Source organism: Phaseolus vulgaris, chromosome 9 (genome assembly GCF_000499845.2).
Source record: "Phaseolus vulgaris cultivar G19833 chromosome 9, P. vulgaris v2.0, whole genome shotgun sequence".
Classification (NCBI taxonomy): Eukaryota; Viridiplantae; Streptophyta; class Magnoliopsida; order Fabales; family Fabaceae; genus Phaseolus; species Phaseolus vulgaris.
The window spans coordinates 330,824-402,912 of record NC_023751.2 but is presented as its reverse complement, the minus strand read 5'-3'; the positions used below and the strand labels follow the sequence as shown (position 1 = coordinate 402,912).

General features: G+C 31.1%; 6 protein-coding genes, 1 long non-coding RNA gene and 1 other non-coding gene across 8 annotated transcripts; 2 read left to right on the top strand and 6 right to left on the bottom strand.

Moving 5' to 3' along the window:
* Nucleotides 1-978: 978 nt before the first annotated feature.
* Nucleotides 979-1,816, bottom strand: LOC137820820 (auxin-responsive protein SAUR50). The gene has a single exon (XM_068625084.1). The coding sequence runs from the start codon at nt 1,664-1,666 to the stop codon at nt 1,352-1,354; it is 315 nt and encodes a 104-aa protein (XP_068481185.1). The 5' UTR covers nt 1,667-1,816; the 3' UTR covers nt 979-1,351.
* A 16,384-nt stretch (nt 1,817-18,200) lies between these two features.
* On the bottom strand, nt 18,201-18,935 carry LOC137820552 (putative pentatricopeptide repeat-containing protein At3g11460, mitochondrial). The gene has a single exon (XM_068624694.1). The coding sequence runs from the start codon at nt 18,933-18,935 to the stop codon at nt 18,201-18,203; it is 735 nt and encodes a 244-aa protein (XP_068480795.1).
* A 2,347-nt stretch (nt 18,936-21,282) lies between these two features.
* On the bottom strand, nt 21,283-21,843 carry LOC137820821 (auxin-responsive protein SAUR23-like). The gene has a single exon (XM_068625085.1). It carries the CDS (start codon nt 21,771-21,773, stop codon nt 21,468-21,470), a length of 306 nt encoding a protein of 101 aa, XP_068481186.1. The 5' UTR covers nt 21,774-21,843; the 3' UTR covers nt 21,283-21,467.
* A 1,887-nt stretch (nt 21,844-23,730) lies between these two features.
* LOC137820824 (auxin-responsive protein SAUR23-like) lies at nt 23,731-24,279 on the bottom strand. Its single transcript, XM_068625088.1, has one exon. The coding sequence runs from the start codon at nt 24,202-24,204 to the stop codon at nt 23,908-23,910; it is 297 nt and encodes a 98-aa protein (XP_068481189.1). The 5' UTR covers nt 24,205-24,279; the 3' UTR covers nt 23,731-23,907.
* A 2,862-nt stretch (nt 24,280-27,141) lies between these two features.
* Nucleotides 27,142-27,225, top strand: TRNAL-CAA (transfer RNA leucine (anticodon CAA)). The gene has a single exon. It is a non-coding gene; the product is annotated as a tRNA-Leu (tRNA).
* Nucleotides 27,226-34,110: 6,885 nt separating this feature from the next.
* Nucleotides 34,111-34,604, bottom strand: LOC137820823 (auxin-responsive protein SAUR20-like). Its single transcript, XM_068625087.1, has one exon. It carries the CDS (start codon nt 34,562-34,564, stop codon nt 34,265-34,267), a length of 300 nt encoding a protein of 99 aa, XP_068481188.1. The 5' UTR covers nt 34,565-34,604; the 3' UTR covers nt 34,111-34,264.
* Nucleotides 34,605-37,688: 3,084 nt separating this feature from the next.
* On the bottom strand, nt 37,689-38,233 carry LOC137820822 (auxin-responsive protein SAUR23-like). Its single transcript, XM_068625086.1, has one exon. The coding sequence runs from the start codon at nt 38,187-38,189 to the stop codon at nt 37,884-37,886; it is 306 nt and encodes a 101-aa protein (XP_068481187.1). The 5' UTR covers nt 38,190-38,233; the 3' UTR covers nt 37,689-37,883.
* An 8,065-nt stretch (nt 38,234-46,298) lies between these two features.
* On the top strand, nt 46,299-48,786 carry LOC137820825 (uncharacterized). Its single transcript, XR_011082699.1, has 2 exons — nt 46,299-48,174; nt 48,445-48,786. It is a non-coding gene; the product is annotated as an uncharacterized lncRNA (long non-coding RNA).
* The last annotated feature ends 23,303 nt before the right edge of the window (nt 48,787-72,089 follow it).

The following is a 72,089-nucleotide window of genomic DNA, read 5'->3' as shown; positions in this document are numbered from 1 at the left end:
TAATAATATGAAGCTTTAAATAATAGACAGAAGTAAAGTAAAGGATTTGTTTTCTTCTAAAAGTTAAATTTTATTTCTTTGTTTCGAGTAGATTTATGGGTATGTATGGTATGTATACAGAAATATATTATTGTTTAGAAGTGATTTTATTTCTGAAGATGGGAAGAGAGGATCGAATAAAAGAAAAAGAAAAGTTAAAGAAACTTAGACATAAAATTATTAGAAAAACATAAAAATGAAGGTATCAAACTAATAAAAATAAAAATTTAAGCAAAATAAAATACATAATTATATTTTAACATAATTCATTATATTACAAATACATATATATATATATATATATGTTGTTTAAATAATACAAACAATCTCAAATTTCAGTTTATTTTTTCAATCTCTTCTCCACCCAAAGCATAAGTAAAAGTAATATGATTTTATATTGGTTTTTCTTGGAGCGTGGACATATTCTTCCTTAATATGGTATCATACTATGTGGGACTATGTGGGGCATTCTATCTCCTTTTTTACTTTATAGTTAGCCCAGATATCCGTACACTCAAGTACACCACCACGTTCTCTCACAACTATTCCTCCTTTTCCTTAACTTTCAACAAACAAAATAAGAAAACATATCTTTATTTTTCTCTTTCATCTTTACTCCTATGCCTCTATATTATTTTAACAACATTTATTATAAACGATTTTTAAATTTTTCATACTCTGATCTAATCACCTATAATTTTTATAATAACCATGTTTATAATAATTTTACTCACCTGACTCTGCAACTTTCTTTTGTACTTTGTGTGCAAGGAGATAAAATAAAACCTTTTTCTAATTACGTTTATGAATGATTCCTTTTTATGTTGGATACAATATGAAGTACACAGATTTGTCGATTTCTGTCCAGGAACAAATCCTAATACCGTAAGATTTTTTTTCACAGGCCGCGCGAGAGAGAGAAACAGAGAGAGGTATCCGTGACATGAAACTTAGGAGATTCCATTTGAAAAAACTAAATTCTCTCACAAGGCATACATAGTATAGAACCTCTGCGAGGAAAATGTCATCAACAACAAACCCTTTATACAATTTTCACCCCTAGAAATTCCTCATGGGGACAAAAGTTAGAGTCACGTGATGAACATCTAAAAACCCAAATGGGGTTGGCTGTTCAAAAGCAGAAGAAAAAAGAATGGGACAAAAAAAACAGATCGAGCGAGTCGAGCATGAGAAACACAATGCATATGAGAAGAGAGATCGATGGGTTAAAAAAAGAGAAGCAGAAGAAGCTTCATCTTGGCCACCTTCGATCTTTCTTCCTGAAGCAATTGAGCAGAGCGTAGAGAATTGATCATCGTAGCATGGATGTTAGAGAGCGGAAAACAACTTCTTGGCAGGGAATAGTGAGTCCCATATCGTGATCGAAGCCAAACTCTTCCTCAGCTTGTCGAAGGAGGGACTGAAACTGGGGGTGAGTCAAAAAGGAGATGGGCACAATGTATCTACTTCTGTTTTCTCCAACGTAGACAGCGAAATGGCCTTTGGGAACATCCAGAGGAAGAGCATCATCGTGGTCGTAGTCGTTCTTCTTTCCCAAGCTGGAACATCTCTTCAGGATTTGCTTCAGGACTTTGGTTTGAGAAGTCTTTGCTTTTCTAATGGCCATGTTTTGAGAGAGAGAGAGAGATGGAAGTTTATGTTGTTGATGGTGATGATGATGATGATGATGGAAGTAGTGGATGGTGGAAGAAGGGGAAGGGGTGTATTTATGAAGAGAAAGAGAGAGAGAGGGTAGGGGCAGAGTGTGGGGGCAAAGTGTAGGGCACGGGTGTTTTGGGGTATGTGTATTTGTGTATAGACATGGTGGGAACCAAACCACTGTCCTTCACTGTTCTATGTTGGTCCTCCCAATGCCAACGTTGACATGGACCCTAGCTCTATCCCCATTACATTATAACACCCTCATCCACTTATAAAATCAAATCACTCACATTTTCTAAAAATTACTTTTATTTCACTTTCATCTCCAACATTATTTAAAGTGTTTCGTTTTTTTTTTAAAGTTTAAATGTTATTAACTACGACGCTCGACGTATTCGTGTCGAATATATATAGGTTTTGATATTAGTAGGACATTAATCGGTTAAGTGTTAATTTAAAAAAATATTTGTTAAATTTTTGAAAATTTTAGTATAATTCTAACATAATTTTAAAATGTATAAATATAATAATTTTTAAAAATTTAAATTTATTTTATTAATTTTTATTATAATTATAAAAATAAGGAACAAATTCTTTTGAACAAAGTCATGAAAAATATCTTCCTGCTCCCAAAAGAATATGAAACATATTTTTGCACATAAATATTTATTTTCAATTTATATAATTCAAAATTATATAATGTATAGATCCTTGTATCCAGTATCCTACATTTTAGAGGTAGGTTATATGTATTTCCGTGTCCGTATCTGTGTTACACAGGTTATTAAGTTATATTTTTTCATTTTTTTTAATTAATTTTGTCCTTTAAGTTCCTAAATTGACCTGGTTTGATAATCGGGTAAAAGAAACACTTTAAAAAGCTAAACTTTTCAAATTTAGAAGATTAAGAAAAAAAAAATGAGATTACGATTACCCTGTGTAACAGATATTCTTTAGCGACTTATATATTAGTTTAGCATGTATAGGCATATATATATATATATATATATTAAATTATAATTTAAATCTATCGTATATAAATACTTAAATATATAAATTTTATTTTAGATTTATGGCACATAATTTATATTGTGATATAAAGTTATGCTTGATTACAGATACTTTTAAAATATTAAAATTTGATTTTAAGAAAATAATAAATCGAAAGAAATAAAATTTGAAGATAAACCTCTAAAAACATTTTGCTGGTTTTTTCTTTCTTAAAAGACATATACTAAAAAGATTCATTTATAATTATTACATATTAAAGTAATTTTAATGTATATTGGATAAATATAAGTAAAATGGGAAATTTTGTGTAGTTGGTGATTGGACGTAACGTAACCGATTCTTAATTAAACACAATTTGTATTTTGCATAACCTTTTCTTAAAAAATTTAATTTTGTTTTCTAGAGACATCTACAGCCAGAAACACGCAAATTTCTCCTCTTTCTATTTTCCAAGTCATGTTTTAATTAAAAAGAAAAATATTTACTCACATGTAAAATTTCTTCCTTATTACATAACACACATTTGACACCATAGATAACAATGACGTGACATAATGAGATTGTGTTTAGTGAGGTGACAAATTTAAAATAGGTTAGTAACACAAATGAGACGCGGACTTAATTCCTTATATATCACTATTTACACTTTTATTTTTCCATCTAGCACCTTTTTGTTTTTATTTCCCAATCTAGGACTATTTTATTTTTATTTCCTTATCTAACATCATTTGAAAAGTTAAAAAAATAAATAAATTAAAAAAAAAATTTAGTTTTGAATGCATTAAAAAATAAATATTTTTAATGTTTCAAATAGTTATTAATGAATAAAGAAATGAGCTTTTACAAAATAAAAATTAAAAAATTAAAAATTAAAAAATTTTAGTTTAATAATTTTTTTAAAGAATGAAGAAAATAAAAAAATTAAACCTTACAACAACATAAAAGTTGAATATATAAACATAAATTAGTATTTACTTTTATTATTATTGATGGTGTAATCATTTTAATTTCAAGTAAAAAATACAGGACATAATTATAAAAAAATCATAGTCAATTAGTATTAATTAGTAGTGAATACACAGATAATATTCAAGTATATACCCTAAATGCAAAATCCTAAAAAATAATGCAAATGCTACGCTTAATGCTTAAAAATGAGAAGAAAAAAAATGTAGAAATAAATAAATATGGAAAATAAAACAACAACAATAAAAATAAAAACAAAAATAGAAATAAATAAAGAATGGCAGAAAAAATTATAACTAGAAACATAAAAAATATAAAATAAAGGCAAAACAAAATAAGATAAAGATAAAAAAAACTTAAAAGAGTAGACCTGAGTCAAGTTGAATAAAGACTGATATGGACGTAAGAGAACAATATGATTGAACAAAAAAGTGTTCATATTGTCAAACACCAGGACACAAAAATAGTGTGTCCCAACATTACTCTATCGTTCACTTCTTGTCATTAATTATGTTTCATTTTGCACAATTTATTTAATGTACCATTAAAAAAAATATTAAATGAATGATCATCTCTCATTTATTTTCCTTTTTATGGTCAACATATACTTATTTAGTATCGTTTTATATCTTTTATCTTTATCTTGTTTTTATTTGTTTTTTTTAATATCTTTTATCTTTATTTTGTTTTGCCTTTATTTTATATCTTTTATGTTTTTAGTTATTATTTTTTTCTGCCATTCTTTATTTATTTATGTTTTTGTTTTTGTTTTTATTGTTGCTGCTTTTATTTTCTATATATATTTATTTTTGTATTTTTTTTCTTCTTATTTTTAAGCATTAAGTATAACATTTGCATTAGTTTTTTTTTTAAGATTTTGCATTTAGGGTAGACGACACTTCAATATTATCTGTGTCCACTACTAATTAATACTAATTGACTTTGATTTTTTTATAATTATGTCATGTATTTTTTACTTGAAATTAACATGATTACATCATTAATAATAATAAAAATAAATACTAATTTTTGTTTATTCAACTTTTACGTTGTTGTAGGGTTTAATTTTTTTTTTATTTTTTCATTCTTAAAAAAAATAAACTAAACATTTTTAATTTATTACTTTTTTTTTATTTTGTAAAAACTTATTTCTTTATTATTAATTATATTTTAAACATTAAAAATATTTATTTTTTTAATGTATTCAAAATTAAAGTTATCATTTTTTTTAATTTATTAATTAATTTATTTTTTTTTACTTTTGAAATAGTGTTAGATAGGGAAATAAAAACAAAAGAGTGCTAGATAGGGAAATAAAAAAAAAAGGTGCTAGATGCGAAAATAAAAGTGTAAATAGTGTTATATGAGGAATTGAGTCGTGAGACGCGAGTTTCAAAGTAGGGTAAAGGAATATATTACACCAGTTCTTAGTAACAACCGATGTAATATATTATTTTTTTACTTAGAATGATCCATATTACACCGGTTAAACCATTTAACCGGTGTAATATATGACCTATATTCAAAAACTTTTTGAAATTCTCATGAAGAGTGAGTGACCATAAACGTCACATAAGTAACCACTTACAGACACACGGATAACCAGTTTTGCGTGTGCCAGTAAAAAAGAATATATTACACGGTTCTTAGTAAAGAATGATATAATATATTAGTCTTTTACTCATAATGACCCATATTACACCGGTTAAACCATCTAACTGATGTAATATATGACCCATATTCAAAAACTTTTTGAATATTTTTATGATGAGTGAGTGGTCATAAACACTACAAGAAAATCATTAAATAAAAACTAATTTTAGAGAAAAAAAAACAATTAGTTACTATAATGACCAAATTAGAGACAATTTTGGAGATTAAAAAATTTTTTGGTTTCTAAATTAGTTTTTATTGTTGTTAAATGGTTTCTAAATTGGTATCTAATTAGCTACCAAGGTTTTAACTACCAATTATTTATATTTTAAATTTGGTAGCAAAACCCTTGATAGCTAATTAGATACCAATTTAGAAACCATTTAACACTAATAGAAACTAATTTAGAAATAAAAAAAAAAATTTAGTCTCCAAAATAGTTTCTAATTTGGTCATATAACAACTAATTATTTTTTTATCTCTAAAATTAGTTTATAATCAATGATTTTCTTGTAGTGAAACGTCACATAAGTAACCACTTACAGGCACACGGGTAACCAATTTTGCGTGTGCCAGTAAAAAAGAATATATTACACCGGTTCTTAATAACAACCCCGATGTAATATAATTTTTTACTTAGAATGACCCATATTACACTGGTTAAAACCATCTAAACGGTGTAATATATGACCCATATTCAATTTCTTTTGAAAACTTTCATTAGGAGTGGGTGACCATAAACATCACATAAGTAACCACTTACAAGCACACGGGTAACCAATTTTGCGTGTGCCAATAAAAAAGAATATATTACACCGGTTCTTAGTAACAACCGGTGTAATATATTATTATTTTTTACTCAGAATTGCTCATATTACACCGGTTAAACCATCTAACCGGTGTAATATATGACCCATATTGAATTTTTTTTTGAAAATTTTCATGAAGAGTGGGTGGTCATAAACGTCTCATAAGGAACCACTTACAAGCACACAAGTAACCAATTTTGCGTGTGTCAGTACATGTGGAGCAACTTGTGGCTGGGTAACCAGTTCTGGTAGGTGGGTGTCCAGTTCTGCCATGGGTGTAATATATGACACATATTACACTAGTTAAGTTAAGCCATCTAACCAGTGTAATATATGGCTCAATGACGTTGAACACTTGAACAATAAACAAAGAAGCAGCGGGAACTGCACAAGAAAGACGCTTATGGTTTGTGTTTCGCTTGTTTTACTACATAGTTTGTGTTTCCCGCTGCTTCTTTCTCCCTCCCTCCGACGAGGCCACCACTTCTTTCTCCCTTTCGTTTGACCTTCCCTTTCGTTCAAAACTCTCCCGCTTCCACACCCAAATTCAAACGTAAACCCTTACACTATTACAAAATTGCCACATCACTCCCATCAAAATTACAAAAAATCTCATTGTCACATCCTCACCCAATGCCACGTCTGCGGCGTCAGGTCTGTGTTAGTGGACAAATGGTGTTAACAAAACATTTTCGAAAAATATAAGTGTTTTTCCGCACAATCAAGCAAATGTACTTTTTTTCAATATATATATATATCATTTAGGTGTGTAAGGATCAAGAGTCTTAAAGTAGAAGTGATACAATTAAAATGACACCTGAATATTATTAAAGTTAAAAGAAACCATCATCTATTTGAAAACTATGTTTTCCTTTTCTCTGCTTTCTCTCTAAGATCCTGATTTCCTCGTTCATCAGTTTGATGATCGGAGTCTGCCATTAGACTCCTGACAGTGAATACTACAGGACTGCCCGATTAGAATCTCTAATAGAGTAAGTTCATTTTTGCTATTCTTTTTTAGTCAAATTTTGAACTTGTTAGGTTGTCTTTGTCTTTGATTTGCATGTGACTCTTTTAGCTTCAGGGTGAATCTCTATTAGCTCAGGATCCTAGTGATATAGTTAGATGTTTTATCAGAACTCTATGGTGCAGGTTAATTACCTTTAAGCTTTTGATAGATTTGAAGCTTTTAGTGAGCACCTGCTCAAGTTTAGGTAAGGGAAACTAGTCTTAATTTCCAATAGAACCATAGGCTAGAAGATCTAGATGTGGGGGTGACGTGGTCACCAATTTCAAACTTTCTTGTAGGATTTTTTGTTTTAAGTATATTAAAAGTTGATTGAGATTTGAATGTGAAATTTTATATATGATAGATGTTATAAAATTATATTGTTTTTTTTAATGTGTAAATGAATATATTTAAATAGTTTGATGAATCACTTAAAAGTATTGTTGTTGAGTATTGGTTGTTTGATGTTGATTTAGAGCAATTATTCAACTATAAGAGAGACTTTGTTACTTTGGTTTAGTATATGAAATAACAATTTGAATAAAAATATTAGGTGCCCTCATGTGCATTTTCGCTCACATTGAAAATTTTCGTTCAAGCCAATTTTTTTGGGTAGCTCGCCGGTATATTTTCGTTCACACTAAAAGATTTTCGCTCAAGCCAAAAAAAAGTTTAAAAAAAGCAATCAATTTTTATTTTTGGATTCTGAAAGCCTAGTGTATTATTGGTTATTGTTTTTAAGTGGAAATTATACATTTTATTTAAGAGTATGATTAAAGGAACTTAGTTATATGTTAAGTGAATTTTGAGATATGTTTGGAGTGTTTATAAAGTTTAAAATATGTTATGATTGAATGGTGTATTGATGTGTTAAATGAAGTGTGCAATGATGTGAATGTCTGATAAAAAACATAGTATTTTCTGGAAAGGAAATACCGTGTTGAGATTGTTGTAATGATGTATTGATTTGTCAAACCCGTAATGAGACATCATGATTCTACTGATATAATGAGATCACATAGATGAAGTTATTCATTTGGTGAGAGTCGATTATGAATGTTGTTGTTAATGTTGATTTGACACTCTGAGCTCATTGATAAATACAAGTTTCTGAAATTTATGTTTTATACTTTATGTATGTGCATGCAAATAATGTTGTGAAAAATTAGGGTTCTTTAAGATTTAGGAAAAACTTTAATGGAGAATCATAAAATGAGCAACCATGCTCTGATACCACATGTAAAATAAAACATAAAGGAACGAATACAATAATGTTCTCATAAAGATCTTATCAACTTATGATTCTCACATGCTTTATATTCAATTAAGAAGGAGATAGGAACTTACCTTGATCCATGTGTATTCCTATGTGAGCAGTTTCTTGGTCTCCCTTTTCCCCAATCTATCTCTTGGTAATTATGTTCTTGTCACACCCTTTCTTGATGACCAACAATGAGACAACTTTATTTGTAGAGACAGAACCCTATTGCTATTATTTCCCAATCTCTATCAGATTCGGTTTTCATTAGGTATCATTATCTATATATATATATAATTTTATTTTTGTCACGTTAACCAATTTTCCATCACTATCAGATTCGGTTTTCATTAAGTATCATTAGATATATATATTTTTCACGTTAACCAATGGACAATTTATTTTATTATTATTATTAAATCACATTCAGACCCAAAACCCAAACTTTATTTCATATGAGTCACATTATAGAATTTAATTTACATAATTTCTAACATGAGGTTCATATGACTTTGTTTGTAGTTTGAAATATAATCTGGTCTTTCAGGTCATATGAATTTACCATGTCATACGAGATGATGAGATATTGAAATGTTTATGCGCATGACAATGTGGATTCACAGCGACACAGGTGTAGGTCTCAAGATTTTAAATTCAATACACGAGTCTTCTGGAAGTAGAGTCAGTGTCTTTGTGTTGTGAGTCAGTGACATGAGAAAAAAATGAATTGTAAATTTGATAGACACTTTATGGGTTTTTTGACCATCATGGGGTCTTTTTATTTGTTTTTTACCAAAATGGGGTCGCTGTAAAAAAAATTACAAATCTGGGGCAAGTCATGCCAACTTGGCACGACTTCATATGTAGAAGTCGTGCCAACTTGGCACGACTTTGTCCACATCATTTTTTTTAAAATTTTTCTTGTTTTTAAATAAATAAATATATTATAATTATTTATATAATTAAAATTATAAGTTATGTAATATTTGAAATTAATTTGATAAATAATTTTTTTATGAAAGAATAAATACTTAGGTAAAGAAAATGAGGAAATTAATAATCAAACTTGAAATTGAATTTTATTATCAAGCTTGTTTGTGCGGACAATTGCTTCTATTGTGACTTTCAGTTCTGCAATATGAACATTTTTTTTGTTTATTTAGAATTGAATAATCTATTTCATGGATTAAATTAGACCTCGTAAGCTTGGAAATATTGTGGAGACTCTACACTGGGGTGATAAATGTCGAAGTTGTAAATGACAAAATGAGCAAACAACAATTACATGTGGACAAGAGAGACGTATAGCTTGAAATTCCCCACAATTCTCTATTTATTTTCTAAATAATTAATTCTCATTTCTATTTATTTCCAAGTGCAATAACAATTTTTTCATATTTTTTATTAATCTAATAACCAAATTAATATATTACATTACCGTCAAACATAATCCATACACAATTATTCATTTTTTTATTGCTTAAAATTAACACCCTTAGAAAATTATGTATCAAATTAATTTTAAACATTACATAACTTACTACTCAATATATAAATAAGAAAATTAAAAAATAAAATTATATATATATATGACGTGGACAAAGTCGTGCCAAGTTGGCACGACTTCAGGGGTTGACGTGGCACGACTTCAGACTGACATGACAAAGTCGTGCCAACTTGGTACGACTTCTACATATGAAGTCGTGCCAAATTGGCACAACTTGCCCAAATTTGTAATTTTTTTTAAAGCGACCCCGTTTTGGTAAAAACGGAAAAAAGATGCCCCATGATGATCAAAAACCCCACTTTATGGTTATGTGGAAATGTATGAGAATTGATGGTTTTATGTGAATATTTAAAGTTATATTTATATTGGAATTCTAAAAAATAGCTAGCTTACCCTTTGCTTTGTTTTGTGGTTGTTTTTTTTTTATCTGTGATGATCGTGTATTTTACACGGGAGCAGATGAGGCTGCAGGTGAGAAAGATCCTCCGTGAGTAGATAAAAGATATATATTTTTGTTTTATTAATTTGTTAATGTTTATAAATATTATTTTTCTATGAAGAGAGATGTATTTTGAACTACTATACATATGATATATGTATAGATGTAAATATTTTATGTTGGAAATTCACACATATTATAATATTAGATGCGAAAGAAAAATATAGGGATGTTATAGTATGCATATTTAAGAATAAGTAATCTTTTGTTGTTGAGATAATATTGTTAAGGTTGATTGGTATTCTCTCTTGTAGAGTTTGAAATTTCGTACGATTTTGTCCTTAAAAGATGTCAATGTTCTAATCTAAAGTCCATTAAAATAACATCGTTAGAGTCAATTAACACACTTGAGATATTGTCTATTTAGAACTTATAATTTTATCTTTAAAAAACGTTTTAAATGTTTGTACTCTAAATTTCAAAACAAAAAATATTTAAGATGCAGTGATTACACTTAACATCAAAAAGAGATGATGTCATAGTTCATAATTTATATTTGATTGTAATTGTTGATAAACTAAGCTCGATTCTTAATTTATATTCGATTGTCATTGTTTATAAAATAAGCTCGATGGAGGAATAGTGAAATATATATTAAAAAGAGAGAGAACGTCATTAACTCATACAAAGGAAGATTATTAATGATTAATAAATATATAATATAATATATGTATACGTATATGCCAAAAGAAAATAATGTATATGTATTTGTGTGGCTTATATCGCACACCTAACCCCACCGACCCTTACCACTTCGGGTATTTATATATCATCAGTGGCTATTCTTTAGTTACAACAAGCTTGTAAATTTTATTTTATTTCTGCGCATCTATCCCCACAAGCACGCAAAAATCAAGACATGCCACACCACTATATTTTGACTAATGTCTTATATGCATCAATTTTTCTAACAACTTATACTCAGGAAAGAGATGAAGACACACAAATTAAATAAAGAAAATATTCAGCATCATATATATATAATATAATATAATGATATTTTGGTTTAACTGTATAAAATGTAAACAGAGGTTGTAGTGGAAATAGTATCCACTGATGACACGGACCTACAAGTACTCTTCGGTACAACCTGGTGATGATGGTATTTATTTGGATTTTGTGATTGTTGGTTTTGTTTTGTGATGCTGCGAGCTCATGAGTGACACGTGAAATCAACTTCAATCCGACATTACACTCAATGCAAACAAAACCAACTTTGCAGAAACCCATGTGTTCCTAATTTCTCCTACTTTCTACGTTTTCAACCAAATCCTCACTTTATCTTAATCGAATAATAATCACCAATACATTCACTTATTCATTTTAAGGTTTGGAAGTTTTGGAAATACCTTTTTGGATTGTTAAATAAACTTAGTTTGGATAGGAACTTGGTCCTGAAGAGCTTCTAGCTTCTATTTTTGTGTGTGTATGAGTTGTAAGTTGTAACATCCTTAAATACTCCTTTTTGTTTAATCAATTCTTTGAGAATAAAAATTAACTTACTTATTGATCTTTTGCATTCATAAGCCTGCAGCTGGCTTCCCACTTGTTTTTCCACCAAAAAATATATTCATGTCCCACTTTCATGAACATGTCAGTATCATGCAGAACTCAACATGTTCAGTGTCATACCAACAGTTAATCTGCATGAACATAAGGATAAACCTCAATCGCAATAGAGTGAGACAGCACAAGATCAACGTATCGAGTCTGTATCAAATGTTCCCACTATATGTTTTGGCTGACAAGAAAGGAAACTATGGTGCACTATAACAAGAAATTATGATGCACCAATTTACTTCTATAGACTCTTTAGACAACCACTTTGCTGCATAATTCTAATTCTGCAGCAACCATGAATTCTGCAGCTGGTGCAGAATTAACTCTGCAGCTATAGCAAGATAAAGAAGGTCCTGAAATGCAGAATTGTCACGGTCTTCAAATGAGGCACTCTCAAGCTACGATCTGCTTCAAATCATGTTTAAGTTTGTTTTGATTCTGTTGTTTTAAGTAACATGTTTTGAATTATGTATAAGGACTGAGAAACCCTAAAATATCTCCTTTAATTAATTTATCAATTTTTTAATAAAAAAAATATACACCGTGTTGTTTTATTAAATTTTCAATCAAAATTTATCTTTATCTCATAATATCGCTATCAACTTCAGTTATTGAGACGAACCGTAAAGCAAACCTTATAAGGCTATAACTAATTAAGTTTGGATCTATTAATTCTACTGATTTTTCGAGAAAATGCTTCACCACCTTTGAGTTGCAGGAATTATTGGATAAGAATTTGAGTATTATACAGCAATGCATTTGAGTAGTAATTGCACATGTCTATATTGTGATTATTTAAATGTTTGATGAAGAGGAAAAGCATGACAAAACAAGCTAAGCTGTCATGTAAGTTTTGAATATGAACATGGATTTTGAGAGGTCATGCTCAACGTGGTTGGTTGCCACGATGGTTCTTTTGGAAAGACATTCATATTAATTGCTTCAGAGGAGAACAAAAAGGGATAAGATCAAAGTATAACAAATGTGGTAATTAAAGCTATTTCTTGCTTGTCAATTTCTCAACCTACATATCACTACTTCAATGTTTGCTACTACAAAATAAGTGTCTCAATACTGCAAGCTTCCCCATGTGATCCTGCCTAAAACAACCTACTGATATGAACGATCGTGTGTAGAAGCGTCTAGGTCCTCTCGTAAGAAATTTCGAAGAACGATTAGGTTTTGGACAAAGGGAATCTTTAGGTGGCTTTCGATTATACCAAGAACAAGAACAATGATAGAGAATTGAGAAAAGGAAACAAACTACATATATTATTCATATCTTAAATAATAGTTCAATACTTTATTTATAGAGTACTAAATATCATAAAATCTCAATAAAATCCTAACTAATTAAATAAATGAACTAATTAAATAAATGATAAAATCCTAACTAATTAAATCTTAACAACCCAATAATAATATTAATCAAATCCCAAAACTTTAGAATATAACACCTACACTACCACAAATTTTGTAACCAGATATCAAATGCATACCATATTTTATTGTTCTAACTCCTTCTTGTTTCTTTTTATCACTTTTGTGATCTCTCCTCTCCCTCTGTTTTCCTCAATGCCAAATATCAATGATAATGTTACGATCACACACCACTTTACAGGACAAATTCTAACTGCCTTTAAATTTTGCTGGTTCAAAAATTAAAACCAGTACCAGAATATACCAAGTTAAAATATACTCCAACTGCATTAGTTATTTGTTCACAGTATCACACAGAGATAGAAGAAATAATATTAGTGTGAGATTTTAAGGAATGTGGTAGTTCATTCAATATTTCCCTATTATATATGGGAAAAAGTTATCTTTTTTTTCTTGCTCTAATGGGAAACCAGTTTAGTGGATGTACCTTCCTTGCAGAGACTTCATGTTCTGTGAATGAGATTAATTGGAGAAAAATGGGAAATATTGAAAGCTCATAAATTTTAACCAAAATATGTGGTAAGCAGAGTAATTCAGCATAAGGGATATTCTTTTAAGTTGATAGGGACTTCACCTTTCATTTGGCACATGAAAGCCATGTTACTCTTGCCCCTAAAATTCTCTTGTCAAACACAACATAGTGAGGTAAATTACAGGGTCTCGTGGTATGATTACAATCCTTTTAATAACTTTACTATTCGTTTCTGCACCCCGAGTTTTTATATACAAATATGTCAATTTGTACAAAAAGTAAAAAAGTTAGAATTTTCAACTACTAAATTAAGAAGATTAAACCATTAAGATACTATTTCGAAAGACTATGATTATAAACTCGTAAATCATAAGTAAAATGCCAATTTCTCTTCTACAAAATCAATTATTTCTTACGGATTTTTCTGCAAGAAATAAGATGTGAATTTTTCTAAAAAAATAATCCGCGAGAATTTGCTATATATGGTAGCACAAAGAAACAAACACAAATAATTAGCATAGAATGGACACGAGAGAAGAACAATATTTAGATCAAAATACTTCATCTTCAATCTTTGCTCTTCCAATTATGTATACACAGAGACAATGATACATGATATGTTCATCTTCAGATTTAAATTTTAATTCTTTGATATTCTTCGTGCTTTGTCTTACATTTCTCACGACTTTTTTTTATATATAGAATTTGTGTCTTTCTTTTAGTTAAATTCGTGTTTATCTCCATTTTCATAAAAGGAATGGAGTTTTGATCTTCATTTTCTTATGTTATATTTTCTCTTTCTCCCTTTTCATGTGTTTCTTATATTTTGTTATAAAATTCAGTAGACATCTCAACCAGTTGAACCTCTATGGATGAAGATTATTTAATGTCATTTCTACAAAAATAAAGATTAACAAAAATAACTCAGAATTTCTAGAAAGATAAAACGTTTTAAAGATATTTAAGGACACACTAAGAATGTTAAAAATAAAAAAGTAAAGAAAAAAATTAAGATATTGACAAAATTTATCAGACAAAACAAAAACACAAAAAAGACTCCAGAAGGTAAAACTAATCTATTCCGCCAAGATTTAAAAAAATTAAGAATTTGTGCTCTAAATTCTATTGGAAAAAATATTTTTAAAAACTTTTTTTTTTTTTTAAATCACTCTGTTTAATTTACTTTTCTTTCACAAACTTGGTTATTTTATGCCATTTTCCATTTTCCATTTTCCATTTCCCATTTGGTCTACTTGATGCTTATTTATCATTTGTACTTTTTTTTAAAGTTCATTCTTATACTTAATGTAAGAATTCACAACACTTGAATATAATATTAGTAAATTTAAAATCAATCCCAATAACAGCATGTTAGTAAATTTCAAATCAATCTCAATAACAATCAAACTTTAGAAAGCTTCATAAACTTCTCTAATGAGAGAAAAGTTAATATCTTTCTACATTGTTCAAACACTAAAAAAAGAAAAATAATAAATAAAGATAATGACTCAAAAAGAAATATGCACTCAAACTAGATCAAGAAAATCCAAAATAGCCACAGGAACATGTATTGATCAATGAACTACCATATAAAACTAGATCATACACATATTAGGAAAACATTACAAAGATTTAACGACGAATTTAACTATATATTTCGTTCTAGTAAAGAAGGAGATTAAAGAAACAATATAGATATATTTATTTATTTATCAATAATAAAAAATAAATAAAAAGTATTTAAAGATACTCCAATTCTTATAGAAATATTACCTATCCTTTAAAAAAACATGTTCCAAAACAGATCCACATGAATAAATATCCAAAAAAAACAACTGACACTACCTTAAAAACCGTGCAAAAACCAACCATAAAATCAGCAAAAACTGTAAAAGAAAACACAACATATATTACATCCCATAAAATTGGGTTTGAAAGACCAAAAAAAAAACATTTGAAAATAACATTTACTTGAAATAACGGAGCTCCTACGAGAAGTTAAAGTCAAAGCAATAATATTATTTAACAAAATTTCCCCTTCGACTTATTAGTTTGTTATAAAAGAAATTATTGTTATTATTATCTTTTACATTCTTTTATTTTTCTTTTGTTATTTGTAATTGAGTTACATGCTTTTACTATCCATACTTATTGGTTAGTATATTATATATATATATATATATATATATATATATATATATATATATATGTTAGACTTAAATGTACTTTTAATCTGTAAGATTTGAGATAATTATATTTGGTACTTGTTAAAATACTATTATTTTTTAATTTCTTAATACATTTGGTACAGATTGGATTGAAGAAGAGAGTAAGAGAGTTTGGATAAAAGAAAGATATGTTCTAAGTAGGTTGTGTGATCGAGAATATGAATTATTTTATAAAGTACAAATTGATATGGTAGAACAACATAGGTACCACATAAACCAACATCCATGGGGAACCATCAGATAAAAACAGTACTGCCTTCAGAAAATGGAAATTCAGATTAATATATATATATATATATTCTTCTCACCACAAAAATAATACATCTCAAACATACTTACATATGGGGGGACAACCACCATTGGAGGAGGAAAATAAATTAGATTACAGTACGTGAATTAATTGTAATTTGATATTATTATCTTTTATGACAAATTTTAAGAATTTAATAATATTATTTAAATATTGATCACTTTTTAATTAGTCATTTTTGTGATACTTTTTTTTTCTGATAAATTATTCTGGTTTTTTATGATTTTTATATTTCTATTTATTATTGTACAACATATAAGTTGAAAAATTTATCCTGAAATGTTTTATGAAAGTTTTGCAATAATCATGATGAGTTTTATATAAAGCAAAAGTGAGAATATATAAAAACTAAATTGTTCTTTGATTTTTTTAACAAATTTAACTAAATCCTCAGAACATTGTTCAAATCACATACATTTTATTTAAACATATTTTTTTATCATGCTAAAATATTTATGAAGTTATGAATTATTTTTTTTAAGATAATTTATCAAATGGTGATGGCGTATATATAACTTTTGAACTCTTGATTCATAGGATGAAATGGTGAAACCTTTCAGCTCCAGGCCCAATCCTTTTTTTCCTTCTCTTTTTTTTTTTTATTCTTTTCGTGTTTTGTTTTTGCTTTTCAAAAATAAAAACAAACTTGTATTTTTTTTTCTCTTTTTAGTTCTCACTTCGTTTATCTCTTTATTCTAACTCCAATTCTTATATGCTTTATGCCTAGATCTCACTATATTAGAGATAATATAGGACAGCTATTCATTTAGAATTTAAATAAGAGTGGATTCATTTTTATTTTGTAATTTCTTTTGTTTTTTCAATTTACTTGATATATGATTATTTCTTAATCTTCTTTAATTTTAGTAGATGAGAACTTTGATTCTCTAAGCTAGTTTATAAAATTCCTTTTAAATTGGATTTTGATTTTTATTGGTGTTATAGACTTAAAGGTGACTAGACTGTGAGATTGAATTTGAACTATTAAGTGTTACACCAAAATTGTGCTTGACATGCACAAACCTAGAAATATTAATTATCATATGAAATTTTTGTTTTTATACAAGTTTACCTTTTAGACATTAGAATACATAAACCCAATTACTTCATCCACATTTACATATGCATATTAATAATTATACATCTAAGAGTATTTTTTTTAAATCAATATTATCCAAACAAAATTTATAATTAAAAACACTTCTTTCCCAAATATTGTAAAAAATAAATTAATTTATTTATATACACTTGAACTAAAATCCATTATGTTAGATCAAGTTCATGTAAAATCAATTTTACACAGTCTCTTATTCTTTCTAAACTTCCCTGCTGGGACAATACTTTCATGTTGTGACTTGTTATGATGAGCATCTTCAGAATTTGCAGTAGGAGGAACTCGTCATCAAAATAGATAATTTTTTCCCACTAATTTGGTGTAATAGAACTTCACCAATGCAGTCCAGATCCAACCAAATCACAACCATTGATTGTTTATTGCACAGTACTTAAGCGAAAGAGAATATCATCAATGATCTATATCTGAATCCTGTGATTTCCTTCTGGTTGTTAACTAGAGAGGATTCATTCAACTAGTCAGTCACCTGAACCCAACTGCATCCAACATCTTTTCTTAGCCCTCTTGTTTTGATCAATGCTCTCAAGTCTCCAATTTCCTCCCACATGCCAAACCGAGCATACAGATTTGACAGCATAATGCATATCCCAACATTTTGAGGATTCAACTCGAGAGCCCTCTGAGCTGCTAATTTTCCAATGTCTAAATCCCCTCGATGCACACAAGCACTGAGTAGAGAGCTCCCCACATTGAAATAGTACAGCTTCCCATTCCCTTATAGAGTGCCTCATTCAGAAATTCCCACGCCCGCTGCGATTCACCAGCTCTACAAAGTAAATCAACCAGGCAGATGTAATGTTCTGGACCATGATCTATCTTGAACTCATTAGCCATTGATTCAAAATACTTGACACCAGCACGAACTTGGCCAGTGCGACCACAAGCAGATATCACTGTCAAGAATGTTATTCCATCCGGCCGGATTCCTTCCATCCACATCTCATCATACGAATCAACCGCTTCCTTGTAATGGTCGTTCCTACCGTACACACCAAGCATTGAAGTCCATAACACAATGTCCCTGTTTCTTCCTTCTTTCCTAATCTCCATCCCGACCAACTCGAACCCGTGCCAAGTCTTCTTCGCTAATCCACACTTACCATACATCTCAATCAACGCGCTCTGAAGAAACACATCACTCTCTAAATCAGGTATCGGACGGAGCAAGTAACCATGCACTTGCCTACCCATTTCAACAGCAGACAATCCAGTGCATGCACGCAAAGCTGCTGATAGAGTAAAATGATCATTCTTCAATTTCAACACATTCATCTTCCTAACAAGTTCAAGTTCTCGAGCCCAAAGCCCAGCTTCGGCATAACCTGACAAAAGTGCATACGCACACACAGTGTTCTTGTCAGGAATTTCATCGAACATAAGGGCTGCATCTTGTACATTCGACAATTTGGAGTAGAAATCGATGAGAGCACTACCCACAAACACACTATAGAAGACCAACCTGATTTTACCCCCTGGGAGTGTATCTGCTTTCCAAAATTAAGTTCTTTGGCTTTGGACGAGGCGGTCAACGTGCTACACAAAGCGTAGGTATCTTAGGGGACACCGTTGGTGTGCATGAAGGAGAAGGAGGCGAGAGCGAGAAAGGGGAAACCTTTGCGACAGAAATCAGATATTATGGCGTTGAAGTGTAATGGGTAGGTGGAGTTCATTCATTTGAACAAGTTTTCGAGTATGCTAAGGTTGGTGTTAGGGAGGCATGCTGCGTATGTGGCAATGAGTTGGGTGTGGAGATGATGGAAGAGAAGATCATGCCTGTTCTGTGTAGCTGAGCGTGGAGTTTCTTAATGGCTGAATCATCGACACTTACACGAGATTGGTGCAAGAGCTCAAATATGTTGGACTTAGACATGTAATAAGAAAATGAAAATGGAATCAAACAGAGTCGTTCTTGATAATGTTGATGCTAGCCACATACACAAGACTCAGGGTGCATAAATGCCATTGCTCAATCATCCTTTCCCTGAAATTGAAAATCATTGTGCATTATTCCTTTGAGAGCAAGAGAGAATCCGTGAAAAGGAAATCAAGAGAGAAAATAGGACAAAAAAAACTAAAAAAGATGGAGAAACTAGATATCATGCACAAATTATTACAAAATTCAGGACTAACTAGTTAAATGTTGAATTATAGAACACATACATAATAAAAATCTATAAATTCTAAAGTGGGATTCCAGATATTTTTAACACGTTAGTAGGGTGCAACAAGCATCACTCCTCCTTCGTCCCGAGAGACCTCATCCTTTAAAAAAGGTAAAAATAATTACAAAATCATTATATGATACACATGTAAATAGACATGATATTTTCATTATAAGTAACCCATAATTTAATTTACTAAAACCTTTTTATGGCATGAAGCAAGAATTCAACAAAAACATCTTTACATAATAAATTTGGAAAATATCCTAAATTTACTAACCGGAGAAAAAAGTCATCTTAATCTTTCAAACAAAGAAATTTGATTAAAATTATGTAACGTATCTTAAAAATCTCACCCAGTGATATTATGAAATTGAATTTAAGCTTAATGTACATTTTATAAGACTATATCAAATCAACTTTTTTTTTAATGATCAGTGATATTTGGCTTCCGTAATAATAATTATTACTTAGTACATGAAGAATGGAATGAATGTTATTCAAGATATTAAATTACACACACACATATATATATATATATATATATATATTATTTAATATTTTACTTTGTAGAACATTAAATTAATAAGAAGACTTTGCAAGAAGAAGTGTAATTCTCTATGTATTTCTGAGTACAACAACAACCCTTTTGATTTGTGTTCTTGGGGCTAACACAGGAAATTAAAATATTAAACAGGTAATTTGATTCGAAGAAATTTAAATCCGAGTTGTTATTATTTAATATATATTAGCTTTCTTAATCACTTTATTCAACCCCTAGTACTATACTTCAGTAGTGTTTTGGTTGAATGATTCAAGTAAAACGATTTATTAGATGTGAGTGTCTGATATGTATTCTGCTGGCTGTCTAGAACCAGAATATCATCCATCACACTTTTTTTGGGTACGTATTATTTTTGGTCATTATATAGGTTATCTAGATGGCAGAATTTTGTAATATTAATAAACTGTATACTGCTGGATGATACTTTATGTAGGATAGTAGAGGGGAGTCCATTTAGAAGCTTTATCTGTTATCTTTTCTCTTTAATCATGTATTTTTTGTTCTTTTTTATATGGAATGGGGTAACCCTTTTATCCTTTTTTCAATTTATTCTTTATTGTGCTGATGAAAAATATATATATTTGTGTTCATTAGCTACATCCTCTTTTGATATATTTATAATAATTTGCAGGTGGTGATGTTATGATTGACACTAAACTGTACTATGCAAATTTAAGAAAATGAAAAGGATTGTAAATGGGAACAAAGTGGAGATGATTTTGTATCTGTGCAGGCAGGATTTATAAACTTGTAGTTCTTATTTAAAATAAAATTATATTTTTCACTCCACATCTCCTATAACTCAGCAAATAGCTTCTTCAATATTTTGTGAAGTGATGGATTAAAATAATCTAAATAATCCTATAGCTTATTTAACGCAAGACAATTCTATAAGCTGTACTTAAACCTACTTTCAGTTCCAAATCTGACCTAGATAAATTATGAGTAGTGAACTTCAAATTCACAGAAAGAACGAAAAGAAAGAAGGAAAGCAAAATGGAATATAGTAATGTTTTTCATCAGTTTATAATGTTATTTGCCTATGATACATTTGAAAGGTAACCTGAAAATCCAATTACACAGTAAACCTTTCTGCATGGGTGAACTTTTCTTGACGCCACGTTGAAAGGAAAAGAACAATGCAACAAAAAGTATCTTCAGATTTAGTTTGGCTGCATCATGTCATAGCCTATGTAAGCCAGAGGTGATGTTAAAAAAAATGTCTTGTGTGCATGGAATAGTAAGGCCACCCATTGGATGAGTGAATCCAAATTCTTCCTCGGCTATACTTAACAGTTGCTGAAATGAGGGTTGATTCAACAACGACACTGGTATCACAAATCTCTTCTTTTCACCCTCTCCTACATACACAGCAAAGTAGCCCTTAGGCACATCTACTGATGTTGCAGCTGCCTGATTTGCAAACAGATTCGATCGGCGAAGAATGTGTTTGGCACTCAACGCAGTTGGAAAACGAATAGCCATCATAGTAGTATTGTTTAGAGCTTGAAAGAGTGTGGTTATCACTCAGAATTGAGTTGGTGGAAAATGCTTAGTACATGGTGTTTATTTATAGATGAAAGCATAAGGAGTAATCAGTGGAGAAAATTAGGCATGGTTTTTATTAGTGTGGGACATGCATTCAAAAGATCACGCGGCCTGTACTCAATATAATTGGCATGAAACGCGTTGATGACCCTCTCTTCTTATTTATTGCACAAACTGACCACTTCGCAGAAAGCACCTATACACTTGCCTCACCAAATTCATTTAACACACATACAATAGTTTATGGTTTTGAGAGGGACTAGAGAAAAAGATGATAGAATTCACTATTTAATTCTTTTATTTTGGTCGGAAAGTAATAACTCATGAATCTTCTGTTTTTTCATCTTAAAAGTTAAACTCATTGTTATAGTTATTTATTTTTCTCTCAAGTCTCTTTCTTTTTGTTTTACTAGGTATCAAGAAGACTTCAGTGTTCACAAATAATTGTTTAAACACGGGTGCGTCTACTGTTTGTTGACAAGATGATGTAAGTGCAATTCCCACCACTCTTCTGTACGTTTGAAATATAACTGGCTAGATTGGATCCACACACATTTCACCTCATATAGACAAAATATCATCTGATTATTAGCTGTGCAATAGCATATACTGATTTGTACCAAGTCATAAACTCATAATGCAAGTTCACAGATTAGAGGGTAAACACCATTGATCTAATAATAATTAATGCGACTCTACTATTCTTGACTAAAGATAATTTGGTATAGTATCAACTTACCACTTTGTACGATGGAAATTTAATTGGCTAGATCCACGTTTCTGCCATATCTGAATATTCCACTGAACTGTTCCAATTAGAATGCAGTCCACGGATTGGAATTCCATGACCAATTATTTCCAAGTCAACTTTCGAAGGCTAACTAAATTCATATTAAATTCCAACTGCTTTTAGACTTTGATTTATTGGAGGCAATTGACTGCTGTATATGGCTTCAGAAAGACAATCCTTTGCTTCCTATATAACTCATGTCACTTTTATTCTTCCTTCTGCGAAACCCTAAGATACTACTTGTTCTGGTCAGATCACAGATGTCGATTAAAAGTATTCTAAACCACATGCAGAGAAACTTGGCATTATTACCGCAAATCCATTGATGTTTTGTCTATTTGGGCCAAATATAGTTACAACTTACAATATGCTCTTAATGGAATTTGGATAAAAGGATTATTAGAAGGCCACTAACATTAAGAATTCCGAGTATTCATTAATTGGTGTTACAGAAAATGTTACATGATATTAATTCGTTGAAATTGCTTAGTTAGGTTGTTAGAGATGGTTGTTAATTACCCCTCTAACAAGTACTGTGAACACATACAGCTCAATTTCCCTCTCATATCTTTTATAATATATCAATATAATGCGAATCTTTTATTCTCTGAACTCCAAGACGTGTTGCTTATCAACTTCTGCGATTCGTATCTCTTTTGGAAGTTATATGATAGAAAATATTTTGATCTTCCAACATTAATTTTTGTGCTGTCTGTGAGGAGAGGAAGCTTACTTCTTCGTTGATTTGTGTGGTGTGGATATCAGCTGTATTGTGATAGCTTAGTCAAGGTAGGTTCTTGCCTGTATTATTATTATTCTTATTATTATTGCACTAATAATTAAATTAAAAGCTATTTTTCTCATTTTAATTCATCAATTGACTAGTTTTAGTTGTCCACTCAATTATTGAGTGATTCCTGTACGATTCCTAAACTTCAAAACCATGTGCCTCAGTGCTTTTGTAGGATATTTTATAAGCTACACTTTAGCATCCTTAAGGATATCAAAGTTACTTAGATTAGTACCTAGATAATTATCTGAGCAGTGAAACACGCTTAGAGAACCAAAACAAAAGGGGGTAAAAAAAACTGTAAACAACATGGAATATAGTCAAGTTTGTAATCCATAAATTTTGTACTATGTTCTTTGCCTGTGATACAATTAATTGCATATTTGAAACCTTTCAGCACGGGTAAACTTCTCTGACACCACATGTTGGAAGGCAAAAAAGGCAAAAAAAACATGAAGCAAAAACTGTCTTAAAAAATTTAGTTGGCCTTCAAGTCAATGTAAGCCAGAGGTGATGTTAAGGAAAAATTCTTGTGAGCAGGGAATAATGAGGCCACCCATTGGATGACTGAAGCCAAATTCTTCCTCTGCTATACTTAGAAGTTCTTGAAAAGAAGGCTGGTTCAAATATGAAACTGGTATCACGAATCTCTTCTTTTCACCTTCTCCGACGTACACAGCAAAGTGGCCTTTAGGCACATCCAGTGATGTTGCAGCTGCATGATTTGGAAACAGACTAGATCTGCGAAGAATGTGTTTAGCACTCAAAACACTAGGCAAACGAATAGCCATGCGTAGTACTGGTTAGAAGTTGGAAGAGGTTAATATTGTGTTTGAGAATTGAGTTGTGTGGAGAAAGTGGGGGATATGGTGTGTATTTATAGATGAAAGCGATGAGTGGTTATGGTATTTTAATTAGTGCGGGACATGAGCATTGAAAAGAACGCGCAGTGTGTACTGAAACTTATTGGCCAAAACGTGTTAATGAACTTCATTGCTTATCTGACCAACTAATTAATTATTTCAACAAACATCATATAAATGCAAGTTTCTACCTCTTTGTACGGTGGAGACCCAATTGGTTACATTAGATCCACATTTCTCTTCAAATATCATCATCTTTTATAATTTTTTATTCATCTAATCTTAATGCAAGTCCCCTGGTTGAAATTCGTAAAAAGATAATGTGATACACTTTTTCTTGACGATGGTACGGTGAATTCTAATTGGTTAGATTTACATTATTTGGCCTCAGAAACCATCTGGGAGTATTTGCCGTGCAAAACATGTACTCACTCTATACTCATCTAATCTGAATGCAAGTCTCCACTCATTGGAATTCCCTCATCATTTAATTCCTAGTCTACGTCAAAACTCAACTACATTCAACCTAGCACAAACACTGACACTGACACGGACACTGATACGACACGGATACAGATACGAAAATACTTAAAATTTCTAAAATGTAGGACACGGGGACACAAATCTATATATTATATAATTATGAATTATATAAATTGACAATAAAGATTTATGTACACAAGTATGTTTTAGATTATTTTTTGGAGCATAAAGATAGAAAGATGTTTTTAATTAGTGGTTCACAATGATTTGTTTCTTATTTTTATAATCATAATAATAATTTATATAATAAAATTTGAATTTTTAAAAAATTATGTATTTTTTTTTAGATTGTATTAGAACTTTATTAGAATTGTTAGAAATCTAACAAATACTTTTTGAATTGGACACTTCACAAATACCTGTCCAACAGGTGTACGAGTGTCGGTATTCGATACGAGTGTCAAAGTCCGATACGAGTATCGAACACCGACAAGCCGTTTAAGAGGAGTATCTGAGTTTCATAGCATTCAACACAATTCACTGATTTATAGGGATTCATCATCAAACTCAATCCTTTTCTCCCTCTAATTCTTCCCCTTCTATCATTTTTCAAAAGATGCTATTAGATAATAATTAAAACTTCATTAACCTTTTGTAAACAACATATTCTTTTAAAAATATTATTTAATGCATTCCAAGAGTATTCTATTATAGTCATTACAAGAATGCCAGATCAAGAGTCGGTTAAAGGCATGCCAACGCTACAAAGTGATGTAAATAAAAAATAATAAAAATTTATATGCGAATGCTCTTTGGGGGAATAAAACAGATGTTAGTACTAAATTTGCTTTAAATAATTATATGTTAATATCTACACCAACACATAAGAGAAAAATAAAAATAAAAATAATTAAAATGTTTGAGTGAACTAAATTAAGTACAAAGAAAATAATATTTTACTTAGTTAACGATGACTTAACCTATGTTTTATGAATTAGATTTTTTCCTGGATTTGGCACGCTTAACAAGGTAATGTAAGAAATAAACAAAAATAATTGCTAAAAGCTTTCGAGGAAAAATTTAAGTTTATCCCATTTTTTTTGGGAGACCTTAGCCTCTTAATTCAAACTCCATTTCTTTCAATCGAAGTTTCATTATAAGGCAAAAAAAAAAAAATCAATATTATTTATAGATTTTTAACCACGATTCTGAATCCGTAGATAAATTCAGTATTATCTACAAATATTATCTACGGACAACATTACCTACGGATATTACTTACAAATATGAATTCGTAGATAAATTCGGCATTACCTACCAACTATTATCTATGTATCTTATTACTTACCAATTTTGACCCACAAATCTCTCTTACCTACCAACTATTATCCACAAATCTCTATTACATACGAATTATTGTCCACGAACATCTATTACCTACAAATCTCTATTACTTACGAACTTTTACTCACGGGTATCTATTACCAATCAACTATTATCATAATAATTATATACGTAATATTAAAAATATTATTATAATATGAATAATTATAAAAAGTAACTAATATTCATAAATAATAATAATAATAACTAATAAGTATACATATTATTAATATTATAAAATTAATAATATTAATATAATAATAATATTATTAGTATTATATTAATAATAATAATATTAATAACATTATTATAATAATTAATAATGTTATTAATTTGAATAGTAATAATATTAATGATATTAAATATATGAATAATATTAATAATATTAATAATTATTATATTATTAATTATATTAATATTGATAATCATACTAATAAGTATAATAATAATCATAACATGACATGATAACAAAATTTGATTGGTGTAATAGTTAAGACTTCTTTGGTCATTCTTTAAGGGACTTGGCTTCGAATTCCACTTGTTGTAGTTTAGTTCTAACATTAATGATAATCATCATAGCATATATAATAATTGTCAATAATAATCATAAAAATGGACATAAAATAATATTTGTAAATAATAATTGAAAAAAAATTCAAATAATAATTGAAAATTTAAAAATAAAGTATGTTGAATTACTTATAAATTTACCCACAGACACATTACCTACGAACTGAAGTTGGTGGGTATACTGGGTCGGTTCTTTTTATGTCTCTTTTCATAGGATTATGTAATTCAACATATTGATGATTTACCTTTTTTTTTATGTGTGTATCTATATCCTACAGGGTTGACTCAATATTTTTTTTTACTTCTTTTTAAAATTTCTATCATTTCGTAAAACAAAATTTTTACAAATAAAAGACATAAGAGGTTGAATGTTATAAAAATAGAATTAATATAATATTGATCAAATTTGAAATAAAATAATATTAATAGGTCAGGATGGCCGAGTAGTCTAAGGCGTCAGACTCAAGTTCTGATCCTCTAACGAGGGCGTGGGTTCAAATCCCACTTCTGACAAAATATTAATTTTTAATTTGTATAAATATTATTTTCATAAGTTGTGGTTATGTTTAAAAGGTTAGGATACAAATAAATCTCTCTTTGAATTTTATAAATATTTAGAAGACAATATGGATATGAGTATAGTGAGTTATTATTAAGGTTGAATTTATTATACATCTCTTATGTATATAATCACTCAAATAATTTTCATAATTAATGCGAAAGTCAACCCACTAGTCTACTCCAATCCTAATCACTTGAATGAACTTAAGTGTTTTTTTTATTAAGAATTACTTCCTTTAAGGGCTTAATAAGTAAACTTGCATTCATAATAGTAGTTTAGGAAAACTATAATGAGCCAAGTTTTATTTTTAGATACAATTTTCTTTAGGTGTTTTGATTTGGTTATAAATTCCAAAAGATATTTTTCAATATTCAATAAATCAAATATCAATTATGGTTGATCAATCAACAACAAACATTAAAATCGCCGGTATAGGTGCACAACATACTGAAATTCTAATGCGAAAGTCAACCCACTAGTCTACTCCAATCCTAATCCCTTAAATGAACTTAAGTGTTTTTTTTTTATTAAGAATCACTTCCTTTAAGGGCTTAATAAGTAAACTTGCATTCATAATAGTAGTTTAGGAAAACTATAATGAGCCAAGTTTTAGTTTTAGATACAATTTTCTTTAGGTGTTTTGATTTGGTTATAAATTCCAAAAGATATTTTTCAATATTCAATAAATCAAATATCAATTATGGTTGATCAATCAACAACAAACATTAAAATCGCAGGTATAGGTGCACAACATACTGAAATTCTAAGATACTCTGCGATTTTAAATTGTAATCAAATGGAAGTTCCTTTTAAATATTTAGGGGTTCCTGAGGGAGATAATCATAGGAAAAAAGTGTTTTGGAATGATATGATAGCAAAAATTAAAAGCAAGCTTTCTAGTTGGAAAGGAAATTTTTTATCTTTTGCCGGAAGAGTTACTTTGATAAATGTTGGAGATCCCACATCGACTAGAGATTAGAGCCTTTCATTTTATATAAGTGGGTGCAAACCTCAACCCTATGAGCCGATTTTATGGGGTTGAGTTAGGCTTAAAGTCCACTCTTTCGTAATATGGTATCAGAGCCATTTCGAGCCTATCCTAGCGAGTGTTTGTGTTGGGCCTATCGTGCCACCCGCTATCGGGCTGTTATCAGACCACCCATAATATATAGTACCACGCACGAGTTGGTAGTTTCAGCGTGAGGGGGGTGTGTTGGAGATCCCACATCGACTAGAGATTAGAGCCTAAAGAGTGGACTTTAAGCCTAACTCAACCCCATAAAACCGGCTCATAGGGTTGAGGTTTGCACCCACTTATATACAATGAAAGGCTCTAATCTCTAGTCGATGTGGGATCTCCAACACACCCCTCACGCCGAGACTACAAACTCGTGCGTGGGACTATATATTATGGGTGGTCCGATAGCGGCCCGATAGCGGGTGGCCTGATAAGCCCAACAAATACTCGCTAGGATAGGCTCGAAATGGCTCTGATACCATATTACGAAGTGGACTTTAAGCCTAACTCAACCCCATAAAACCGGCTCAATGAGATGAGGTTTGCACCCACTTATATACTATGAAAGGCTCTCATCTCTAGTCGATGTGGGATCTCCAACACACCCCCCTCACGCCGAGAGTGATAGATAGAAGCTCGTGCGTGTGACTATATATTATGGGTGGTCCGATAGCGGGTGGCACGATAGGCCCAACACAAACACTCGCTAGGATAGGCTCGAAATGGCTCTGATACCATATTACGAAGTGGACTTTAAGCCTAACTCAACCCCATAAAACCGGCTCAATGAGATGAGGTTTGCACCCACTTATATACTATGAAAGGCTCTCATCTCTAGTCGATGTGGGATCTCCAACAATAAAATCTGTCATTTCAGTTGTCCCTTTATATTACTTATCTTTGTTCAAAATGCCTACATCAGTTGGGAATTTAATCACAAGATTACAAAGAGATTTTCTATGGGGATGGGGAAGTGATAAAAGGAAGATAGCCTGGATTAAGTGGGACCTTCTATGTCAATCCAAATCGGAAGGAGGACTGGGAATTAAGGATGTAAAGTTGCTTAATATGGCTCTTCTTGGGAAATGGAAATGGAGACTTGGTTGTGAAAAATCAGGACTTTGGAAACAGGTATTGGAATCTAAATATGGGTCTTGGAGAGAGTTAGATGATAATGTTGTGTCAAATACTGAATCTTGGTGGTGGAGAGATATCAAGAAGGTGTGCGGAGGAAACTCAAACTCTTGGTTTGATAATCAGAGAAGGTGGAAGGTCGGTGCAGGGAATAATATTATGTTTTGGACAGACCATTGGATAGGGAATGATACTTTGAAAAACAGATATCCCAGAATTTTTTCAAACTCAGTGCTTAAAAAGGGCTTTGTAGATAAATATGGGGTATGGCAAGAAAATCAGTGGGTATGGCAAATAGAATGGAGAAGAGAGTTGTTTTTATGGGAAAATGAAATTATAAATGAATTTATGGATGAATTGAAGACTATTAAAATAGATGCTTGTAGAAATGATGAGTGGATGTGGGTAGGTGATATCTCAAATTGTTTTACTGTTAATTCTGCTTATAAAATCCTTTGCCAACAAAATAATTTGCAGTCACATTCATGCTCTGCTTTCAATTTTGATTCTTTTTGGAGCCTAAAAGCTCTACCATCAGCACATTACTTTGCCTAGCGTGTTTTATTTGGTAAAATTGCAACATATGATAATTTAGTACATAGAGGAATTCAGGTTGGAAGGGGAATGTGTGTCATGTGTGGGTCTGAGCTTGAAACGGTAAATCATCTTTTCTTCACATGTAAAGTGACTTCTAAAGTATGGTGTATGTCTGATGCTTGGGCTGGTAGAGCTTTTGTACATTGTGATAATGCTATTCAACATTTTGAACAAATAGGTTTTACGAGTCTAAACTACTTGGGAAATTGTGTTTGGAAATGTATGTGGATTTCTATTATTTGGGGAATTTGGAATCATAGGAATAGGATAATTTTCAATAATGCAGTGGTGGTTCCTGTTGCAATTTTTGCTTTGGCCCAAGTAAAGGCGTGGGCATGGGTAAGTTATAAATTTCCAAAGTCAAATTTCTCTTATTTTGATTGGTGTATTAATGTATATGAATGTTTAAAATCAATACATTGATGATTAACACCCTTTCTTTGCTTTTGGTTGGATTCTTGGTTTGCATGAGAGGAATGCCCTTGGGGTACAACTATAATCATAATGGATGCTTGGAAAATGCAGTAGATAGCAAGGAGACAAAGTCTTTCTTTTGAGCTGATACGTTTATAGTCTGGAATTGGACTAAGTTGTAGGATTCCTTGATAGCTAATTTGGTTTATGTATTGACATCTTGTTGTTTTTAAAGAGGTTAAGATTAGCAGATATATGTGTAGAATATGTCTATGTTTAGGCATGTTATATGGAAACCTCATTTCTTTAGTATAAGGAATTGTGTAAATGGGTTGGAGTACCCCAAGTACTTCTATTTATTAAATCTTTATTGCTGATTAAAAAAAAAGCATAAAAAAAATATTAACCATTAGTACAAAATATAAAAACAACGACCCTACATTTAAGGCATTTTTACGTTCAGACGTTGTCATTCAAAATGCGGTGACATTTTTTAAATTAACTTCATTTAAGAGGACGACTATTTGTTATAGATGCATTCTTAAACAAAACGCTTTGTCTTAAGAATGCGACTATTAGGTAAAGTCACATTCTTAAATAAAACGCTTTGTTTAAGAATGCGACTTTACCTAATAGTCACATTCTTAAAACAAAACTTGTTTAAGAATGCGACTTTACCTAAGAGACGCATTTTTAGAACAAAGCGTTGTTTAAGAATGCAGTTTTACCTAATAGCTGCATTTTTAAAATATTTTTTACCCTAACAGTGAAATGTGCCACTTACGCTTTCATACTTCATTTCTTTTATGACTTTTCGTTTTCTCTTCTGTTTATGCTCTCGTGCTTCCTCTCGTCTTCCTCGAGCTTACATTGTGTTCTCTGTGCCATTGGTAAGTTCATTTTGAGCTCTCTACTTCTTCTTCACCATTGATTTTTGTATTTTTTTTCGTTTCTCTTATTTGTTTGTTTTTTGTCATTGCTCGAAGGTCACCACTGTTTCATTGTCATGTTGTTGTTTGGGTTTTGTTGTGCCCTATTTGCTCCATCGTTGTTGCCACCTTCGCTGCTACCAGTCCCGCGCCACTCTTCACTACCAATGTTGCCTTTTCACGCACAAGGTTGGTGATGTTTTATTTTTTTTTAAGGTTATTAATTTTTTTATTTTTTATAATTTATACATTACAAGAAATTTACTATTTACATATTGATTATTACATACGAATTCAAATCCGTATGTAAATTGAGCATTACATACAGATTTGAATTTGTATGTAAAGTGACGTTACATACAGATTTTTACATACAGATCTGAATCTGTATGTAAAGTGAGCATTACATATGGATTTTTATATACGAATTTAGATTCGTGTGTAAAGTCAGCATTACATACGAATTTTTACATACAGATCTAGATCCGTATGTAAAGTAAACATTACATACTTTCATACGGATATAGGGAATTGAAATCATTTTAAGATTTATTACGTTGTTAGAATTAAATTAGAAAAATAATTTGAGTTTAATTATTTCTTTTAATTTAATTAAATAAAAAATTATAAAAAAATTACATTCAAATTTTATTCGTATATAAAGTATTACATATAAATATTTATAATAATTATAATAATAATAATGATAATATTTATAATATTAATAATATTTAATGATATTCATAATTTTTATAATATTAATAATATTAAATAGTATTAATAATTTTAATAATATTAATAATATTAAAAGTATTTAATAATATTAATAATATTAACCGTATTTAATAATATTAATGATTTTAATAATATTAATAGGTATAATAATTGTAATTAATAATGTGAAATGATTCATGTGGGAGTTGAGTCTAGGAATTAAATAGATATGCATTTAAGAGAAGTTGATTTTATTAATGTGAAATGACTAATAATAAAAAAAATTAACATTATTTTATACATCTTGTCTTTTCCAAAACTTAGTGTCAACTAGATCAGACGTAAAGACTTTATATAATAAAAAATATATATAAATTTTCTGCTTTTTAAATTATTAAAGAAAATTCAAAATCTTTTCTTTTTGTCGTAGAGTTTGTTTAATCAACATCTACATATTTTTAAAAGCTAAGGTGGGTTAGGTCAATATAAAAATCTATATATAATAAGATGATTAATTTTTTAAAATATTTTCATAACTTTTGACTTATTAAAAAAATTCAAAATTTTGTACAATTGTAAAGTCAACGTAGCTTACATAAAAAAAAATCATGAAATAGAAACCAATTTTTATAGACCAAAATAATTAGTTACAATAATAACTAAATTAGAGATAATTTTAGAAACTAAAAAAAAATGTTTCTAAATTAGTTTCTATTATTGTTAAATAGTTTTTAAATTGGTAACTAATTAGCAACTAATGTTTTAAATACTAATTATTTAGTTTTTAAATTTGGTAGCAAAAATCTTGGTTGCTAACTAGATACCAATTTAGAAACTATTTAACAATAATAGAAACAAATTTAGAAACTAACATTTTGTTTAGTTTTTAAAATGGTATCTTTTATTTACTATTGCAACTAATTATTTTGATATCTAAAAGTTGGTTTTTATTTATTTTCTTGCAGTGTTACTTTAATAAAATCCCATTTAGAATGATAATTTTTTAGGACTTAATTCATTGCTTATTAGTAGCGACTGTACTAACAATTAGAGAACATTAAAAAAATTAACCGTTCTTGATTTTTTTTTAGTGATGTCAAAGTTTGTAAGGAAATGATTTAGGTCTTTTAACCCAGATGCTCTTCAGCCACTTGATGTTATCATTATACGAGAGAGAATGGTGCAAACTGTACAATAATATATTTGAATGTGTTGTATAATTGTTATTTGTAGATAAAACAAAGGAAAATAGTCTTTTTCCCAAATTAATTATAAGAGAGAGTTTCGTATGTATATGCTTAATTAGTGCAATTTGTTGTCGTAACAAAAAGGATTTCTCTTAAATTAAATAGTATTTTCCACATTTTAATTCGATGGACTAGTTTATTTTGCCACTCAATCAATGAGTTGCCCCTTTATAATTCACAAACACGAAAAACATATAACATGCCTAATGTGTTTTATGAAAATGGAATTTTGACATTTCAACGATTGGTTTGGGTTAGTTTGTTGCATTCTTTTTTTCTGACAATCACAAAAATTTCACAAGCTATACTGTGAAGAGTCTTTAGTTTTTATATAATGTTTTTTGGTTTTGATAATTGATAAATATCAGTTTTTTTAAAATAGCTATTGTAAGATTTTTTTTATTTAATCCTTCGTAATATATATTCATTTTTTAATCTCTAAAATTTTACTAAATTTGATTTTTTTTTTCTTTTAAGAAAGAAATGATATAGGAACTAAAAAAATTATTCATACATTACAAGGACATGCATAAACGGAAAAGTTATTTATTACGGTGACTGAAACCAAATAATAATAAAATGAAACTTAAAAAATTAAAAAGTCATCTAAAAATGGTTTTTGATAAAGATTAAAACCAAAAAGACAAGATTATTGGGATAAAAAAAATATTGAACCGAAAAGAATTTAGATATAAAGTTGAAAGATGCATGAAGAACAAAATGGTTGAAATAGTAAGAAGTAAAAACCAAAATGGAACATAGTAATATTTTAAATGCATTTTAGAGTGACATTATTTGCCGACAGTTGAGTTGCAACATAGTATAAAAATCCAATAGCATATCATAGTAAACTTTTCTGCATGAGTATGAAGCCCATGTGGAAAGGCAAAAACCATAAAACAAGAACTGTCTTTGGGATTTACATTGACTGCATAGGTCATGGCCTACGAAAAGCAGAGGTGATGTTAAGGAAAATGTCTTCTGTGCATGGAATAGTAAGGCCACCCATTGGATGACTGAAGCCAAATTCTTCCTCTGCTATGCTTAGCAGTTGTTGAAATGAGGGTTGATTCAACACTGACACTGGTATCACAAATCTCTTCTTTTTACCCTTTCCGACATACACAGCAAAGTGCCCTTTAGGCACATCCACTGATGTTGGAGCTGCATGATTTGCAAGATTAGATCGACGAAGAATGTATTTTGCACTCAAAACACAAGGTAAACGAATAGCCATTACAGTAGTAGTGTTGGTTAGAATTTGGAAGTGGTTATTGTTTTTCACAATTGGGTTGGGTGAAAAATGTTTAGCATATGGTTGTGTATTTATAGACGAAAGTGCGCGGAAGAATCAGCTCCGAAAGTAGACAATAGTGTGGGACACATGTATTCAAAAGATCATGCAGTGTGTTCTCAAACTTGGGGGCAAAAAGGTGTTAATGGCCTTCACTGCTTATTTATTGAAGAGATTGATACTTTTTATGCTTTATTTGAATGTACTGATGAAAAATGTGTGAGAAAGAAAAAGGAAAAGAAGATATTATAATGAATGAAAAGGGAAATGATTTGGATTACATGAAAGAAAATGAACAAGGACATACGTGAAAAAAATTTGTAACTTCATAGAAAAAGGGAATTATACTTGATTTTAAATAATTTTTAGAGGCTGCATTCAGGGAACTTTGCTAAACTTAGGTAAATGATTATTTTCTGTTCTGTTTTTTTTGTGTAACAATGGTTGTATTGTAAGACTTTGCGAACTATATTATCTGGACTTTGTAATGGGATAGGCTACTGTGATAGAAGGTTTCGGATCTATATGAAATAATTTACTCTATCTCTAAAATATTTTATTTTATTTTATTTATTTATTTATTGTTAATAAAGAAAATATAATTTGTAGAGCATTCAGAATTTTATATTATATCAATTTAAGTAGAGAGACTCAAAATGACTTCTATTATTATTTTTAAAATAGGATTTGTTCACAATGTCATGAATAACCCAATCTTCCACTTTATTGAAATTCAATATAATCTATCAAACTTTCCTATATTTCTTTTGATATGTAATTTTCTATTATTCCTTTTAGTGAATTGAGTTTGTATTTAATACTTGAGATGATATTTGATCATTAAGTATTTTGTGTTTTAAGAATTAGATATTAACTGAAACACTACAATAAAATCATGAAATAGAACCAATTTTTAGAAACTAAAATAATTAGTTGCAATAGTAACTAAATTAGAGATCATTTTAGAAACTAAAAGAAAATTGGTTTCTAAATTAGTTTCTATTATTGTTAAATAGTTTTTAAATTGATATCTAATTAGCAACAAGGTTTTAACTACCAATTATTTAGTTTCTAAATTTGGTCTCTAAAACCTTGGTTGCTAATTATATATCAATTTAGAAACTATTTAAAAATAATAGAAACTAATTTAGAAATCAAATTTTTTTTAGTTTTTAAAATGATTTCTAATTTAGTTATTATTGTAACTAATTATTTTAATCTTTAAAAATTGATTTCTATTTGATGATTTTCTTGTAGTAAAAAATGTATTTAAATTAGAGATAATGAACCCCGTTAATAATTTTATAGAATTTTTAATTTGTTGTATGATATTGATTAAGGAATTGATGAATCCCCTCTTGAGTAGGAAATGTTAATGATGTAAAAGCTTCTCCTTGGTCTTGAGAGAAGTGTAGCTGGATAAGAAAATGAATTATTTGAGTAGAGATGATATAAATGCATGTTGTAGCAGTGAGTTGTGTGGAGTTTTAATTGGGTAGGTTAGATCCAGATTTGGGTGAAATATGATCAAATAGGTTGCCGTACATTAACAACATATACTGATCTGTAGTCATTTAATGGAAGTACACTGATTGGAAGGTGAAGGGCATTGATTTAATGATAATGGGAAGTCTACTATTTGTTGACAAGATCATGAAATTTTATGATCAACCACTCTCTTGTGTACGATGCAAATGTAATTGGTTGCAAAACCCTTCTAATCTGCCGTGCAACACAGGTACTCATTATACTCATCTAATCACAATTCAACTCCACTAATTCCAATTCCCTCATCAATTATTTCCTTGTCACCATCATTCACATGCCTCTGTTATAATCTACAATTTATTTTAAGCAATTCACTCATATATGGACCAAATATCAGAAAATTTTACACCATGCAGAAATAACTAGATCATTTGCGATCAACTTTATTTACTATAAGTTTCTAAAGACATTAATTTGAATCGTGACTGAAATTGCATCAGATAAAAGATGTTTTTCATTGACTAATCATGCCTTGGTGTGTGTTTATCAGATATATGGAAATTTTGAGACTTCATCAGATTTTGGTGGATTATGTGGAAAACAAGTTCATCAAATATATAAGATTATCATACTATGTTATCATTATATATATATAATTTGCCTTGTGTGTTTACCCAATGAGAGAGACACGTGACTTGTTTACCTATGATAAGAATATAATAATTTATATTGATATATAAAATATATGTAATTAAAATATTAATATACTTTTAACAATATATAAGACAAAATACATTTAGATTTGTATCCAAAAGTGTGGCTAGTCAGAGTCATGTTACAGCTGTTTGACGTGAAAACAGATAAGGTCATCGTACAATATGTTTAGAGCTAAAGTGAAGACACTTGGCTAATGAATGATAGCCGTTAATCATAGTATTTGTTAGAAGTTGAAAGAAGTGGTTGTGTTTCCACAATTGATTTGGGTGATAAAAGTTGAAAATTTGAGTCTGCATTAGGAAATTGTTTATATTAGTGTGGGAAATATGCATGCAAAATATCACTGTGTGTGTGTTGCAGAAGCTGTCATTTTGGAGAGAACACTTATAGGTGGCACTTTGCTTACCAAATTATTTTAACATTGCTAGTAAGTATGCTATCAACCAATTCATTATGCAAGTTTTGTATTCATATCATCATTTTTTTTTTGGAAAAATATCATCTTATTATTTGCCGTGCAAAACATATACTTATTTGTACTCTTTTCCACTCAGAATGCAAGTCCACTTTTCATTGATGGTATAGTAAAAATTATATTTAAATAACTAAAAAGTGGGACATAATTGGCGAATATGTAATTTATGTTTTGTTTTTGTGATTTATTAATTAAACGACCGATAAATAAATAAATAAAGAAGGATAAAACACTATAGTTGAGTTAATGAGAAATAATAATGACTGTTATTTAATATATAAATTAATTCTATCATCTATACTTTAATTAGCCTCCTTTTTTTTCCATTTAAGGCTATCAAATTTACTCTATAATCAAGATTATAAGCTTCAAGTTTACACAGAAATAGAACCAAAGGAAGATGGGGAAAATAATTAATAATTAACAATAGTCATGTATTTCAGTGTCATTTTTTTGCCTATATTACTTAATCTGAAAAACCAATTGCATGGTTAAATTTAAACCTTTTCTATATGGGTAAAGTTTTGTGAAGTCCATGTTGAAAAGCAAAAAGCATGAGAGAAAAAAAGGTTATATTACATGTCATAAGGTATGTAAGGCAGAGGTGATGTTAAGGAAAATGTCTTGTGTGCATGGAATAGTAAGGGCACCCATTGGATGATTGAAGCCGAATTCTTCTTCTGCTATGCTTAAAAGTTGTTGGAATGAAGGGTGGTTCAAATATGAAATTGGTATCACAAACCTCTTCTTTTCACCTTCTCCTACGTACACAGCAAAGTGCCCTTTAGGCACATCCAGTGATGTTGCAGCTGCATGATTTGCAAAAATATTAGTTCGGCGAAGAATGTGTTTAGCACTCAAAACACTAGCCAAACGAATAGCCATCATAGAATTAATCGGTTAAAAGTTGGAAGAGGTTATTGTGTTTCACAATTGAGTTTTGTTTTGTGTGAAAAAAGTTTAGAATATTACGTGTATTTATAGATGAAAGCGTGAGAAAGAATCGTTGTTATAACTTAGGTATGGTTTATTAATTAGTGTGGGACATGTGCATGCAGAAGATCACGCAGTATGTACTCAAACTTATTGGCAAAAACGTGTTGATGATCCTCACTGCTTATTTATTGCAGAACGAGGCTCACCAATTCTTAGAGAACACATATATATGGTCCTAATTAAAATTACTTATTTCAACATACACGATATTAATGCAAGTTTCTATCACTTTTGTACGAAAATTTATTAGGCAATAATACAGTCAGAGTTAAGGTGACATCACATATATTCCAACCTTTTTCATTTTTAAAAAAATTAATAGCACTTAAAAGTGTTATGTAAAATTAATAAATGGTGAATGATTTAATAATTTATTCTTTTGTTGGGTGCAAATATAACTGGTTAGAATAGATCCACGTTTATTTTCAAATATAATCTGATTATTTGCCGTGCAAGACAATTGTACTCATCAATCCAATCACAGTGGAAATCTACTCCTTCGCAATATGGACAAGATGTGTATTTATAATGTGTATTTATGCTTAATTCAAAACCACAAGTTTCTAAAGTAGAATTTATATTTATAAAAAAAAAATTGTTTCTAAATTAGTTTTTATTATTGTTAAATAGTTTCAAAATTGGTATCTAATTAGCCACCAAGATTTTTACTACCAAATTTAGAAACTAAATAATTGGTAGTTAAAATCTTAGTTGCTAATTAGATACTAATTTAAAAATTATTTAACAATAATAGAAACTAATTTAGAAACTAACTTTTTTTTATAGTTTCTGAAATAGTCTCTAATTTAATTTTTATTTTTAACTAATTATTTTGATCTCTAAAAATTGATTTCTATTTTATGATTTTCTTGTAGTGTATTTTTACACTAATTTAATATTTTAAATTGTATTAAATTTAAAATTAGATATTCATGATGGTTAATAAATAATACTATAAACATAAAAATTTGACCAGGATAAGTATTTTAAAAACTAAATTTAGACTTAAATTTAACTATAGGTTATACTTGTGTTCCAACTTTACAATTGACTTTTACGTGATCTGTTACTCTGTTTGCCGAAGTTGTGAACAAAAAGCTGCTAAGACTCTATATGAGTACATTGGGAAAATGGATCTTCATATCTTCGAACTGATAAGTTCTTATATTTGAAGAACTAAATGTACTGTGTTGTTAAGGAGTGATAGATAGATTGGTACATTAAATCTTTATATTAAACTGTGAAATTGGTATACACGAAAGAGTATTTCATAATATAAGTGGTGCAAATCTTATATATATTATACTGTTATTCATATCTCCCTATAGACTTATTCTTTTTGAGCAAAACTACTGGAAAAAGATGCATCACCTTACAACCCTCTGTACTAACAGTTTACAAACTCAAAATGACATAGTTTAATCCAAAAGTGTACCTAGACAGAGCCATGTTACATATCTGTCTGACGTGAAAACAGATAACATCATCGTACAATATTTTTAGAACTCAAGTGAAGGCACTTGGCAAATGAATAACAGTCATTAATCATAGTAATTGTTAGAAGTTGAAAGAAGTCATTGTTTCCCACAGTGGATTTGGGTGATAGAAGTTGAAAATTTGAGTCTGCATTAGGAAATGGTTTGTTAGTGTGGGAAATATGCATGCAAAATATCACTCTGTGTGTGTTCTGCAGAAACTGGCATTTCAGAGAGAACACTTATAGGTGGCACTGGCTTACCAAATTATTTTAACATTGGTAGTAAGTATGCTATCAATCAATTCATTATTCAAGTTTTGTATTCTGATGATTTTATTTTTTGGAAAAATATGATGTGATTATTTGCCGTGCAAAACATATACTTATTTGTACTCTGCCATTCATAATGCAAGCCCACTGATGGGAAAGTAAACCCCATTGATCAAATCATAATGGAGTGTACTATTTGTTGACAAGATGGTGTAAATGATTAGAGTTCCATTTGGGTAGAATATCAACACTCTTTTTTGTGCCATAGAAATTGAACTGGTTAGATCATATTTCACCTCAAAAACCATCTACAAATTTGTCTTGCAAAACATGTACGGATTATACTGATCATATCAGGATGCAAGAACATGGGAAATTCCGTGATGAATTATTTTCTACTCACCATTAAAGCTTTGCTAGATTCAAATTATTTTCCCACTGTTTCTAGATTCAAATCATATATAAGTTACAACATTTTTACATAGTCTTTAAAATTTATCAAACTTTTTTGCAATAAAGTTCAAATTCCAATTCAACACACCTCTCGATATTGGATTTGTTGAAGACAATTCACAAATTTATAGAAGAACTTCAACTGAATCCCTTTCTTCCCATCTTAATGTATATATTTCTGACAATACCTAAATCTAAGATCATAGAAGTTGAAAATGTCCTAACATATACTGTAATGGGCTTTTATATTATTATTCCATTAACTACCCTTAAAAGAAAGATGAGAGATATGTTTATTTAAACTAAGGATTTCCAAAACTGACTTTTTGGGAACCTTGCATTGCATAGCAGAGATTCTCAGAGCAATGAGACTAATAATTAACAAAAATAACAGAGGTGCATATAACATGAATAGGATAAAAAGACTTCTAATTTGCATTTGAAATGTATTTTCATTTTTAATTTATTGTTTTTGTTTTCGTAAATTGGATTGGATACAAACACATTTGTGTGAAGTGGGCCAAGTAGCCCAATTGGACACATTTTTTATTGGAACAGAGGCTCAATTCAATTTTTCAATTTTGGCTCCTACATCCTGCAGCTCCATATTTATTTGAAATTTAAATTTTATTCTTTCATTTTTTATTTCTGCAGTTTCACCTTTTTAATGTACAATCTCATGACATTTAAAGTTAAATTTTAAATTTTTGTATTATGAAATTTAAATTTTATTCTAATTTCATTTGACATTAAAGATATAATTATTTTATTTTTATTAGTTAAATATAATATTTTATTATTAAAAGGAATTGTAAAGTGAAAATAAAAGAAATGTAAGTGTAAAAGGATAATTTCTCTTAAAAAACTTTAAGTGTGTGTTCTTTGATTGGTGTGAGGGTATGGAATAGATGTTTGAATATGAAATTTTGATTGATTTGGCAGTTTGGAGGAATTTGATAGATAGAGGACATGGATTTGCACAAGGCACTCCTCCAAATCAGGGTCTGGATCTTGTGTTAGTCTCAGTACAAGATGGATGGAGGTTTTAACGTTGCCAAATGTATTTTTTTTTATCGTAATAAAAGTTAAATAAATAAATGCAAACTATTTCAGTGATAATTTTATTTTTTTTAAAAACCCAATATTTAACTAAAACTATCAAACTAACAAACCAAATCGCTAACCGTAGTAAAAAATCTAAAAAAAATAAAATGATTGTATGATCTGAACGTTCCCAAATGTATATGATTGTATATTTGGAATTAAACTGTAAAAAAAAATCAAATTTTAGGTGGGAGCAGCTTAAAAACATGAGGATGGAGAATGTAAAAGCCTTCAATTATTTTCTTTGTGTTGTTTTAGGTTTTAAATTGGCCCAATAGCGTACAAATAAAAACACCTGATAAGAAAATAATATTAAAAATTAAATGTAGCGATAGAACACTTATTGGTTCAAATATGCCATAGTTGATTCCAGAAACTTGGGTTGTGGCAAAGGATCAGATTGATGAGTTATTATTCATGTCTGCTATTTTTAAACATTAAGCATCTGTACATATTTCTGGAAAAATATGACTATACATATAATGTGAAGTCACACTCTTGGCGATAGTATCTCTTTATAATTTTTTTTATAAATTATATACTGTTTTTATACATTAAATTTATTTATTTGTTGTATAAATTTAAAATAAAATGAATTGAATTTTTGCAAGTTTTAATATAATTTTTATTAAATTATATTTAAGCTAAATATTTAAGAAAATTTTCACTTGCTCCACATTAATAATATTAATAATAAGTATAATAAAAATCATAATATGACAAAAGAACTTGTCTGGTATAGTAGTTAAAGTTTCTTTGTCACCGGGAAGACTTGGGTCCGTTTTTGGTCCACGCTAGATCCTTGTTTTCTTGTAGTGATTTGAGATATAAAAAATAATTAGTTGTTATATTGACTAAATTAGAAGATGATGCTTAAATTGTTCTAGATTGATAACTAGTAACATTATTAGATCAAATATCATGAAAAAAAAAGACTAGATAATATTTTTACTTATCTTTATTATGACTAGAATTCGTATATCTGTAGTGAGTAAACCTTAGCTATTATACCGATATATGATCTAATGATGTTCATCGTTACGAAGCTAGGTTGAAATGAAGAACAATTTAAAGAAAGTAATTAAGATAAATTAAACAAAAATTCAAGACATAACTCAAATGATTAAGATAATTTAAAGGGAGGCGTAACTCACGTTTAGAAAAGTTAAATCAAGAAAATAGTTAAATAAAAGAAGCTAAAATATCGAAGCATAATGTGATTATTATTTGAGAGAATTTCACATCATTGACGTATAAATTAAAGTTAAGTTGTAGACATCATATATTTTAACAGTTCAACATGCCAGAATCTGGCTTTTCTTTGTTCATATGGTCAGATGAAATTTCAGGTCATAACCTGTTTCAGAAAAGAAAAACTTCATGATCATCAACTGAAAGTAAACTTCTGCATAATTTGAAGAACGTACAGTTAAATTCTAGTTTTATCTTTGGGTGGTTTTTCAATATATTGAATAGATGATTAATATAGCTACGTGACAGAGTGTTTCTTAAATTAGCACATGTTTTGTGCTTGTGCCTTTACTTCATTTAGAAAAACATCAGATATATATACTTCAGATACATGGTTTAGTAAGGTTCATATATTGAGATGACATTATTCCACTTGAGGGAAACAAACAACTAAACTGAAAGAAAAGAAAACCCTAATGGACAAAGTTGTATCCATACATTTTGGGATAAGGATATTTTGTTGCATGCATGAGTTATAGGTGGTTCAAGCGAGAAGCTACGTTTAAGAACACAGCCTCCTCGCATGGAATAGTGAGACCACCCATGGGATGGCAGTAACCGAACTCCTCTTCAGCTTGTCTAAGCAATTCTTGAAACAAGGGCTCGTTCAAGAATAGTACTGGTATGGAGAACCTCTTCATTTTCTCTCCAACATACACAGCAAGATACCCTTTTGGGACTTCTGTATCCTTGCAGGAGGATGCTTGGCCTGCACTAAATGATGATCGTCTTATACCAGGTAAGCGAAAACCCATTTTGTTCTGTTTCTTAACTCACTGATCGCCAGAATAAGAGTGATCTGTGCTGTTTGTGAACCAAATGTAGGGTATATATACACTTGTAAGGGCTACTACTTGAGATAATACTTATTTTACTGTCCCAAAATATAGACCACAAAATCGATATATAAACTGTAGAATTAAAAACAATAATAATAATAATAATAATACTGTTAAGTAAATAAATGTTCAGATTGTAAATCAAGGATGATGACATTTCTAACGAACACAACATAACACAAAATCGTAATTTTATAATAATTTTTTAGTTCGAATATGTTGACACCTCTGCACATGACACACATTTAACCTTGCAGACGTGAGAGAGTGAAATTGCGTGCGAATGAGCCGTGCAAGCTTCAAAATAAGATAAAAAAATAATATATTACATTAATTATTAGAAACAACTGGTGTAATATTTTTTTTTTACTCTGACCAATATTACATCAGTTAAGTAATCTAACCGATGTAATATATGATTCACATTAAAAAAAAATTAAATTTGTTGATAAAACATTTTTCTATTTTTTATTTAAATATATTTACTTATATAATATAATACCTTTTGTTGAAATATGTTTATATGAGAGGTTGAAGTTAAAAAAATAATCATTATTTTATGAAGATTCAAACAAAATTTCAGGAGATTATTAAAAAGGATAATGTTAATTTTGTGTTTTAAAAGAAAGGGCAAAATTAGATACAAGTTTAAATTATAATGTTTGATTTTATGTTTTAAAAGAAAGCACAAAAGATACCGTTTGAATATCCCACATATTTTTATAATGTATAACTTTATGAAATACAAGTATCTCAATTTCAACCAATGGACAGCTAAAGGACCAACACCTTGATAAGTGGAGGAGACTTTTCCAAGGCAATAAAAAATACTATAATTATGGAAACTTGTGTACACTTAATATTAAGTTTGTCTTGGAAATAGTTAATGTTTGAATATTGAGTGGCTGCTAGGAGATTGAAATGAAAGGCAAGTGATGCATTACTTAAGATATTGTATATATGAAGGCTGTATTCAAAATCAGCAGCTTCTGCTTTCTCACAACTAGCTATACTTTGACGACAAGTCCATGTGAAGTGCATGGGAACTCCTTGTGATTTTAGTTTTAAGTCTTCATCTCATGACGCGACTCTTCCTAGTAAATTTAATCGGTCATTCGTTTTTTTTATATATATTGGGTGCTACTTCTATCTAATTATAAATGTTTAAGGAAAATTGAATACTTATTACAAATCTACTGAAAGTATTTATTGATATTAACGTGGCTCTTTATGAAATTCAGAATTGAAGTTTTGAAAAACTTGAATAACACAGTGGTTTTTGCCGTACTTAAAAATCAGAAATGGAAGAGTTGTGATAAGTATTGGTAATATTTGATGAGTTTTATCTGGTAAAGAAAGGCCATAATTCTGGAAACATGTCTACACACAAGGTGTAGTGTGTTGTTCCTTTTGTCGAGTTCACTCTTGGTAGTATTAAATGTTTGAATGTTGAGTGGCTGCTAGAAGCTTCAAACCAAAGCCAACCGTTGCATTGCTTAAATATTGTTAAATCACACCCTCTCTTTTTTCTCCATGTGCATGTAGTGATTTTAGCAATTTTTTTTTTTAATCAAAAGAATAAATAATGGAAATAGTTTAAAAAATATCTCAATCTTTAACAAAAACAGAGATGTTTTCTAACTTACAACTCGCTTTGAACTGATTTTCACCTAATGCACTTCTAACTCTACATTTTGAATATAAATTAAGGTCATGACTGTAGTCAAATTCTTCATCCTCCGTAATACTTAAAAAATTATATTGATGGTATTCTATTCCGGAACTGTAATACTTTGTAGTATAAATTTAGAGAGAAAAAAAGATAATTTGAAAATTGAATTGAGATCTTTTTATTTTTTTTGTCTTGGGATTAAAAAATTCTTAGAATTCTAAATATGAATTTACTAGTACTTTGAAAGCGAATAATTACACCTGGTATAAAAATTACTTCTCATTTTTTGGAATTGAGCTTTGAGATGAAGAATTTGAATTTAATTAAAAGACTTGATAATGGTGATGGACTTTGTGTATTTAAGAGTAATTCCTTATGTAACATGAAACTATAACCAATAAATATGTATCTCTAACTGATTCATCAAGTTTCATTCTCTTTGATTTAAAATCGGTGAAAGTTTTCGTCTACTCCATACTTTAAATGAGGTCAAGTTCCAAAGTGATTTGGTTTGGTTGGACCTCTATTCAATAGGTAAAATGTTATATTAACAAGTTTAACCCAAACTCTTATAGAAATTCTTTTTTCAAACATAGTGGCTTTAAACTTTTTAAATATATAAAACAATTTAGATTATTTTACTCATAAAATAAACTCTCCTCAAATGAGTCAAGTCATTAATAAATAAAATAAAATACCTATTTTGACTATGAGAAAGAGTATTTATTGGATACATATGTGCACCAATTCCAATACTTATTTGCCTCTCCTTACTCCTTTCTTTTGGAATGGTTGTCAATGATATTGGTCAACCATGCATTTCATGGGAGAGAAACTTGTTAACTAGATGATAGATATTCCGATAATGTGTTTGATTATTTAATCTTGTAAAACTACTATGTACAATATGGATTATTACATTTGGGGAGGGAAAATCTGTAAAATTGAAGAAGAAGATTTAGACTATCCTCTTATCTTTGTAAGTTGTGGTTTTTGATTAGTTAAGATTGTATTGTAGTTTGGTGGAACTAATGCAAATAATTAATAGACCTTATTTTATACACGGGTTGAATTATTTTTTAAATACTCTACTTTAATGTTAGTATTCTTTACCCGATAAAAAAAACATACATCCTTGAAAGATGTAAACTAAGTTCCCATTTTTATAGCCAAAAAATCATAATTTTTTCATTCAAATAAAGAAAATTAGACATTGCTATAAATTGTGATGGTGGATGTTGGAGTATCTGTTGTTGTAAAACAGAACCTAATATAGCAAAACAAAAACGAAAAATAGAGTGTGTGAAAGGAAAATCAGATTGTGCGTGGAAAACCCTAGCTTTTCGATTCCGTTGGAGGAGATCTCGGAAGTGCAATAGAGACTAGAACTTACCGAGATATTCGCGCTCGTTGCCCTCTCCACCCTGGATCGTGGCCGCATGACCGGGAAAGCACTACCTTGCCCTTCGAAAGTTGAAGAACGTTGCTCCGCTTCCACGCACGCTGTGCCTGGTCCTTTGGGGATTTTAGAACGTTGCCGCTGCAGTTGCAATGTTGGACGGAAGCATGTGGGTCTGGAAGTTGCAACGGACCCTTGGACCCTCTCCCTATATAAAGAGAGCTCCACCCCTCTGAAAACCATTAATCACTCACCTCTTCATCTTCTTCTTCCTCACAGCACTCACCATCGTGCCTTCTTCTTCCTTCTCCAATTTTTCCCTTCTCATTTTCTCTCACCTCATTATTTTATTATTATAATAATTCTGGGTTATATTTGGGTATTACTCTTTTAAAGAGAAACTTGCTAGTTCTGATCCTCGGAAATCTTTGAGAAGTTTCTGTTGTATCCTGGGGGACTTACGCAATACACCGCGGATAAGTTCTTACGGACAGTGATTACTCACGTCTCGGGAAACCTTTTTTGTTCGTTTTAAAGCCTATATTACTACATCTGTATCATTGTTCTTCATTTTGATTTTGTTTGTTGCAATGATCTACAACTCGTTGAAGGATCTATACCACTTTGTTAGTAGTATTCAGGTAGTGCAATACTTTGCAGTGTAAAAGTTAGAACTAGAGGAAGATAATTTTGAGATTGAATTGAGCTCTCTTTTGATTATTTTCTTTTCATATTTTTTTTCTTTTTTTTGTTTGACTTGGGATACATTTGTAGTAGATTCAAGCTAAAACAATGTTCTGTAATAATCCTCTGGTACAAAATATAAAAAGTAACATAAATATCACTAAATACTTTTAATAGACATTCAATAGTCATTCAATCTACATTAAACACTTTTTACAAAACATTAATCCACAAATTCATTATTGAAATGAGGGCTGTTTCAAAATGACACTGGTATTAAATATTGTTCTTTTTGTTGTTGCCTTTCTTACGGACATACAGAACAAAGTATTATTTAGAATCATATTTTTGTTGTTGCCTTTTTTATCATCACTTTCTCAGTTTGAACACCTTATTGTTCTCAATTAAGCTGGTCAACAAAAGCTAATTATATTTTGTGCAGAAATAGAAGTATGAGGATAAAGTGGTTGATGTCAAGGAAAGTTGGGCGTGAGAGAGATATACAAATCTACACCACAAGCTATTGGTAGAAGTTGTTGATGACTAAGATTGTCCTAGTTGTAGACTATATTGGCTGATCATTGACAAATTACGTGTGAACAAACAATAGGTGGCGGATAAGAGAATTTATAAGATGTATATGAAAGCCTCTGGTTTATTACACAGAATTGGGGCAGAGAATAGGATTCATGAATCATTATGCATGACTTTGGAACTCATTCAAACAAGTGTGTACAGTAGCCTACATGGAAGTTTCGTTTGAATAGTGTTTTGAAATACAATATTTTTGTTTGCTACCTTACATTATTTGTCAGGATCAGAGAAATTTAAAACGGAAAACTAGTCATAATTGGACAAAGTATTGTAAACTCTATTAGTTGATGGGTTCAGTGTCTGTTTTGAGTAGTTTATTCCATGTCCATATTATGTCTCTAGTGAAAGGAAATTTGCCTATTTGTCTAGAAATATAAGTAATCTGACATCGATCTATTGTCCAGTCATACAAGGATATTATGATGATTCAAGGAATGCTAGCTGGCTGATACAACCTCAACTCAAGGGTCACTGCTGCTTTCATATTCTAAGACCACTCTATTCAATTCAAAATACATACAATGTGCTTTCTCACTATTATTTTCACACCACATATCCCTGTGAACTCAACAGGATCCTTCTGTTTCTCTTTATCACAATCAGCTCTTTCGAAGCTTCACAAATAACATTAATTCGTGACTAGGACATTATTGTATGGTTGGATCAATTATTTGAATACCCTTTTCTCCATAATTGGACTTTTTTTGTATTTATTATTATTCAATAAAATGGCATCTTCCTCTTCCCATTGTTTCTTAGCTGTGTTTTAATCCTACAGCAGCAAATATCGTGGTACACTAAAGTGTTCTGCAATTAAAACAGTTTTCTAACTGTGTATTTTTTTTGTCAGAAAGATGAGTATATACTAATAACTATATACAAAGATGCAAAATTGGTTTCCAGTTACAATTTTATCCTCCTACATTCTCTGCATCAACAGGGCTGTTCAATATACCCCTTACTTACTCCTCTGATTTCACACAAAAGATTAAACAGATCTAGAAATTCAACCCAACAGTACTCGTCACAAAGAGCTTTTTAAAGCTCTATTGACCAGTCCAAATTGTTTATGCAGTATCCATGATGTGGACACCCCTCCGCGTTAGACCTTCATAATGTAACTCTGTATATGTAACACATTGTAATTCAATAAGGTTTTTGTGCTTGTGAAAAAAGAGAAACATATAGGAAACGTATGTTCTTGAATTTTTCATTCTAATAAATAACTTTTTTAACAATTTCCAAAGAAAGAGAATGAAAAAAATTCTCTACAATTCTAGAAGAAGCCTGATGTACACAATCTCACTACTAATCTATGTCAGTCTTCTATTCTTTGAGCTTTAGAGCCAATTCAAGCTAGAGGTAACATGCAAAAAGACATCTTCTGTGCAAGGAATTGTTAGACCGCCCATTAGATGATTGTATCCAAATTCTTCCTCTGCTTGACTGAGCAAGTCTTGAAGTGAAGGTTGCTTCAAGTATGACAAGGGGATCACAAACCGTTTCATTCTCTCTCCAACATACACTGCAAGATAGCCCTTTGCCACATTTACAGCTTTTAGAGATGCTTGGCTATCAGTAAATGAAGCCCTTCTAGTTGCAGGGAAACGGAAACCCATTTCAAATGTCTCAAAGAGTAAGCTAAAATTCACAAATACTAGAAGAATGTAGCTAAGGTTTGCGTGAGTATGCAAATGAGTTGAGTTGGTTGTGAAGGAAGACAATGTATTTATAGATTTTAGTTTTTTTAGAAATCTATTTCCTAGAGAAATGATGAAAAGATGGAGTCCATGAGATGAGAGATCACATGGTGTTGTCTCAGATGCCTCTATGAATTATGAACAAGTTCATTAATAGTGAAAACCACTAACTTCAGAACCAATGGCGTATAGAGTACTCACGAGATATGCTCAGGTTAAGTTTAATGCTTGTTCAATTGTACTGTTTTTGTAGACATGCAGCAGACATGTCACGTGTCTTCTTCTTCATATTGATAATGCCACCCAATTCAAAAATATATTGCTGACAGAACCTCTCAGTGACGCGTTCTACAATAGTTGATAGCAATGGATCATAATTATTAGGATCCAGCATGGAACCTTTATCCTGAAGCTCAATCACTATTTGCTTTGACATGAAAATTTGATGTATATATAACATTGAAGCAGAATAGTACATGATTAGAACCAAGTCGTAAATATACACTACTGTCCTTAATATAGTCAGCATAATTAGTCTTTTCATGAAAGTCTGGCAACAACTGTCCTTTCATTTTCCATTAATTTTAATCTCAATAGTATGTAACTTGTACTAATAATGGTTGTTTCGATATTAATTTTTAGCATGAAAGAAATGATTAGCTAATATTCATGAACGACTATGAAATTGGATTACAGAGTCTTCTTAGGTAGTATTTTAAGCTAATTAACTGGGGTTATGAGAACTTGAGTTTAGTCTTTCTTGAAGTTCTTTTTCCCATCCAGAGGTGACCCAATGGTTTTTCCTAACCAGATAACTTCAATTTTGAGGTCCAGATCAATAATGACAGTCAACTTTGTGCAGTATATAATGCTTCCAAACTAATCATAAAGTTATTTAACAGGCTAATATGGATCATCACTTGTTTTCCCTCCAATGGAAATATGCTTTATTATTTTTGTGATCAACAATAAATTACTTTATAGTAGAACATAACCAGTATTATGTAAATCACTTGTTGCCCCAGAAACACCACTAAGATGCTGTTGATTGAGATAATGCGAGAAGCAATGAGCCGTAGGAAGTGAGGCTGAATTTTATGTGCAGATAGAATGGGAAGAACCACAAAATTAGGAGGATATTTGTTTTATGGTGCAGAGTAAACAAAGGGACCAAAAATTATAGAAAGTCTACCTAGTGGCTATAAGGTTTTCTGGTATTCTTTTTTTTTTTTTTTGATCAGCAGTTTTCTGAGTCTTGCTCATGGACATATGGCGCTGAATTATAACTACTACATTAGGTCAGGTATGGTGTATCTTCAACTCTCAAATTGCAAGCAAGCTTATACACATAAAGTTAGATTTTGTATATATAACAGTTCTTAAAATATAAAAATTCAATGAGATTTAACTGAAGCAAAAATGGTATCTATCTCTTTTCATTACTTTCTGGTTAACGTCTTTCCACTCTTTGTGGAAAAGGTAAAGAAAACAAAAATGAAAAATTGAAAGAAATTTCCCTCCTGCACAAATTTTTTGTCATCTACTCTAGTAAGTCTTGTTTAGCATGAGCTATAGCCCATTCAAGCGAGAAGTGACATTGAGGAACATATCCTCCTTACACGGAATTGTGAGACCACCCGTTGGATGAGAATATCCAAATTCTTCTTCTGATTGATTCAGTAAATCCTGAAAAGTAGGTTGGTTCAAGTATGATATAGGAATCACAAACCGCCTTATGTTATCTCCAACATATACTGCAAGATGGCCTTTTGGGATTTCAACCCCCTTAGATGCTCTTTTAATACCAGGTAAATGGAAACCCATTGTATTGCTTTAATTGACACTTGGAAGTAAAGAATGATGACAGAGAACTTGCAGACGAAAGTATCTTTGGAGAGAAACTGGGTTGTATTGTTGTGATGAAGTGGTTAGTATATATAGTTGAACTCAGGTTTGGTGGATGGGCCCTCTGATGTGTTCAAGTAGGATACAAACAAACAAGGGTTCAAGAGAGATCACATGGTATTGTCTTGGAGCCCTTAATCGAGGATGGTGATTGCTTGGCAGATCCATCGATTCAACTGGGTCGTAATTCTTGAGGATGTGCTGACATGATGAACACTTGAAAATGAAAGATAATATGTACATGTTGGAGAACCTATCTCTTGAAAATGAAAGATATATGTATATCTCTATTTTCTGCATTTAACTGTTTGAATCATGCCTTGAAAAGAATGTCTATTAAGCCATTATTCAGATGTCAAACACCAGAAAATTTTAAATTCAATTTGAAGTGTTTTACAAGGAAGCAATATGATTATATATAATAAGGTAGGCTACAAACTGAAAGAAATTTCAAACTTTAAATTTAAATCAGGGTTGATATTTTCATGCATATGCATTTTTTTATTCTCCTAGGCACTAACATAATCACGTACTTTTTATGTTTCTCTTTTCTTTTCTCTCTTCTTTTGGCTGAAACTTTTAAATGTTCAATCTAGTTTTGATTGATTAATAAAATATAATTTCAATTCAATCTAGATTTTTTAAAAAAAAGTACGAATTAGAGAAAATTAAATTAAAACATAACATTATTTTTTTTTACTAATATAAAAGTGAAAATATTATCATGTGATACTAAGTGTCCTGGGACAATATAGTAAATAAATTAAAAATTTATTTCATTTGTTATTATAAGTAGCATAAGTCTTCTCATTCTTTTCTCTCTTTAGTGTTATATTTTTTTATTAGTGTAACTTTTTTTGTTGTGTTCTTCTTCAACAACGAGCACTCTTTGTTTTTTCTTTTTTACATTGTTGGACGAGGATCACTTTTTATTTGAAAAATGGTTTTTTTACACCCATGTTTCACTCTACACTACAATAAATTTTAATATTTTAATTTTTTCCAATTTTTTTAATTTTAAAAATTATTTTAACATTTTAAATTTTACTTATATTTTTATTAAAAAGTTTTTTTTATTATAAATATTAATATTTTGTTGTGGATTAAAGTTGGAGAAAGATATTTTTTATTTTTCACTACCAACTCACCGTTTCTTTATTTTATTTTTGCATTTCCCTTTTTTTTTCTTATACACTTTTTTTCTAACCATCATAACTCTACACGTCCAACCCTAATATCTATTTGTGTTTGAAATTCAATCTTGACATTAGTTCCTATTGAAAGCTAAACCCTAACACAAACTCTGTTTTACAACTATTTTTCAATCAACAACATACCTATGCAATTTTTAATATATGTAAAAAAATAAAGCTTAAGACTCCTTATATTAATAGAAAATACAATATTACCCTCACTTTTTTTCACTTTACAAGCTGGGTAGATGAGCGATTATATTATACATGATTGATTATGTTATAACTTTTATGACATAATCAATTATAATTATATAATATAATAATATAAATATTAGAAATTATAAAATAATAATATTATTATTAAAAATAAATTTATAAAATAAAAAATTATAAATAATAATTATAATAACAATATTAAAAATAATAATAAAAAAATAAATTTATAAAATAATAATAATAAAGTCATAAATAATAATTATAACAATATGAAATGTTTATCTCAAGAGTTTCATATACAAATAACAATTGTAATGTTACAATTTTATCAATCAAATGACATTACTTACAAATATCATTATTCTTCAAATTCACCATTTTTTTTCTCCAAATCATCCTTCGATCTAAATAAAATATTAAGGTTTTTGTTTGAAAAATATCTTTTGTTATATTTCTACTAATTTCTTTGGATTAAGATAATTTAAAATAATTTTTTATTTTAATTATATTTTTGGCTTACATAAATTTTAGTTATCCGGTATATGTTTTGAGTATCGAATAAATATTTTACGTCTCTATTATTACCTAATTCAATTCCATCATCTATTTGTTGGTTAAGTTGAACACAAAGGCTATAATAGAGAAGGAACGTCAAATAAGATGAGATATGCTATGGTTAAATTTACTGCATAATTCAATGACGATTTCTTTTTCTAGACAATAGACATTCCTACGCGTTTTCTTCATACTCACAACTACTCAGTCCTACCATACATTGCTCACACTGTCTTGTTCACAAATTAAAAGGTAGTTGATAACAATGGATCAGATTATTAGGTGTCAAGAGTTCCATCACTAGGCACTGTGAATCAGAGCGCAATAGTACATGATTGGAACCACAATACAATTATTAATTGCAACTTGTACGGGTTATACATGGTTTTCATCATTTTCTTTGCATGCAGAATTAATTCGCTAAAAGAACTTTAATTTATGAACTGGCTTTCAGCGTCTTCTTTGACAGTGTTTTAAGCAAAATATTAAAGGAGAATAAGAGAACTTGAATAGGAGAGAAAGAATTATACAGCTCATGGATGCTGCTAATCCTTTAATCTACGTAAGTGGATCCTAATTTTTCTTGTTTTCCACCAAAATGTCCATATCCATTACTCTTTGGTGAGCAAATGAAAATTACTTTGGTAGAGGCTTATCACTATCGATCACTTGTTGCCCCAAAAACAACTAACAAAACCATGTGATGATTCTGATTGATTGGGACAGTGCATATGACAATGACAATTGCCGAGAGAATGGTAAGAGCCACAAAATTGAAAAGTTATCCGTTATATGGTGCTTAGAAAACCAGTAATAAGATGAACCACATATTATAGAAAAATCTGGCAAAGTGGCTAAGGCTGTTCAAGGATTGATATGTTACTGTTCCAAGTTTTGCTCATGGACAAAGGTGGAACAGCAATGCAGCAATTATTATAACCATTAGCAGCAGGTTATATTTCAGTATCCAGAAAGAAATACTGCTCTTAAATAAGATGCCTATACAAATTAACTAAGAATTCAGTAATTCAATGAGATATAACAAATGCTAAGATATTGTATCAATCTCTTTAGTAACTTTATATCATTAACATCTCCACTCTGAGAAATGGTAACGAAAAAAAGTTATAAAAAAATCTAGTCTTGCATAATAACTGTAGTACGCAATATATCTAAAAATTGGTGCAAGGTTTAGGTGTTTCCCCGCATGTATTAAAAGATTTATTTACAATATAGCAAAAGCCTGTTGTACAAAGTTGTCTCAAATGTTAGGATTAGGATCTTTGGTAGTATGAACTATAATCTGTTCAAGCGGGAAGCTATATCCAAGAACATATCTTCCTTGCAGGGAATCGTGAGACCACCCATAGGATGATAGTAACCGAACTCCTCTTCAGCTTGGCTTAGCAATTCTTGAAATAAAGGCTCGTTCAAGAAGGACACTGGAATCAAGAAACGCTTCATTTTTTCTCCGACATACACTGCCAGATACCCTCTTGGAACTTCTAACACCTTGCAAGAAGATTGTTTGCTTGCACTGAATGATGATCGTCTAATACCCGGTAAGCGAAAACCCATTGTTTTAATGGTTGCTTCACCTGCTGATGGAAAGAATGATTTCAAAGTAGTATAAGGAAGTAGTGACCTTTAGTTCAGTATGAGAATGATTTATGTTGCTTATGAAACAAGTGAAGGATATATATAGAGAGAGGGTGTAAGCTTTTCTCTAGCTAACTGGATGGTGAATGTGTTATTCAATGGGCTTTAGTGGGAGACAAGTTCCTTAAATATCACATGGTATTGTCTTGAAGGCACCGGAAGATTACATGATGACACACAATTACACGCCCCACCATTCAGAATATAGGCCTACCTAAGGAACGTGTAATTGACCTACTGCTTCACTTGTTCCAGACAGCTCTAAAACATATCAGATCTTTTGTTCTTTCATGAGGATACTTGAAATTCAACCTATAAAAGATGAAATCTACTTGGAAGCTGTTACATGATTCTGGTTAGAGCCAACGTTTTCTAATCATATTATTCTAACTATTTTTTTTCATTTCCTATAGTAATCGACTTTAAATCATGTACACTGTTGATGTTGAAGAACTTAGTTAGATGTTTAAATTATCTGACTGGAGGAGAAGAATATCGTCTACTAGGACAGTTATTATAATATGTTATATCAACAGTAAATTGATAGTACACATTTTAAAATTAAAAAGAAAATTTTAAATATAATTTAGTTAGTTCAATAGAATAATTTTAATAAAAAATTAATTAAAAATATTTAAATTTATAAGAAATTTAAAACTAAATTAAATTACCTATTAAGTTGTACATCCAGAAAAGAATTTAGCTTTACTTATTTTATATTGTTAATCTTATTGCAGGCTCAGGAATTGTGTAAAGAAATAACTTAGAAGCTAGTTATTGACAAATAAATAGTTAATGATAATAATAAAATATAGTAATGTGAATATATGAACATTTATATATAGGACTTGTGATTAAAATAATACATAAAATAGCTTGAATTGGTAAAATTTAATCTACTATTGGCATTTCACTTTATGTATGTTTGCTTTTTGACGTTTATTTTTGTTAATGATAGAAATGTTTTATCTTTTTTACATGAAATTATCGTTTCAGTTTTGTGTTTGTACACTTAACAAAGAATAGTGTTCAATAACGGAATTTTGTTTTTTCTTTTTGTTTAGGAGGTTTACTCGTCGTCATCTGACTCAGTTGAAATTTATCTTGTTTATTATTATGAAGTATACTTTAAGTCTAACTCAACTCCATAAAACTGGCACATGAGATGAGGTTTGCACCCACTTATATACAATGAATTGTCCTCATCTCTAGTCGATGTGGGATCTCCAACACACCCTCCTCACGCCGAAAGTGACAGCTCGTGCATGGGATAACATATTATGGGTCTGATAACGGTGCGATAGTGGGTGGCCTAATAAACCCAACAAACATTCGCTAGGATAGACTCGAAATGACTCTGATACCATATTATAAATTAAAACAGATATGAACAAAAGAGTAAAAGGAAGACAAATGATATGAGAATGAATATCTCTAATATTATTCTATTGAGATCAAAACAAATAGTCTGAATATATACAAGCAGTACACTCATTCTAGGTCTAGCTAAAGAGAGAAATAATCAATCAAATAAATATTAGAATCATAACAGACAAAACACAATAAAGGTTATTCATCTCTATAAAGAGAAACAACAATGTCAGCCAGTTGTTTTATGTGGAAATGGGAAGCAAATGGATGAGACCCTTCTTTAATTTTTCTCTAGCAACGTGACAATCTATTTCTATGTTTTGTACGCTCGTGAAACACTGGATTTATTGCAATGTATCTTGTTGAGTCATTGTCCCAATATAAAAGAGATGGTTGCTCAAAAGGAACTTTAAAATCTTGAAGAAGATAAGTTAGTCGTTGAATTTCACATGTAAAAGTGGTCATTGCCCTGTACTCAGCTTCACAAGAACTCTTTGATATCGTGCTTTGCTTCTTTGATTTTCAAGATATGAGAGAATTCCCAAGATACACACTAAAACCAGACACTGATTGTCTTGAATCACTGCAGGTGCCCCAATCACTATCACAAAAGGCTTTGAGATGAACAGAAGTGTTGGAAGAGAAAAATAAACAAAGACTTGGAGTTCCTTTAATATATCTAAGAATTCTAATCGTTGCAGTATACTGAGCAATTGCAGGCTTAACAAGAAACTGAGTTGTTGCACAGAAAATGTTATGTCAGGTCGGGTATTAAAGAGATACATAAGTCTTCCAATCAATCTTCTGTAGGCTTGAATATCTGTGAAAGGAACACTTCCAATAGAAGAAAATTTTTCATGATTATCAATAGGAGTGAGTGCAGGTTTGCAGATTAAAAGACTTGCATCTGTTAACAATTCCAATACATATTTCCTTTGATTCACCATTATTTCTTTTTTACTTCTTGCTACTTCTAGACCAAGAAAATATCTTAAATCCCCAAGGTCCTTAATCTTGAATGTCTGATTCAAGGCTTGTTTAATTCGAGCAATCTCTTCTTTATCATTTCCTGTCAATATTATATCATCCGCATACACCAATAATGTTGTAAAAGATCCTTCAAAAGAATTAATGAACAAGGAATGATCATTCATAGATTGAGTATATCTCATAGAAAGCAAAAATGATGACAGTTTGGTAAACCACTCTCTGTTGGCTTGCTTAAGGCCATATAAAGCCCTTTTTAGTTTACAAACTTTTCCTGGTGGAATAGAATTCAATCCAGGAGGAACAACCATGTATACATCTTCTTTCAAATCTCCACATAAAAAGGCATTGTTTATGTTTAATTGTTTCAATTCCCAATTATAGATAGAAGCTAGAGAAAAAAGCAACCTTATGGTGGTCATCTTTGCTACTGGAGAGAAAGTATCAAGGTAGTCAATGTCTTTTGTTTGTGTGTATCCCTTTACCACTAACCTTGCTTTATACCTTTCAATTGTCCCATCAACCTTATATTTTATTTTGAATACCCATTTGCAACCTATGGCAGCTTTGTCCTTAGGCAGAAGAGCAGTCTCCCAAGTTTGATTTGACTCTAAAGCAAATATCTCACATTGCATAGCTTTTTCAGGGTAAGTATGGAAAGCATAGGTCGACTTATGAACATTGATTGGATTGGTTAATTTACTTAAAAATCTCCAACAGTCATGTTTCACAGCTTCAGAATAAGTATTTGGCTCAACATGTGAAGAAAGAGACATGAAAAAACAGAATTCAAAGGATATTTAACTCTTGAAGATGTATTGGAAACATTAAGATTACAATGATAATCCTTTAAATACTCAGGTGGTCTTTTAATTCTTATACTCATTCAATCAGATTGATCTGATTCAGAATTTTGTTCTATGTCATGATCTTCATTGAGGTTTTGGTCTACATGGGAACAAACTTCTTCTGGAACCTTAATGTGTGACTCACAGTTATTACCACAAGGTGCATTATCACAAGGTGCAAGAATGGCTTGTGATGGCTGACTCAAGACAGGTTGATCTTCAGCAAACAAAATTTGATCATAAATGTCAGGACTGTTAGTTTCATTGCTAGTATCTTGAACCCTTTGATATGAAAAAACATGTTCATAAAAGACAACGTCCCTAGAAACAAAAATTTATCTTGATTGAATATTTAATAAAATATATCCTTTTGTCCCTTTTTAAAAACCAATAAAAACACATTTTGATACCCTTGGATCAAATTTTCTTCTATTTGTTGACATAGTGCTAGCATAACATAAAGAACCAAACACCATTAATCCATTAAAACTTGCATCAGTTTTGTAAAGCATTTCATGAGGAGAAGAATAGTTTAAAGAAGGTGTGGGAAGCATGTTTATAATATGCGCAACATGTATCACAGAATATGACCAATAAATTTTGGGTAAATGAGATTATATCATAAGAGCTCTTGCTATATTTAATAAATAACCATGTTTCCTTTCAACTATACTATTTTGTTTTGGAGTATTGACACATGATGTTTGATGTACTATTCCTTTATTAACAAACAAATCAGTCATGAACAATTCAGTCCCATTATCACTTCTTATTATTTTTATCGCGGTCTCAAATCATGTTTGAACAAAAACAACAAAATTTTAGCCTTGACAATTTCAGATTTGTGTTTTAAAAGAAAAATTCATGTGTACCTCGAATAGTCATCAACTATGGTCAAGAAATATTTATGACCATGAATTGATGGTATTGTATTAAGTATGGTCCCCAAATATCTACATGAATCAAATTAAAACATTTTTTATTTATTTATATGTACTAATAGGAAATGAAAGCCTTTTTTGCTTTGCAAAATGACAAATATCACAAACAAAAGATTTGTTATATTTAACGAAAAAAAATTTATTCTTGATAACATCAATACATTTATTTGAAATATGACCTAATCGAAAATGCCAAAAGATTTCTAGATCACTAGCACTGACATTAACAGTATTGATGGTGTGTGTAGATTCGATGGGTTTGTTTGAAGTTTCTGGTAAGATGGGATCCTGAGTATATAAATTATATCTTGCATCTTAGCAGAGCTAATCATTTTCAAGGAGTTTTTGTCTTGAATGTGACAACCATTAGAGTCAAAAGTAAGAACACTAGATAATTTATCAATCAATTTTGTTACTGAAAGAAGATTTAAAAGTGAAGCAAGGAATATACAAAACATCGTCTATGACATGATTTTGATTGAGAAAAACACTTCCAGAATAATTGGCAATGACTTCATTTCCATTTGGAAATTTGACGAAAATATGATTAATTTGATGATATGAAGTGAAATAAGTTAAGGATGAACAAATGTGATCAGTAGCACCACTATCAATAATCCAAGAACTGAAGGAAGAAATAAAGTCATTACATGTTTGTGTTGTCATGTTGGAAGGAATAACAGAAACTTGACTAGAAACATTGTCATTGGATTTGGCCTGTTGTAAAAGAGCTAACAATGTTTGATACTGCTTAGGAGTAAAACCAATTTGTTGAGACTCCACTTTTGACTTCAGACCTTCATGATTCTGCTCATTATTATTAAAATTTGTATTCTAAAGAACTGCATTAGTATGACTCTGATTATGGTTCTGATTTTTAAACTTGAAATGAGGTGGAAAACCATGATTTTTATAGCATGTATCAATGGTATGCCCTGTCTTTCCACAATAACTGTAAATTTTGGCGGTATATTCTCTTTCATAGCTTCCTCTCCCGTATCCACCACCTCTGCCATAGATGGTAGCATTGTTTTCATAACTTCCTTTGCTAGTAGCAATCATTTCCAGTAGCAATCATTGCCAGTAACAATCATTGTCTTGGATTGATCACCAAAAAATTGTCTCTCTTGTTGTGTAATGAGATAGCAAACTCTATTCAAAGATGGATTATCTGATGAACTAACATGATAAGGTGAACAAAGATTTTATAAGGGATCAACAACTACACTCATAGATAAATGTAGCAACCAAAGCTTAGCTTCTAGCTTCTCATGGATAAATGTAGCAACCGCTTCTAGCTTCTCAGGCATGATGAACGGACGAGTTTTATGAAGCCGAATATTCTCGTGTCCCCTCAATGTGGGAGATTATCATTGAAGAAGTTGTTTCACGCACAAATCAGAGATTTTTGGGAATCTCATCCTGAGGTGGGTCACATCAGTATTGCCTAATCAACATCTGGCAGCAGCTTCTCACTTTGCTCCATCCTTTAGAGGAAGATTTTCTTTGAAATTTAAACAAAATGGAGCTGATAATGTCCGGCAAAATTCTCAAGTAGATTCAGTAGAAAATTATCCAACAATTTGTGCCTCTCTCGAATCATCCAGTGCTCCCACCTAATCATTCCTCACAAGACCTCCTCAACAAAGAGTGAAACACAAAATTCCCAAAGTGGTACTTGAATTATACCTTATGATTGTGACCTGGAACTAATTGGGCTCCATTAATTTCATCTAGAGAGTATTAATCTTTATGTTAAATTCTATTGTTGTTTTCTTTAAGAAATGAAAGTTGATATTGGGTTATTTTTTTTATTCAAAAAATAGTGACTTTAAGTTAGTTAATTTAGTTGTCCTTCTCAATCTAGGGAGTGTCGTATTTATAGGTTTCAATTCTTAAATCTTTTTCCCAAATAATTTTAATTATTGGAAAATTGATTTAAGAGGTAAAAGGAAGAAACAAGTTATAAAATTTATGGATTTAATTGCTCAAACTCCTTAAAACTCTAGTAATAAAATGACGATTTATCGGCACTCAAACTTTACATAATTTCCATGAAATGTTCTATCCACCATGATATTGGGAGTGTTTTGTTTGTGTTTTGTGTGCAAAAGGAGTGTTATGTGGTTTATCTATGAGACATTACATGCAAAACAAGTACCTATACAATCCTCATCAGGACTGCATGGACAGTTCCAGAAGCAGATGAAAAATAAAACACTCAGATTAAAATAACCGTGGAGAATATGATTTAATCCTTTGTGCAAACATATTTAACTTATCATATTAACACAGAATAGTTGACAGGGAAAGTCTGAAAAGAAACCTAACTAAAATTATGTAGAGAATAAATGAAAGGTGATATTATATAAGACGACGCATTACCATACCCTAATACCTGATTTGTCTTTAGATCAGGGTCATAAGGTGGAAGAGGTAGGTGAGTGAGATGATTCGGTGTGGCGATGAAGTTTAAGATGGAGGTGTGCAAGATTTGAGTGGGAGTCCGTGCTGGAAGTAGAGCTGTTGATGGCATTCCTATGAGCTCTTCTTTGATTTTGATGATGATGGTTGCGGAAGCTTAGTGGAGGAGAGTGGAACAAGGCCTTCCTAGGAAGTGTGGGTGCCTTGAAGGTGCATGAGGAGTAGTGAGGGTTGGAGTGGTTCGGCCATCTCCATTTGAGGGTGAAGATTAAAGACTAAAAACCTAATTCTAGAGAGAATTTGGCAAGGGAGTAATTTGAATGGCACTTGGGCAGCATTTCATTACTCAAAATAGTCTTCAAAATACAAGGTGTTGGCTCCTCCTTTTATAGGCTAAGGAGGACCATAATGCAACCCTAATGCTAAACAAAATGAAATGCAAATTTACATCACATGGCACATGGTCGGCCTAGTGGAGAATCCTTCTAGAATGTGACCAAATCTTTAGCAAATCTAGGTCAAGTCTCATGGAATCAAGTTTATGCTATTTACACCACAACTAATACCAAGCTACCCTTAATGGGCCTTCATGTAGCATATACAAATCTTCATGGATTCGCTTGGCCTAGACGCTCCTCCCTTTGGCCTAGACGCTCTTGGTTTGGCTTTGAATGCTCATGTCTTGGCTCTTGTCTTTTTATGTGAGATTGTGCTTGGCCCTCTTCCATCATCCCCTCCCTCTTGAAAAGGATTTGTCCTCAAATCCAACGCTTTTTCTTCAACTAGGGGGATGGATGTGGCTAGATGGTGTCCATCATCTCCTCCTTCTTGAGAAGATCTATCCTCAGATCTACAGACTTGATCTCGAATAGCAGCCTCTTGATTAGTCAATGTTTGTCCTCCCGGATCAAATGTCCATCTATGGGAATCTTGAAACAAAGCAAATGAGTTAGTGTGAGCAATTGGAGAAAACTTAGTTGTATGAAGTTGCCATTTTTGTTTTTCTTTTGTTTTTGGCAACTTTTCACAATATTTCCCTTTTTATGGTTGTATGTGTCCTCTAATCCTCTTATGTTTTCTAAAATTTCCAATAGTAGTTACTTTTCCCTTAGGCATAATTCCTTTAGGAGGTGGTAACAACTTTAAAAGAGAAAGAGGACTATGTTCACATACAACTTCAAATGTAGAAATATTAGTAGTCTTGTGGACTACTCTATTGTATGCATGCTCAATAGAAAAAAGATACTCTTCCCAAGACTTGTGGTTGTCTTTCATGATTTCTTTAGGCATAGTAACAAGAGCTATGTTTTCAATTTTATTTTGACCATTCTTTTGAGGATGATAAGAATTTGAAAAGGACAACTTAGTTGCAAGTTTTTCCAAGAGAATCCTCAAATGATGGTTTTCAAATTTTGGAGCTCTATCCAACACTAAGTTTGAAGAGAAATCATGAAGACTTGTCACTTCTTTAAGGTAGAGTTTATCCATGTCCATGAAAATGGAATCAAAACCTTTTGTTGTCCTAAGAAGCTCTAATATGAAATTTAGGCTTATGTCTTCCCAAGGATCATTTGCAAAAGGTGAAGGAGTATAGAGTTCATGAGACATTGCCTTAGGTGTAGTTTTAAAACAAGAAATGTATCTAGGGTAATGTCTTTGAACATCCTTTCTCATGGGTAACAAAAGTTTTCCTTTTAAAAGCTCTAGAGTTTTATCAACTCTAATTTGGCCCATGAGTTCTCCTTCATGAAGAATTTCTCTCTTATGTGCAAAGGTAGTCTCGTTGTTACAACCATTGAGAATTTGAACACTTTGCAATGGTTGTCTCAATAAGACATGACAAGTTTCTTTAGGCACTATCTCACATAAAAAAATTGTCTTTGTAGATGCCTATAGATAACTTGAACTTCACTTGGTGATATCTTAGCACATATGAGAAATAATCCATTACATCTTTATCTATGCAAGCCTCTTTTAAGGATTCTTCTTTTTTGACTATGCTTGCAAGTGTTCCTTTACAAGAGGTAAGGCTAGGTTGTTCAACAAGAAGCATATTTTCAAAGGTATTTTTAATTCTTTTGTCTTGTTGAATGACCTTGTGGGAAGGAACACTCTTCTCCCACGCCTTTTGCTTCCCAAGGGTTTTCTCTTGCTTTTCTTTTTTTACATTTTCATCACTCTCACTAGCTTCTTTTTCTTGGCTACTATTCTCATCTTTGTCCCTTAAGATCATAGATCTTTCATTGGAACATTGAGATGCTAATTGATCATTGCCAAGGTATTCTAAACATGGAATTTCTCTAGCTTGAGTGTGAGAGATATGCTTGGTTAGGTTTTGGGAAAGTTCTAGAGATGTTTCTTGTATATGTTCTTCCCCTCTATGGAACTCATCCTTGTCATAAGATACATAGTATGAACTTTGTTTTTGACTTGATTGTTTTCTCAAAATTTGTTTTTCAACTTTAATGCTAAGTTGAATCAAGTCATTTAAATCTCTATAAGGTAAAAGTTCAACTTTGTTTCTTATCTCAAGTTTGAGACCACTTAGAAACCTAGCTATGGTGGTATGGTTGTCTTCGTTAATCCTTGCCCTCTCAATATATGATATCATCTTTTGCCAATATTCTTCTACACTCATATATTTTTTATGAAGTCTTTAGAGCTTGTCCATCAACTTCCTATTGTAATGTGAGGGAATATGGCGACATCTCAAGGCTCCCCTAAGGTCATTCCAAGATGTAATGGGAGGGTCCTTGTGGAGATGTCTCTCTCTTTTTAGGGCATTCCACCAATACATAGCATCACATTGAAAACTTAAGGTAGCTAAGGGTACTTTCTTTTCTTCACTCACATGGTTGTAAGCAAACAATTGCTCTACCCTCATCTCCCAGTATAGATATGTTTCTACATCTTCTTTTCCATAGAAATGAGGTAGCTCTACCTTAACCTCCTTTAGGTTTTCTTGTCTCTCTTTTTTAGCTCTCCTAGGGGGTGGTTGATGATATTCATTTATCCCAAGACTTTCTTCCCCAAAAGATTCATAAACTTGAGAGCTATATGCATGAGAATGTAATTTTTTTGAAATTTGAGACTTCTCATCCTTTGCTTTAGTCAATTTATTGAATTGTTTAGATGGAATTGATTGAATATCCTTGGAAAGTTGTTTCAAAAGGGATTTGATGGATTTCACATCACTTTTCATGGACTTTGAAGAATGAGAAGACATGACTAGAACTTTGTGTCTAGAAATGTTTTACTTTGAGAAAAATGAGGGAAGTTAAAGAAGGTAGTTTTCTAGGTAAGAGAGGTGAGTCACAATGGACTACTTAAATACCAAGTCTTGCCTTAGCCAAAAACTATCCCTCAAGATCTTCCACAAATCTTTCTCTTGGTAAACCACTTAAAACACAATGAGGTTGGAGAAATCAAATTTTTAATGCAAGGAACAATGCAAGTTATCTACAACCCAAGCAAAATTAGCAAAGCTTAAACAATACAAAGGCAAAGTAAAAATAAGCGTAGCTAACTAAAGGCACAAGATGTAATTAAAGCAATTAACAAAAACTAAGCGAGATAGTTTTAAGCTAGTTGGCCCTAGGTGAGGCTTCTTGGACACTTGGAGCCCTTGAAGACACACTCACCGTCTAATTGCGTAATTAACAAGTAATTAACAAGAGTTAAGTTGCAAAGAAATTAGATGGAACTCCCTTTGTGGATTTTCTATTTGCACTTCCTTTGTTGTCTCTTCTTTGTTGGGCCTTCCAATGTGTGTGGTGTATTTAGTATGTGTTTGTTGCTGCCCTTACCTTTGTTCCTCTTGGAATTAGGTAATTAAAATCTTCAATCCAGCACCTATCAAGCAAAGCTAGACTCCTCTCAAGTCAATTCCCACTCAACAAGTACAAATTGATATTTAATCCACCACAAAGCTTAGAGGTCAAAGAAAGAAAGCAAGAAACAAATTAATTTGAAAAACAGTACCACACAAATGGAATTAAATGTGACAACTAAAAAGAGTTCAAATGAAATTAGACAAGCAAATAAAAAGGTACTCAAAGAAAGGATGGCACACAAAAAGGAACCTATGGAATAACACTAGATTTGATTTAAAAACCAAAAACAACACCACTGAAACAAAATGTTGTGGTCCAGAATGCATGATTTTCTCATATTTATGCTGAGCTGGCCTTTTAATATTTGCTTCTGAAAATTGATATTCAAACAACTCAAGATCTCAACAAATTTTTGGCGTTGGTTTCACTCCAAACGCATGCACCATTTAATTTTAATAATTTTTCTAAAAACAGTGCTCAGAACCGCCAGTTGTAGCGTCAGGATTGCACACTTTTTTGTAATATTTATCTTTTTTTTCTATTTCTTTTTTTTCAACTGATTCTTTTTTTGTTCTTTTGCTAACACCTCAATCTACTAAAATCCAGAGTGATGTGAATGCAACTACAAGAATACATGATTCTTGACAATCTTAGGAGCAACTTGAGCTGGATTTGAAAGGCACTTTACTTTAGAATTGGATCAATGTTCTAATTCAAGAACTCACCAAAACTTAGCACCAACCAAGACTCAAATGGAAGTCCATGTATTGTCAAATTGAATCAAACACAAGGAATGAAGAACAAGAAATAAAAACTGGACAGAATTGAAAAGCTAGCTACTGAACCGGAAAGAAACAAAGAACAAAGCTGGAAAAGTAAATGTAAACGGTAGAAAATGAAGGAAAACACTAGGAATTAAAAACTACCGAATGGGAAAATTGAAGAAAAGGAAGAAGAACACTTATAGGAAGATGCTTGCTGGATTTTGAGAATTGGAAGAAGCCATTCACGCCACTTGGAACCTTGAACCAAGATAAGTGATGGAGTGCCACCACTTGAAGCTCACCATAGCTCACAAGATAAGGCAAAGAAGAAGAAGACTCAAAACTCACAAATTCTCTCCAAATTTGAGTATAGTCTCTCTACTATAAAATTCCAATCTGAATTGTGAAGGACCTAAGCCCTCCTTTTATAGGAGTAAGGGCTGGTCATTTACATAGCTTATTCCCTAAGCTACCCAAAAAACTCCTAAGATCACACCCCCCTTACTAAGCTCACTCCCCAAGCTTATAGAATTTGCTAAACTAAAGCCTAAAGATGCTTTTACAAAAGAGGTGTCTCATGTTTCCCTCTAAGCACCTTTCTAAACATTATTCTATATTATTTACAATTTAAAAGAAACTATAAAGAGAGATATTTAATATGAAGCCTATTATTTGAGAGTTTGTAGACTTCTTTATCTTTAGGCTTGATCTTCTCTTTGACTTCTTTTAATTTGTGAGAAGACTAGAAGGAAGAACTTCAAATGTGTAGGTGAAAATCCTCTTCCTTCATTAATAAAATCCTCTCCTAGTGGATATCCGTCATACTCCCCGAGTTGGAGAGAATTCGTCCACGAATTCAGTACTCCTGCATAAAACAAAGTCAGTTTGCTATTATATAAGAGAAGACAAGAAGAAATGGGCAAACATGACTTATCACTTTGAAATGGTGGGAGTTCAAAAAAAGATGGTCTATACACAGACCATGTTGGAAAAGATTGTTTAGGAATGATATTATTTGGTAAAATAGGAGATATGAAAAAATCATCCTTAACATTCTTTATCCAATATGGTGTGGAAGTAGGAACCTTAGGTAATGAAAATGACAAAGAAGAAGAAGACCTTGTAGGCGTAGCACGAGTCAACAAAAGTGATTTAGTTGAGAAGGTATTAAGACTCGGTTTATCATGTACTTCAATTTCCTTTTCATTTTCTTTTTGAGTTTCTTTGGGATTGGTCCTATATGCTAGACGATGTGGTAAAGAAACCCTGGGCATTAAGTCTATTTGGTGTTCAATCCCTTTTAGAGGTGGTAGGCCTTTAGGAGGATCTTGAATCACATCTTCATAGTCCTTTACCAAATTGTCCAAACATGTGGGACTATCCTTAGCCGACTCACAGTCAATAGTCCTAGGAATAGCTAAAAAAATAGGCTTTTGAGTAACTATTACCCTTTTAACTTGTTGTGTGGACATGAGAAGGCTTCTCTTTGAACTTTTTATATCATTTTCTTTCTCTCTTTTTTCTCTCATTTTAACTTGGTCCTCATGAACTTCCTTTGGAGAGAGAGACTTAAGAATGACTTTGTGCCCATGGAAGTTAAAAGACATTTTGTTGGTAAAGCCATCATGAAAAACTTTTCTATCAAATTGCCATGGCCTACCTAAAAGAATATGAGTGGCTTCCATTGGGACAACATCACACAAGACCTCATCTTTATATTTACCAATAGAAAATGTAATGAGGACTTGCTTGTTAACAACAATCTCACCTACCTCACTTAACCATTGTAATTTGTAGGGCTTGGCATGAGAGATGGTAGGTAATCCAAGTTTGTCTACCACTCTTGTGCTTGCCACATTAGCACAACTCCCCCCATCCACAATCAAAGAGCATACTCTATCATTAATAAGACACCTTGAATGAAAAATATTTTCTCTTTGAGTTTCATCAAAAGGTTTTAAAACTTGTCCAAGCATGCGTCTTATTACTAATAGGTCACCCTCATGTGGGCTTTCACTCTCACTCTCACTTGGGGATCTAGAAGGTGAGGAATATCTAGAAGATTCGGACCCATGCTCACTACTATGTACCCCATCATGCATATACATAGCTCGTTTAGAAGGGCAATTAGAAGCGATATGTCCATAGCTTAAGCATTTAAAACACTTCTTACTAGACGATTTAGGTGGTGATTTTGGCCTAGAATTGGAAGTGGAAGGCTTAGACTCTCTAGATTTGAAAGTAGAGTCCTTAGAAGGGATAGTTGAAAAAGAGTTATTTTTATTTTTCCAAGAAGAGTGGTAGTAGTTATCCTTAGAAGAATTTTTTAAAGCCTTTTTCCTTGCAAGTTGATTTTCAATTTTACTAGCAAGGTGCACCACATTTTCCAAAGAAGAATATTCTTGTAACTCTACCACGTCTTGAATGTCCCTTCGAAGGCCACTCACAAACCTAGCGAACTTAGCTTCCTCACGCTCATCCATATTAATTCGAATTAAAAGCGTGTCTAGTTGTTTAAAGTAATCATCCACACTTAGCGCGCCTTGATGAAACCGTTGGAGTTTCAACATAAGGTCTTTCCTAAAGTGTGGGGGTACGAATCTAGCGCGTAAACATGCTTTCAAATCGTTCCAAGAGACCACGGGCGGCCTCTTGTGTAGGTCAATGTCCATGAGGTATTGATGCCACCATTGCATGGCATAGTCCAAAAATTCTAAAGAAGCTAACTTAACCCTATGCTCATCCCTAACCCCATTTACATCAAAAATTTGGTCCACCTTAGCCTCCCATCCTAAGTATACATTGGGATCACTTTCACCACTAAAACTAGGAAGTTTTACATTAGGAGAACAAGGGCCAGCCACATGTTGGCGCCTCTCTTCATGGTGATGATGTCTTGGCCTTGGATTATCTTCATAATAACCATGGGAGTGCCTTGAAGAATGCCGACTAGGAGGAGGAGTTCTTCTCTCACGGTTTTGATGCATTTCTTCTCGGTTTAACTCCAAACTTTGGAGTCGTGCTTCCATCTTCCTTATCACCTCAAGATAGTGAGCATTGGATTGCTTGGCATTCTTTAAGTCTTCATAAAGGGCTGCCTTTTGTGTGAGCACGGTTTGGAGGACTCTCCACTAGAGAAATGAGCCATGAGCAGAAAATACACAACAACAGAAAACAAAACAGTGAAAGAAACTTGTTAGACAATTAAAAACAGTGAGATATAGGTTGCTGGAAAAATGCCCAAGAAAGCACTCAAACCACTCCAAGAAAATATTCTGTCCTCAACCAAGCCTTGCTTGTGGAATGGAGTAGCTTCAAGTGAAATATGTCACAGCAAACCAACTTACTTAAGAACAAGTCTCCACACAACTTTAAGAAGAACAAAAAGACAAGCAAGAAAAGGTGTAAACAATAAAAGCTAAACCAAAAAACAGAGAGCAATGTATGACAAACTAGAAAGAATATGAATGAAAGACAATCAAGAAAAATAAGGAACTCAATGAATAAAGAAGGCACACAAAAAGAGTCCTAAAGAAAAGTGCTAGAGTAGATGAAAGAAATCAGAAAACAGCTACTGGAATTATTTTTTTTTTTTAAAGCAAACTGTGCTATGTTTACAGATTTAACTGTACCGATTGAAAGCGAACTGGAAAGTGAAAAATTAACCACAGAAACTTCAATGTCTTAACTCAAAAATGGCACTGGAATGAGGTAAAAACAGTAAGCCAAATGAGAGAAATAAATTTTTCAAAATTGCTGCCCAATTACCGTATTCTTTTCGGCAGTATTGTACACTTTTCGTATTTTATTTATCATTTTTTGTGTACTTGGAATTTTTGAGTGATTCTTTTTTCTATGATTTTGTAACACTTTGAAGTATGTAAATCCAAATTTTCACAAATTTCCTATGAGCCAATTAATTGCAGTAAATTGAAAACAGTAGCACGTTTGTAAGAAAACAGAGGAGCCTATTTAGGAATGAAAAACAGTATGATGAACTAGCGAAGACATAATGGAAATTGTGTAAAGGAACTTGTATAGAATGAAAATACAAGCATGAACTCAATATCTAAAAATGAAAATGCACAAAGGATCAAGCAATAAACTCAAAAAAAACAGAAAGTAAACCAAAGTAAGAAACAATTAAAGCAATAAAAGTACTACTAGAAGTAATGACAATTATGGAATAACATGACTAAAACAAAACTTGACATGATTACAAAATTAAAAGACATATAACAAGATAAAACCACAAGTGAAAGGAAGCTTAAGGTCAGCTCTAGGAAGGAGAATGCCATTCCAAAAGAGCAGCCATACTCATATGAACAATAAGTGCTAGAATCCTTTTCACAAACACATGGTGTAACAAAAGAAAAACAGCAAGAAAACTCAAAATAAATCCTAAAACAGAATGGTAAACAACTTGAATTAAAGAGCTCTTGAAAGTAAAGTGCAATACAACTCAAAATTTAAGCAAGAAACAAGCCTAGACTCTAGATACCACATGATGTGAATGCAACTACAAGAATACATGATTCTTGACATTCTTAGGAGCAACTTGAGCTGGATTTGAAAGGCACTTTACTTTAGAATTGGATCAATGTTCTAATTCAAGAACTCACCAAAACTTAACACCAACCAAGACTCAAATGGAAGTCCATGTATTGTCAAATTGAATCAAACACAAGGAATGAAGAACAAGAAATAAAAACTGGACAGAATTGAAAAGCTAGCTACTGAACCGGAAAGAAACAAAGAACAAAGCTGGAAAAGTAAATGTAAACGGTAGAAAATGAAGGAAAACACTAGGAATTAAAAACTACCGAATGGGAAAATTGAAGAAAAGGAAGAAGAACACTTATAGGAAGATGCTTGCTGGATTTTGAGAATTGGAAGAAGCCATTCACGCCACTTGGAACCTTGAACCAAGATAAGTGATGGAGTGCCACCACTTGAAGCTCACCATAGCTCACAAGATAAGGCAAAGAAGAAGAAGACTCAAAACTCACAAATTCTCTCCAAATTTGAGTATAGTCTCTCTACTATAAAATTCCAATCTGAATTGTGAAGGACCTAAGCCCTCCTTTTATAGGAGTAAGGGCTGGTCATTTACATAGCTTATTCCCTAAGCTACCCAAAAAACTCCTAAGATCACACCCCCCTTACTAAGCTCACTCCCCAAGCTTATAGAATTTGCTAAACTAAAGCCTAAAGATGCTTTTACAAAAGAGGTGTCTCATGTTTCCCTCTAAGCACCTTTCTAAACATTATTCTATATTATTTACAATTTAAAAGAAACTATAAAGAGAGATATTTAATATGAAGCCTATTATTTGAGAGTTTGTAGACTTCTTTATCTTTAGGCTTGATCTTCTCTTTGACTTCTTTTAATTTGTGAGAAGACTAGAAGGAAGAACTTCAAATGTGTAGGTGAAAATCCTCTTCCTTCATTAATAAAATCCTCTCCTAGTGGATATCCATCACAGAGGCTCAGAATTTTCTTATGTTGCATTTAATTTTCATAAGCAAAATCAGCCAAAACAGAATGGTGTAAAACAGAGGATTATGAAAATATGGAAACAAAAACAGAATGATATACCAACAAAAACACAATGGAATTAGTGTGAAGGAATTTGTGTGGATCTAACAC

Excerpts from the sequence above, each read along its gene's own strand:
- LOC137820820 (XM_068625084.1), bottom strand. The coding sequence starts at position 1,666 with ATGGCCATTAGAAAAGCAAAGACTTCTCAAACCAAAGTCCTGAAGCAA.
- LOC137820552 (XM_068624694.1), bottom strand. The coding sequence starts at position 18,935 with ATGTTCGATGAAATTCCTGACAAGAACACTGTGTGTGCGTATGCACTT.
- LOC137820821 (XM_068625085.1), bottom strand. The coding sequence starts at position 21,773 with ATGATGGCTATTCGTTTTCCAACTGCGTTGAGTGCCAAACACATTCTT.
- LOC137820824 (XM_068625088.1), bottom strand. The coding sequence starts at position 24,204 with ATGGCTATTCGTTTGCCTAGTGTTTTGAGTGCTAAACACATTCTTCGC.
- LOC137820823 (XM_068625087.1), bottom strand. The coding sequence starts at position 34,564 with ATGGCTATTCGTTTACCTTGTGTTTTGAGTGCAAAATACATTCTTCGT.
- LOC137820822 (XM_068625086.1), bottom strand. The coding sequence starts at position 38,189 with ATGATGGCTATTCGTTTGGCTAGTGTTTTGAGTGCTAAACACATTCTT.